Raw genomic sequence first — 62,062 nt, 5'->3', positions numbered from 1 at the left:
ATGAAGGTATCCTAATTACCTCTGTGACTGTGTAGATGATTCGTCGCAGAATCGACCATTTTGGCGATTTCGAGATTTCGTTATTTTTAGGGTTGGTAAAGGTTGCTCCAAGTATTTATGCCAAAATTCTTAATTCTTGTCTGGATTTTGAGACTCGGAGCCCCCCCCCCCCCCACCTGGCGAATCAGTCACAAAAACAAATCCATAATTTGACATAGTGACGAATACGAAATTTCGCTGGTAACCAGCTTATGTAAGGTGTGCGTTTGAAAGTACCAACAAATGTTATTCGTCAGTTTGTCGGATTGGTGCGCGCGTGCGCGCGCGATCCGACAAACTGACGAATAGCATACAAAACAGTGTGAAGATCATCCGGCTATTGGAGATTTTGTAATTTGACAAACTGACGAATACTTTTACGATCAAATAAAAACGTTTCGCACAACTTTTCTGATTAAATAAGTGACCTGATGGATACTACGTTTCCTATTTTATCGAATGTTAATTAATTAAAAGGGTTATCGAAACATTTGGGGTAAAATACGACGCCCAGAAAAATGTCCAACTTCAAACGCAAATTACTCGAAACAGGGTTTTCGCTTATTCATCGTACGGTATGTCAGCTCTGCGACGAATTGCTGGCCACCCCGGCCTCGTAGACCCGCCACTGTGATAGTCAAAGGAAAACCGAGTTTATACCCGAGGGGCAACACGTACAGGCAAAGACGTAAACATGCATTGTTGCAGTGTGTAATTTGGGACAAAAGAGTAGTTCTGAAAATGCTGTGCGAGGTCGACATTGTCGAGAAGAGGGTTGCAACGTTTTTACAAATCCCTTTTTGTATTGGCTCCATTCTTTTCATTTGCAAGGAAAGACAAAAATAGAAAACGTAAACATCTTCGGAATCCGAGGGTGGGATTTTAGTACCAATATTATAGCCAAAGGAAAAGGGGAGGGGGAGGTAAAGAGGAAAGTAGTCTACAACACCACAATGTACAATTTGAAATTTAACTTGAAGTGCACTGGATATAGTACACCAGCCAAATGTGGAAAAGTTCTCGAGAATAATTTCACTGCATTTTTTTGGCATTAGCTGGCGTCCATGCTAGATCAATTCTTTAAACCATAACAAACAAGATGTGGGTGGATGCCACTGTTAATTTGACCCTCAATATACGTAATTTGCATAAATCTTTAATACCTGCCTTGTAATATAGTTTGCCCTTATTTGGGTGTATCTTTTATTTTATTTTAATTTTTTTTTTGAAAATTTTATTTTTGGTGATCCTACTTACACATCCTTGCTTCAATAACAGTTTCTAACGCATATAAGCGACTGAATAATATTATGAGGATATAGTAACGATCCAAAATGGCTCCTATTATGCCCAAAAGTTGCGCGCATTTTTACTTTGTCTCCAGATATCTGCAAATAGTCTTGCTAAACCACAATATTGGTGAGCTTCAAATTCACCAAGTTGCTTACTGGCACAGTTACCCTATTAAAACCTCATGGGAAAATCATGTGAACAGTGACAATGTTGAATGTGATATTTAGCCCAGCAAACAAAAACGGGAAAACGAGGTGTTTCGTGTTAATTGGCCTAATTAGTAAAGGGTTGCCTAACGGGGGAGACTTGAAAAAGGTCAAGAAAATCCCCAAAATTATTGCAAAGAAAATAAATGGGAAAAAAAACACTTTGACATTGACATAATTATTGCAAACAACTGTTTTTTTTTTTTGGGGGGGGGGGGTGTTCCTTGAACTTATTCAAGTCTCCCACGTTAGGCGACCCTTTCGCCTAATTTAAGCCCAGTTTACAGACAGCCACCTAGTTTTTCCCCGTTTTTGTTGAGCTGAGCTAAATATCACAATGTTATCACTGTTCACATGATTTTCCATGAGGTTTTCATAGGGTAACTGTGCCAGTAAGCATCTTGGTGAATTTGAAGCCCATCAATACTGAGGTTTGGCAAGACTATATCTGGAGACAAGGTAAATGCGCGCAATTTTCGGGTATAGTAGCCATTTTTGGATAGTTACTAAGGGTCTCGGTCCATTAACAGCGGTCACCCCCAAACCCGGTCATTATCACGCAGTGAAGACCGGCTCCTCACACTGTTATTCCCATTAATAAATACCTTTTTAACGAAATAAACAGTTAAAATGCTCCAATTTTGTGACTTTCTTTCGGCGATATTTCCAGACTTTTTTGTGTTCATGTTCATGGGCCATATTTTAACTTATGCGTGGTACCCTGTCTCTTCGATAAGCGTTGTTATATACACCAACAGCCGGGCCCAGGCTGTGCTGGACATTGCTGGACAACGTCTTCATTGCGTACGCGTACGCGTACGACGTCCAGGGTTTGGACTTCTGCTGCCGTAGCGAAACAAAATATTTACAACAATGTTTTCATATTTTTACCTGATGGAGGAAGCTGAAATTTCGTTTACACACTCCTCGTGTCCAGAATTACAAAGATGCTTGGTTTAGGAAAGGTAAATACATGTATGTCGTTGGGCGAAGTGCTTAAAGAAAATAAATCGTAGATCTACGCTTTCGTCGTAAACATCCTCAATATATCAGATACTGCACTGCTGTATGTACATGTACGATGTCCAGTCGTTTTAAAACTTCGCGCGCACACCCATAGCACGTGTGTTGCGTGCGCGCGCGTCAGTCTCACGCGAAGGTGGTTGAGCGCATGTGCAGTGCTGTATTGTTACAAGCTGCCGTATGATTGTTGTAAATTTGGCCAATCATTGCCTTCCATCCGGTTCGTTAGCGAAAACGTCATACACACGCGCGCAGCACTGATTACTGGCGCCCATTGGCTACAAACGCTCGAGCTGCGTTAACTTCCGGTTCCAATCATGCAGAAAGTGCTAGAGGTGACGTCACACTAACGAACCGGATGGGGCTGGATCAATGCTGGTTCAGGGGCCATTTTTTCGCTTGTTCTTTGAAGCCGGTCATTATCACCGTTAATGCCCGGCCACGTGATCTAGTCTCGACCAATCAGAAACCATCAACTCTCCAAGGTATTTATTGCTTTAATTTATCAACAATGAAAGCATATTAATAAATACCTTGGAGAGTTGATGGTTTCTGATTGGTCGAAACTCGATCACGTGGCCGGGCATTAACGGTCATAATGGACCGGCTTCAAAGATCAAGCGAATAAATGGCCCCTGAACCAGCATTGATCAAGCCCCGTTCAGCCCCATGCAAGCCAATGATTGGTCAAAATATAGTAACAGTCCTGCGGTAGCTTGTAACAATAGAGCACTGCACTTGCGCTCAACCCCATCGCGTGAGACTGACGCGCGCGCACGCAACACAGTTGCTAGGGATGTGCGCTCGCGTAAGGAAGTTTAAAAACGACTGGACATCGTACATGTACATACATACAGCAGTGCAGTATCTGATATACTGAGGACGTTTACGACGAAAGCGTAGATCTACGATTTATTTTCTTTAAACACTTTGCCCAACGACATATTTACCTCTCCTAAACCAAGCATCTTTGTAATTCTGGACACGAGGAGTGTGTAAACGAAATTTCAGCTTCCTCCATCAGGTAAAAATATGAAAACATTGTTGTAAATATTTTGTTTCGCTACGGCAGCAGAAGTCCAAACCCTGGACGTCGTACGCGTACGCAATGAAGACGTTGTCCAGCAAGGACTGGGCCCAGCCCAGCACGCGGGCACGTCGACCGGCGCGGCAAGTGGGCGCACAGGCCCGTCAAAAACGATGTCACCGTGCACGGTACGGACAAGTTGACCGGCAAGTGGGGGCACAGGCCCGGAAAAAACGAACGATGTGCACGGACAATCACGCTGCGCTATATCGGCTCTGTTATATGCAACAAAAAAAATCAGCTGCCGTCAAAAATTCCCGGTACTATCCCCAAAACTAGGCCCAAAAACATGCGAGGCGACTTGTCTCAACGGTCGACTTGTCTTTCCATTTATCGCACATACGTTCGAGTTGTCTCAACGGTCGAGTTGTATCAACGGTCGACTCGTCCCGAGTCGAGTTGTCTCAACGGTCGACTTGTCTGACCCCCTGTTCAGCACAGCCTGGGCCCGGCTGTTGGTGTATATAACAACGCTTATCGAAGAGACAGGGTACCATGCATAAGTTAAAATATGGCCCACGAACATGAACACAAAAAAGTCTGGAAATATCGCGGAAAGAAAGTCACAAAATTGTAGCATTTTAACTGTTTATTTCGTTAAAAAGGTATTTATTAATGGGAATAACAGTGTGAGGATCCGGTCTTCACTGCGTGATAATGACCGGGTTTGGGAGTGACCGCTGTTAATGGACCTCGACTGCGTCTCGGTCCATTAACAGCGGTCACCCCCACACCCGGTCATTATCACGCATTCATAAATACCTCAGACAGTTTAGCCATTCCTATTGGTCGAGAGCCCGTCACGTGGCCGGTATTAAACGGATGATAAAGACATGGCTAGCTGGTCTTAAACACTTTTCCAGTGTCACAATAAAATGTGGACTCCTAAAAATCCAGTGCCTCTTATCGTTTAATTGGTTGAACGTTCACAATCCTCACGTAGGCATGCGCAACACTACCAGGGAGTTAGAATTTTATAGTTCTAAATTCAAAACGCAACGCGCCAGGTGCGTTCTGCGCGACATCGCATAGAACATGATACGCGCGCGTCAATCTCCATAAAAGGGTTGTTTTCATCTTACTCGCCAGCTGAACACTCCATTATTTTGCAGGAGGGATGATTCAAAAAGCATAAAGTGAATTTGTTGAACAAAATCGGGATGTTTTGCACGAATTATATGATTTTTTTTACCGAAAAGGTATTTATGAATGGGAATAAATATGTACTCCGTCGGTATTTATCACTCTGTTTAATACCACTTAGAGTCTGGGTGCTGATAATTACCCTCGCCTCCGGCTCGGGTAACTATCAGCACCCAGACTCTAAGTGGTATTAAACAGAGTGATAAAAACCTCCGGAGCACACATTTATTCCCTTAGTGAAGACCGGCTCCTCACACTGTTATTCCCTTAAAAAAGGTTACTCGTGCCTATCTAAGGATACAATGCCACTACCTTTTAACGCCGCCTTGGCGAATTAGGTCTATATTCTGCTCAAATTCTACATTCTCCCAATTCTTTTCCGATATCTGTTTCGATCTTCAATATGCAGTGATTGGACCAATATCCATGCAAGTAGCATCTTCAAACTGTAGGACTTTTCTCAATAATGAACGAAGCGCTTAGTCCTATGCGGAGCAATATTTGCCGCACTCATTACAAGTTTAAATTATGCCTTTCAGATTCACCCATGCGTAGATATTGCCCATTCAAGGTGCCTGGATTTTCTCTTGACCACCGCAGACACTGTATTTCGTCGATTCTACAGGACTCGGGTCAGTTCTTGTGCTGTTGGTGTCCTACCAACAACCCGATCGTCATCTACTCCGACAAAACCCGGTCGAACGTTGCGCTTGAATCTTGGGAGAATCTGACGGAAGTTCCTCACTTAAAAATGTCCGGTTTGCTCTTGTGCGTGTTGGTAACGATGGTTGCGACGGGCGCGCAGGCTGTATCCCTCCCCCTAGCGGCATCGGGGCCTCCCCCACAACATCCCGGTGAAGAGCCCAAACCTTGCTTGGTTCCACGCTACTTCACTTTGGAACAAGGTAGGCTTGATTAATGTCACAGGCTCAGGTGTGGATCCAGAGGGGTGTGGGGGGTTAAAACCCCTCCCAGTTCTGTCTCAAAAATAAAGAAAAATTCATAAAAGTTATATAATTTGAGCCCCCTCCCCCAATATGACATCCAAAAGAAATTAATCCAATTGTACCTGTAATAATGTCCAGAGAAAAAAACCCTGTCTACATTTCAGCATTTTTTTTGCTCCAACAATTCCTGGATCCGCCCCTGGGGCTTACGGTTTGTAATGACAAGTGTATTATTGAATTCCTTTGATGACCTTCCCTCGGGGTTCCTCAAAACTTCTTTGCCTGGTAATTCTAATAATCTTAATTTTTAAAAGAAAAACGAAATTTGTAAATTCCAAAGTTACAAATTGCCCCCCCCCCCCGTAAGCGCGGTTAACCATTATGTTAACTAATGAAAACACCAATTCATTTGCATGAGCGCTTTCATAAGTATAGCCTTGACCAAGGCGTTGGGCTTATCGATTCGCCGATAAAAAAAATCGCCGATAAGAAAATTCCTGATCAACTTGGCAAGGCATAATAATTGCGTGCACATATCGATGCCCGTACGCTGCTAGTGAGAAAGTAACTTGTACCATACAGCAAGGCTATGCTGCGCTTGTACATGTACGTACGCACGTACATGTACATCACACACGTACTCGTACAACAGCCATGCACACACAGTACTGTACATGTACATGTACATGCATGAGCTAGTCCGCGTAACCCAACGCCTTGATGGTTTTGAGTTGACCCAGCAAAACCTATTACGGTAATGAGGTACCACCCCCGCGTATATACTGAATTCTCATTGGTCAGCCCGCGATAGGCTAACAAACACGTCGCATCCACGAAGAAACGCTGCAATGGCGGCCCGTTGCTGTGTGTGAAAGTCGTTCAGTCCATAGCTCCATGGTCCCAGTCTGTCCGAAGCAGTATTGAAGGCTCCAACGAATTCTGCAGGTAATGCTGTCATTAGACGATCGTTGCCCACTCAAATGGATTCATTACACGAGCCGAAAAACTCGAATCAATGTCAAATTGTTGAAAAAGTGACGAACATTTTGCTCTCGCTAACAAGACATGGAAGACGCCATGATGACTAATGCATTATGCATGCCGCGCGACGTCACATGATTCTTGTGAAGCTTACGATTGGTCAGCTTAAAAATGAATTAATCATACTACTGGGAAGGTTGTTTCATGTGATTGGTCCAAGACGAACCTACATAATCATCACGGCCTTCCCCCATACCTGAAGCCCGCCCATTTTTTTCCAAAACTGGACGAAAAAGTAAAGAAAGACATTAAACCCGGAAGTTGCAGACCCAACAAGGCGGTCGTTCGACAGGCCACGCGGCGCGTATATCCCCCACACGTACGTACGTACGTACACCCACACGCAGAACATAGTAGGCCTACATTTACTGCCTTATTACACCATGCGTACAGTCCGTACTCACGTGTTTGTGCTTGCTGGTTGTGTTAGTACCAAACCGTTCGTACAGACAAGGGTCGGTGGTACGGTACACGCACGGACAAGGGTCGGTGGTACACGCACGTAGCCGCGTTGAGAGACCGCATTGAACAAGGCTATCATAAGTACGGCTTACAGCAATTCACACTCACGAACCACTGCACCCAGTTTCAAGAAAACAGAACTGTCAAGATTGCTCGTGCAAAAGTTTACCTGGACCATGCCTTCAAGATCAACTTCAAGGCAGTATTTGATGAGTTGTTTTCAATTTTTGCTTGGTTCTGTGATTAAAGTCACCAAAAAGTGACTCTTGATGATTGACACCATTGTTTGGGCACAATTATTGTTGTTACCCAAACATCAATATAATGAGTCATATATACTCGTCACCAGCAAGACTTACGTTTGAGTAAATGAACGTTTTTTACACAAGTCGTTCACAATGGAAACAGTATGTACAGTCGGTTATTCTACCTGTAAGCATATATTTCTGGAGAGGTGATATGAGAAGGAGGGAGCCCCCCCACCTCCTTTGTGTTGTTCATTGTGTTATCAAGAATATCAGGAACTCTTTTGAGATATCTAGGGGGACGTGCTAGGTAGCAATCGTCTAGAGTTTTCAAAGGGTATGGGGAGATTGTATTTTGGAGGGAGATACCTTCTTCTTCTCACAATCATGCTGAGTACACAAACACCGATAAATTGAAGTTGCCTTCACCGTGCTCTTCACAACCATTTAGGCGATTTTTTTTCCTTTTAAAAAGTTTCAATTGTTATTCCAACCAAAGAACCTTTTAGACGTCTGCAACCCTAAATTTGTTTGTGTCTTGGGCACACACAAAATGCCCTTTGTTAGCATAATGACTCCCGGCCCTCACATTCTCGATACTAATTTTGTGGCGGTAGTCAGCTTACCAATGCAGCGAAAATGGAATTGTGTGGAAATAAATGATTTGAATAAGGGGAATAAATGTGTGCTTCTGAGGTTTTAATCACTCTGTTTAAGACCGATTGGAGTCTGGGTGTTCGGCGAGGGTAATTAATATCAGCACCCAGACTCCAAGCGGTCTTAAACATAGTGATTAATACCGACCAAACACATATTTATTCCCGTTCATAACTTTTCGGTCAAAAAAAATCAAAACATTTCGGTCAAAAAACCCCGATTTTGTTCAACAAGTTCACTTCATGTTTTTGGAAACACCCCTCTAGCTTAATAATGGAGTGTCCAGCTTGCGAATAAGATGTAAACACTCCTTTTATGGACATTGGCGCTCGCGTCGCCCGTACTGCGTGATGTCGCGCAGAATGCACCTGGGGTGGTGCGTTGAGAATTTAGAACTATAAAATACTGACTCGCTGGTAGTATTGCGCATGCCTACGTGAGGATTGTGAACGTTCATCCAATAAAACGGTAAGAGGCACTGGATTTGTAGGAGTTTAAGACCAGCCAGCCATTTCTTTATCATCCGTTTAAGACCGACCACGTGACGGACTCTCGACCAATAGGAATGGATAAACTGTCTTAGGTATTTATGAATAATAATTCAGTATCTAAGCATGTTTTTTTCTTTGGTTCGATGTCCCATTTAAAAGTAATCAATATATCTATTATTGAAATGTAATCAATAGCACTAAACAGTGGAGAAACAATTTAAGTACAAAATCTTTAAAAATGCGCCGGTTTGATGTAAGCGCGAGTATACATACATGTATATTGATTTACATCTTTAACCTGAAAAGCGCCCCTAGTGTAATATAGTTTCAAGCACCCCCCCCCCCCCCCCCCCCGCTTTTCGAATTTCCACAGCTGGGCAACTTTTGGATTTTGGTCATCCCCATCCCCCCACTCACCGGCAAAGATTTACACTACTGGTCCGGAGTGCAAAAAAAGTTTAGCTCTCTACACTGGTTTTGTGCGATCCGCCTACAAATGCTCTTAACACAGTAGGCCTAGTTTGAGATTTGTTTTAAATGAAAAAGTGAGATTTGTGTCTGAAATTGTGCAGTGGACCTCGCCGTAACTGTGGAAGATGGCAAGCTAAAGGTGGAGCAGGAGACGTGAGTGGGAGCCTGGGACTCCATCACTGAGCAGGAATCGCTCAGAAAAGATATCAACTACGAGAATGGAACGCAAGATTACTCCAAAATCATCGCATTTTATAAGGAGGTCAGTCCTGTCCATTTTACGATGATTGTTATTAACTGGAATTTTTCAAAAAGTATTATGCAATTGTTATTTCATTATTATGTTATTGAGAGCGCCAGCGGGGATGACTTCAACAACTTATAGTCCACATTTCTGATCCAAGTGACGCCATAATTTCTTAAGTCGACTCCGATTGACTGGCGCGTGGGGTCGCATACTTGCATGTTCACGCAGTACATCAGCCGTTGGTTATGGAGAAGGCTCCACTGACCAATGGATGATACTCATAATTAGGGCGGAACCAGTCTATCACGTAAGAACTAAATTATTGTCGGGCCCCAAATTATTCTGAAACATATCAAGTAGTCATTACACAACTAACATAACTTTTGTATTGCTAAATACATAAGTTATTATATTGCTAACAGCGACAGACCTATTGTTTTCGGGATGAAATCTGGTATGGCGCGGAGAGTGAATCTTTAAATGTAAAACCATGTGTCTCATACTTATATATATTTTTTATTCAATAAAAAGGGTGTAAGGTACGACATCGAAAAGAGGGGGGAGGAGACGGTCTGCCACAAGGAAGACATCGAGGGGAAGAAATTCCCGGATCAGTACACATTCCCAAGTACGTACCAATATCTACCAAATTTTGGCATGTAAAAAACAATCCATGGAGGAACATTCATGTCAAAGGAAAAGAGTGCATACAATATGCACATAACATTTTTATGATTAGTTTCATGACTTAAACAGGCTTTACCTTCTTTCCCCGCTGTGTTGGTTGCATACCTATGTTCCCCAATACCTATGTTCTCCAACCCTGACCCTAACCCTAACCCTAAAATTTTGAGGAACATAAGTATTGGGGAACATCGGGTAGACCCCGCTGAGTGGATTGTTTTGGCCATGTTAATGTCATATATGGGCACATGTGGTCTAGCGGTATATAGGAAACACAATTCAAGATCGTGAGATTGTGGGTTCGAGTCCCGCCGTGGCCATGCATGTGTGGCCTTGAGTGAGGCGTTTTACCTCAATAACTCCTTTCAACCCAGTTGTTAAATGCTGGGAAGGTTACAGACTCGCTGTGGAGGAGGTTTGGCGATGGACTCGAGTCTGGCCCAATTGCTTCGAAAGACAGATGAGCACTCCGTTACTGTGAACACAGGTCCGTCCCCCTTTACTTAAATCTCATTATCACAATCTCTTCCAAGTTGTCTTTAGTTTATATTGCAACACAGAGGATGCCAAGTTTATTGGTGAATCAACGTTGGGAGATCGTGATCTGGTCGTCAACAATTGGTACTCCCTGAGCGAACAGGGTACCAAGCATACCGTGCGAACCTACACGAAGGAGGAGTGTGTACCAGTCGGGCTGCTGTACCGCAAATACGACCTCGAGACAGGTCAGATGATTCCTTAAATTGAAAGAGTGTATTCGCTCTATTCTAGTAAAAATTAGATATCCGAATAACCAGGACAAGAAGATTTGGAGAGAAATTCGTTTTATTGAATAGATACATTTTTCATTTGAGAGTTTCCACTCGAGTGACTCGTCTGGTCCCTAGCTTCACTCTTTGAAAATACACTCAACCCAACTAGAAAGTCCCCACTCCCCCCTTAATACTTTTTTTGTCTAACTCAAAAACTACTGGGCACATCTTGCTTAAATTACGACTGATCAGTACAGAAATTCCTTAGCAATCCAGCCATACTCTTTGTTTGGCCCAAAACAGTGATAATGTGTACAAAATGCAATTTATGACAAATGGTACCGAAAAAAACTTGCACTTTTGTATAACATGCAAGGTGAGTGTGAACCACAACTTGCACGTATACAAATGCGCAACTGTTTCCGGTATCATTCATCATAAACTGCATGAATTCGTACACATTATCACTGTTTTGGGCCAAATGAAGGGTATGGCTGGATTGCTAAGGAATGTCTGTACTGATTGGTCGTTATTTGAGCGAGGGGTGCTCAGTAGATTTTGAGTTAGACAAAAAAAAATATTGGAAGGGGGGACTTTCTTTTCTGGTTGAGTGTATAAGAGATGTCAGTTTGATCAAATTATTGTTTCCTTCGGTAGGAGAAAACATTAGGATGGACAGTCATCCTTTACCATCCCTCCTCTGATGTGTGACCTCGAAATCTCATAACTGTTTGGTAGAAAATACAGCTTAGCATATTAAATCGCATCGGGTGAGACCGATCCAATATCATAAATGACATGATTTGTGCTAAGCGAATTGTTGCTGTCCAAACAAAATTGTCTAGTGGGCGTGATACATTTGAATGGAGTGGCAGTTGGCAGTAACAGCAAAATACCATTATCATGTTGCCGCCATTTGGATTTGTCCCATTCAAATCAACGAAACCAAAGCGAGGCTGGAAGAAAAATAGTCTGGTTCCTTTTTTGCACAAGAAACATTATCATACAGTATTGTGATTACAGGGAACATGACGTAAATGGTGGCAGCATGATAAAGGGCTAGTAAGCAACTTCGAAATATCAGTTTGCATGCAAACCCAAATGGCCACTGAAACGCATTAAAACCTTTAAATGTTGTAAAGAAACTACGAGAAGAAAGGAGGTTTGACTGTTGATTTGAGTTACAATACATTTGATACAGGAGCCGAAGTTGAAGTGAGGGACTCTAGAATGTTCAACATCGAGCTGGGAATCTGCGATTGGGAAAAGTACTTCAAAGTCCCCGACGTTTGCGAACCGGTAATTAGTCATTCCCATTCACCTTTGGCATTAAAGACATAGTCCATCATTTGTAATGTGTGCATTTTGTTCGTTTTGAAGCAACAAAAGTCCTCAAAATCTAAAGAAGGGTACTGAACAACTAACCTGATGAAGTTTCAGCTCACCTTCATCTGAATATTCCGCGAAAAAACAGCATTCTAGGATTTCGATTTCAAATCAAAAGTTCCTGAATCGTGTTTTGAATTGGGCCTGAATACTGGGTCCGAAAAGAGCGTCCAAGTTGTGCATGTGGTTCACACTCACCTTGCACGTACACAAAGTGCAACTTTTTTCGGTACCATTAATTTTGTCATAAATTGCATTACTTTGTACACATAATCACTGTTTTGGGCCAACAAGAGTATTGCTGGATTGCTAATGAATTTCTGTTCTGATCAGTCGTAATTTTTGCAAGATGTGCCCAGTAGTTTTTGAGTTAGACAAAAAAGTATCAAGGGGAGACTTTCTTTTTTTGGTTGAGTGTATGTATTGTATAGGAATTAATGAATTTATGGCCCGACATGTCGACAAAAGTTGACTCAACTAACACCAGATATTCTACTTCCATTTTTTTTGCTTACCATCAGGGGCGTGCCTTGAAGCAACCGACTGCTACGATGCTGAAGTGGCGCAAATTTCGCGAGTAGCTTTGCTGGCTAGACCTCACCTGACACGACACCATGCTTCTAAAATAGCTTCTTATAACCTTCGATTTATATAATCTTAAGAGTGTGTTAGAAAAGTACTCAGACTGTTTTGGACTTAATGGTATTCTTTGAGAGTACCCAAACACATGGTTTGAAATCTCGAAGCGAATTTTGCAAACTTGCGAAGTTTACAAACGCGCGCCCACAGACACGCCGCTCAAATCCACATGAGACTAGTAGAACACTGACTTTTGAACTGTGATAATTTTGGGGAAGGATAAAATAATACTTACTTTCTGCAGTCATGCCGCACTAACAAATTAACATATGTAATATTTACACGTTATATTTTGAAGTCATGATCTAGAATTGTGAAAAAGTGGGTTTTACTTGTCTTTAGTTTAACTATGCAGTTTTAACAGCAAACGCCTTTAGCAAGTACACTTAAAAATGTAAAACATCACGTGGGAAGTATTAGTGATGAGTTCCATTTTTTTCCATACACATACTCAGCGTTCCCAAGTAAAAAAGAAATTAGATTAGAATTACCGCTTCATATGCATTCTTGTTATGATGCCATTCAACATATTAATCATCTGTCAGTGTCGACAGTAAGTTTGAAAGGGTTATTTTGTACAAAACAGTCAGTGAAAAGATAAAACCCCTTCTGTTTTTATGTTCTTTTATGCCCATAAACACTGGATGGAATCTCATTTCTGGTGATTTTGTTGCAGCACTTTTTTGGACCAGATACATGTATGGGCCCCACTCGAGGTTATCAGTCTCTCATACTTTAGACCACGTAGGCCTAACGGGGTGGTTGAAGGTTTAAATCCAGAAAAAGAATGGAACGGGAAAAGCTGTAATTTTGCTTGGTCGGCATTTTTGTTGTCAATGTAATTGTTAAGATCTTGAATTTTAAGCATTATCCACCAGGCTAAAAAAAGATTTCGTACTTATTCAGACGTTTTGGTCCACTAGTAAAGTAAAAAAAAAAACCAGTAGCAGCGGCCTTGCTTTCACCGTTTATAAACGATTAGGTTGGACTGCCTGAGCAGTGTGTGAGCGATTCTATAGAAAATTCTCCCAAGCCTTTTCTTGGGTGTTCTATTCACACTCCTACAGGCGCAGTTCTAGAGCCAATATTTTGGGGGCTAGCAGGGCGGATCCAGAATTTTTTTCAGGGCGGCGTGCTGAAATGTAGACCGGTTATTTTCTCTGTACAAAGACCAAACAAGGTATCCGGTTTCTGGTGTGGAGCTTGCTCCAAAAGTGGTGCGGCGACGCGGGTTCCCCCCCCCAACTTGTTTTTTTCTTTAAATGACGGCTGATGTTGCAGATGACGCTTCGATCCCCTTAAAACTCTCCAAAAAATCAGAGCGTAGCTTGAGGTACTAGGTGACCTCAGTAAGGCCACAACGCTCGAGAATTCTGCACCCACCTACGATCTCGACCGACACGAACATTCTTTGGGAAATTTGGATAGTAAAGACAATAATCAAAGAAAACGGTAACATCAGACCATACAGCGCCATCGACATCGTGCATGTGCTGCCAGGCTGGTCATTAGTCTGCTCCCTTACATATTGCGCTAATTAAAAAGCGTTAACAGGTTCAGATACACGACCATCGCTCCCTCTTTCTGGCTTACGGATGCAAAATTACAACATTACATCACCCCCTGCAAATGCTGCCCGAATTTAGTGCAAAATATATGGGAGCCTAGAGAGGCCACACAAAGCTTATACTCGATCGTAACCCTATCTAAAAAACACGTTAAAATCATGCAGCAGCAGGATGCCAATTAAACCAGCGAGTGTGGGGATTTTGAGACATCATCTTACATTGAAAAAAAAAACTTTCTAATTTTGACGACGCGCTTGGATTCGGCAACGCGAGCACAGACCAGAAACCGAAGACTTTTTTTCTGGCCCTATAAGCATTGACCCTGATTTCACCGTTCACAAAAACCGAGCAATGGAATTCAAACGCTCCAATTCTGTTTAAATAACAAATTCTCCCAACCCAGCTTACTTTTGTTGGGCGATCTATTCAACCATTCCTATGGAATGTGTTTATCCTTTAGATGGTTTGGTTCACTTGTAAAGTTATGAAAGCCATATACTGCTGAGTTATGGCCCATAAGCAGTGGCCTTGCTTTCACCTTTTACAAATACCAAGATTTGACCGCCTCCCAGCAAGCTATTCAATCAGATTTTTTTTCAACCCGACTGGTTTTTGTTTGGCGTTGTGTTCGTTCATTCAGCTTTCCAGACAGTCTGGCGGTTTGCCAAACAGTACCCATTCAGTTTAATTTACAAAAAACGGTCCCTGGATCTTGTATAACAACTTACGTCTATTGTTAACCTGTTTGAAGCTAATAAATCTCTCGCACGCAAGAAAAGTGTGAATTTTTTTTTTGCATGGAAATGCATTTTTTTAAATTTATGCTTGAAGGACAAAAAACCTCTACAGTTACCCCTGTGCAGTTAATACAAGTGAGAATCCTTGATAACAAACTAAATGGTAACTCCTTGATGGCGACATGTACAATCGTTCGTGATGAATTTACCGAAAAAGACTTTAAAGAAGCTTCTGTACGACATTTTAGTGGCTCTCGCATGGTAACTATGCATACTAAGAAATGTTAGAAACGGGGACGAAGCAATGCGTGTCCTGGACTATTAAAGAAAGGTACAGAATGCAAGGAAATGGATCCACCGACTTAAGAGGAAAAAAATTCACTGAAATTGGAGAGGTACCAAATACCCCTGTCAAAATTATCCCACCTGAAATGGTATCGTTCGGAAGAAAACAATATCATTGAAGGGGGTTCAAAAAGGGGTTGCCCCTGGGCACACGTTTTCCACATGCATAATTAAAGGAATCCAGTTACAGGGACCAAAATAATCATGTGCAAAGGCTAGTCTGTTTCCTCAAAATGTGGAGAAGTCACTGAGCTAAAACCTTCTGCACCCTTAATAAGATTTGTGTTTAGCAATATTTGTTGCTCCAAACGAAAACAGATGTACAAAAAAAAAAACCCACTAAATTTCTTACGCACTGTTGACGTACAAATTCTCGAATACTATTAGAGAAACATACTATAATGACGGTTTTAATCGCAAGTAGTTTTCTAGGTGAAGTTTACAGTGACCAAGTATTAATCTCTAGCCTTTTGTCATGACCATGTGTTACTTTGTAATCTTTATTCTAACCGCTATATCAATCGAAGAACTTAAGTTTATGGCTAGTCAACTGCACATCGCCGAGCTTCGAAATCACATGAGTGTGTCGACGCGGAAGGACATCTCCATCATCTGGCGATGTTTCAACTTCTTCTCCATGAATGGCGTCATGACGTCCTGTGTAAGGAAATAAAGGAGAGATTAAAATAAGTTGGGGCAAGCTGATCAAAACAACCTTCGAAATTGGGGGAGCAAAGGAGAACCCCAAGTCCCTAGGCCTTTTTGCCAGGATGTAGCCTCGATCCTGCAAAATCCTCCAATTGGCCTCATGGAAAAATAGCATATAGCCTCAATCCTGCAAATTCCTCCATTATTTCTTGAATATGGTCCGTGGAGGGGTGACCACTGCCTGAATCCTGCAAAATCCTGCAGCAGTGACTGTCAATATGTTGAGGTTTGGCCAGTGGCATCCTGGAGCAGTAAGGAGGATTTCAAGCATAATACCGGCCTGTATTTATGCATGGCTGAGCAAAAACAACACAAGGTCCGGCCCAAGACCTTGACAAAGTGCATCCTACCAAATCAGTAACGCACTTTTGCCATATGACCTCAATCCTCCATATTCCTCCACTTTGGCAAAGAGGATTTTGAAGGCTTCAGGGCGGTTAGAGATAATTATGAAAGCAGATAGGATCATTTGCTTTTTATTGCATTTTTTTCTTTGCCAACAATGACACCACTCAAAATCCAAAGAAGATTGTACAAAACCAACCCTGCTGAAGTTTCAACTCGCTGGATGCGACACTTTTAAAGAAAACAGTGAAAAAAAAACATGCAAAACCTTTAAGTCACGAAAAACGATTTTGTCATAATCTTTATTTCCAAAAATCAGTCAATTTTTTGACTGATCGTTGTAAATCACCTACATTTCTTGATTTCTTCTAAATAACAAGAGCCCAGATGGAATAACTTCACGGGCTTTTTAGTACCAGAATACGATCGTTATCCAAGTAAGCTTTTTGATGATTCGTTATGGGACTTTTGGGACAAATGTAAATGAATAATTATGCCTTTGGCATAATGTTGGGGGACAACAAGAGGAAAATTGATGAGTATCACTGTCAGCGTGAGTCCAGTATCCCATGGTTATCTTGAAGTGAGGCTGTGGACAAGCGCCCGGCTGTTGTTGTATTACAAAACACTGCATTCGAATTTACCAATCACGGTTTTAGTCCTGATTTGGGAATGAAATGACGTCACTATTTAGTAAAGTCGACTCCGATTGCCTGAGGCGCTGGATCACATAAATCGGCATGCTTTGACATATCAGACGTTCTACAGGAGACTTGCCCCCGTGGACTCAACGGGTGATACTCAGACTAAACGCCCAAGGCCATGTGGGGGGGGGGGGGGAATGTATTAAGAATTTTGAGGATTTAGAGCTGCATTTGATAAATAGTTTTCATGTAGTCTGCACTCTAAACAATGTGTTTAGCAACAAAAACAATCTTATTATAAGATGGAATGTTTGCGTCGGGGTGATATAAATCAAATTAGCAAAACCTAATTTGATTGATAAAAACAATCTTGCTATCACTTTGTAAACATGTTTAGAAGCTAAACATTACTAATTCCTCAACACCAATTTTCAATGGCAAAACATATCCGTCAATACACTAAATATATGTTTAGTATTTAAACATGTTTGGAAACTGATAGCAAGAAAGTGTTTAGAAAGTGTTAAAACTACCAAACATAGTTGTTTGCAGTGTACATCTGCACAATTGTCATGCAACAGTATGGGGGAAAATGGCGATTCACTCTGTCATTAAAATTCAGATCAAGACATATTTCATGTTTTTTTTTTTTTTTTTTTACCTGTGGACACTCATCAGGAATGTGGAAGAACTTGTCTCGATCACAGATTCCAAGCCTAATGTCAGCCCAGGCAGCGGTGATAAGATTCACCACTGCAATCAAAACAAAAGAAAACCAAGACATCACGAGTTAGATTTTTTTTAACGGACAAACATCACAAAATTAGCGACGTCCACTTTGGACACATATAGCCACATCTTACTCACATGAACAGGAGTAATAAATAACATGACACACAAAATACAAGAACGAGAAAAAAAAGTGCAAAATTAACATAATACAAAATACTTAAAGTAGTGCTTCAGGTACACGTACAGTATAACTTTAATAGATAAATTACGAAGTAAATTACAAAGTCTGATGGGTCAGGTGGCGGTGAGCTCTCTGACAAAACTTCTTGTGAGAAGTTCGTAATGTTTGTTGCAGAAGTATAAATTACGTAATGTTTGTTGCAGAAGTGTAAATATTGACGCGGAATTGTACTGGCTAAACACAGCGTTTCAGAGGTTAGTTTGAAACCCCACCTCACTAGATTTTGTTTGTATAACCCAGACAATCATTCCAGGTTGCTGCTTCCTTGTACTCATTTTTTTGGTTTTACTCTATGCAAATTCGTTCTTAATTTTTTTCTCTTAAATCTGTCAACTTATTTAAGCTGGTTGGACTAGCGAAGGATTACACTGATTCTTCGTCCCGAGGTCCGAAGTGAAGTTGAATGAATATCCTTTGTATTTTAAGTGAAGTCAAATGAGAAGCTATATTCGGCTTACTCTAATGGGCTCAAAATGGACCGATGCATGCACATGAAGTTATCATGTACATGTTATTAACACAAAGTAATCTCCTTGGATGCATTTTGAGCATTTGCCAAGGCGCGTGAAATCAACATGACTCTCTACATCCATTGTGAATCCCTGGCCATGGCCACAACGCGGATGAACACTGAGACAGAAAAAAATGCTCTTAAACGGGGCAATTCCGTAGAATACTTTGCACGTCCGACCACATGATGTGCACGTACAAGGTCGCTAAGGTGGCGGTGAACCTCACTTTGGCCTGTAATTGTTTTCTTCTCAATGGGCGTCAAAATATTAACATTGTATCACACTAACTTTCCCAACAACAGCTCATTAAAGTGTCGGTCATGTACGTCCGAATTTACGGAATTGCCGAACAGTAATATGCAGGGATAATAGGCCTACTCTCTTGATGATTTTCAGAGAAAACTACTCTTATTTTAGATTGAAATAGTTTGAAAGGGAATAGTGGAAACTTGAGTGAAAAACTCGATCTATTCGAGGGATTGCATTTAATTTCACTATCGTTTTCTTCCTAGTTTCAGTCAGATCGAGTGAAGTTTCATACCAACAGAATAGTGATGTGCATCGGGTTGGGTTGGCGAGGCCAAATCGTGACCCGAGACAATTATTTTATCAACCGAATCCGAACCAAAACCGTACTGGACCTCCTAAAACCTACCCGACCCGACCCGACAACAATTCAAAGAAAACCGACCCGAACCGAACCGAAACGTCCCGGAAAAAAACCCGAATATCTGGCTTCGGCAATAGACGGCAAATGTGTCCGCCTGTACTGACCTGTTAAGTGTAAAAAAAAGGCGGCTTTCATTAACTAAATCATGCCGTGCGGCACTCACAGCGCGCAGTGACTGTGCACTTATTTAATAGTGCATCATGTGAATTTCAACTCTGTTTCGGTTCACGTCGGTTTATTTCGGGTTTTTTCAACATGGCTTAACCGACCCGACCCGACCCGACCCGACCCGACCCGACCCGACCCGACCGACCCGACCAGGCCCGACCAGACCCGACCCGACCCGACCTGGCCCGACCCGACCTGGCCCGACCCGAAAATCGCAAAAACCGAAACCGACCCGACCCGACCCGACTAAAATGATGGACAAACCGACCAACCCGACTCGAAATCGATTTCGGGTCAGATCGGTTTCGGTTTCGAGTCGGGTTTGCACAACATCACATCAGAATGAATGTTCACCTGTAGAGAGTAATGCCACACTTCCTTTACTTACCCGGTGGGTTCTGGTTGAAGTCATACCTGACATAGTTGTTGGTAAGAGGCACGCAGTAGTCGGCCGCAACCAGGAAGGACCCGTTAAAGAGGTAACCGCCCCCAAATACGTTGAGTTCCCAAACGTTGCCGGATAGGGCGTGGTCACCAAGAGTAACGTTATTAAAGAACTCGGCCTTCTCTGTAACATAAACGTAAATCGTGTACGTCTCTTTTTTTGATGGGAAAACAACAAAATTCCATTTTCTAAAAAGTAAGCTTTGATTTGTATCTGTACTCCAGCTACTTGTTTCAGAATCCTTTAGGGTACATTTTGTTTTTATTAAATAGAAGAGCAACACAATTCCCATTTAAAAAAGTATCATTTTAAATGTTTTTCCTCTTTATTCTAGTCATTTTCCCTACCCTAAACGGCTACAGGGATTCGCGGGGACATTATTAGAACAGAGAACAAATTTTGGCTGAAACCTTCCCTATTCTTTCAAAATCCTGTAATGTGTAGGGACACTGTGGTTCACTCTGTTTCACCTTTAAATGGCAGACTTTTTTTGTAACTCCCTCTATCTGGCCAAAAACTATCATTGATAAACCTCCGGGTTACCGGGTAGATTGTGAAACTTTTTGAAGGGTAGAGAGCTCAATGAAGAATAAAACAATAGAGTGTTCATATTTATTTGAACATTGCTGAAAAAAGCCTGAAAACCAAGACCTATTTATTTTACTAGCGGTACAGACCTCTATCATGCTGCCACCATTTTAGTCATGTTCCCTGTATCCGATAAAAGGACTGAATGATAATGCTTTTTGTGCAAAAAGGAACCAGCCTATTTTTCCTGCCAGTCTCGCTTTTGGTTACGTTGATTCGAATGGGAAAAATCATGACGGCCGCGCAACATGATAATGGTCTATTGTGCTTCAGCTAAAATCAAGCTCTACAAATAATTACCAGGAATGCAGTTTTCTGGGAACCGGGCAGGAATCCGCTTTCTCAGGCATCTCTGCTCGCCTTGGTTATCCTCGATGAAGTAGGATACCCCCTGTGGGAACAACGTAAATACAGTCAAAACTCAAATGACAGCTTGAATACAAACCGGGTGTGTCCGTATACGGATAGCTCGCATGCACCATGTTCTGCGCATGCTTAAACTCGAAGAAGATCCACACGTACGACACATCGTCAAGAGCGGATCCAGAACACAATTCTTTCGGGGGCCAAACAAATTTTGGCCCCCGAAAAGTGGGTCCCAAAAATTACGGCGTGGGATCGGATCCCGCTTTAAGAGCCCCGAAAATTTGTTTTGAGTTCTACATGCTCTGTGGTGCGATCTGAGGCAACGTATGACCACTTTAAACAAATCTTTTTGAGGAAAAGATGGCCGTGCCTGCCTTTATTGCAACGTCACTTAAACAAAAAGAAAATTGGGTGCATTTTTTTTGGAGGGGGGGGGGATTTGGCTCCCGTTGCCCCCCCCCCATCCACCCTTGCAATTAGTCACGGCGCATATGGCAACCAATAACATATCAGATGCACGAGGTCATGGCCTTTCCTCATGAGGTCAGGTCCAGGGTGACCTGATAAAAAGTGCAAAATTCTGCTGAACACATTTTAAAAATTCTGCTAGAATTAACAAAAATCTGCTAACTCTCACAGAGCTACACAAAACACATTATAAACACATGCAGATTTTATATCTTTTCTTTAACGAAACACATATAAAATTTCCCCCCAAAAAATAAAAATTGGCGCGTGTCGTGTTAGCCTGGCTTCAATTCCTATAGTACTTTACTGCGTAAGTGTACGCGTCAGGGAACCTCAGCGCTTAGACTGGCATGACCTGTCTGTCTCCGCTGTTACTGCTATAATCACCGATTTTACGGAGTCCTGCTAGAAATCTGCTACAAGTTTCATTCTGATAGATTTTCCGCTAGACTCAATTTTAGCCAAACAATCTGTTAAACCTAGCCGAAAATCTGCTAAAACGGTCATCGTGGTTGGGTCTCCTGTCCAAGGGCGGATCCAGGGGGGGGGGGGGCCAAAGGGGGCCATGGCCCCCCCCCCCCAAAACGAGACCCTTTTTAAATTTTTTTATGTGACATCGCAATAAAGGCAGGCAATGAGTACACCACCATCTTTTCCTCAAAAAAACATTGGTTAAAGTGGTCAGAAATTGCCTCAGATCGCACCACAGAGCATCTAGAATCCAAAAAATTTTCGGGGCCCTTAAGCGGGCCCCGAACCCCACGCCGTAATTTTTTTGATCCACTTTATTGGGGGTCCAAAATTGTTTTTGGCCCCCCCCAAAAAAATTGTGTTCTGGATCCGCCCTTGCTCCTGTCCACCTATGCAAGAGCTTCGTCACAGTTGAATCACAGTTGCATTCTTAGTAAAAACAACTCGCAAAAGTGCACCTTTCTCCCTGTCAAGCGACTCATTTTTACGAGCGATTCTCGCTACATTCCAGTCCAATATTTGGGACACTCATGCACTAGGTCCATTGAGAGCCCAAAAAATCAGGGATAGTCAAACATGCACTACAAGAAAATAGACTGGAGCATGATGCCATGCCTACCAGTCCAAAAATTCTGTGGCCCTGCACGACTTCAGTGTGGCTTGGTAACAAGCCCATATTTCCATACATTTCATCCATGTTTTTGGCACCAGACTATACACAATGGCCCACTTTTTGATCGTTTGGAACAGTCATGTACCAGTCTTCGCCTGTTGGCTTCAAATCAAATCAAGCGCCTGTTCTATTAGCCCATTTGAGAAATGGCGGATCAATCTGATGGCGCTATTTGGGTTTGGTAAACACAAAAGATTCCTATTGTGTCTACCATATCTCACATAGTATAATAGCTCTCTGGGGCAAAATATTCACTGACTTTACAATGATATATAAAATGTGGCCGGTGATGTGTACTGAAGAGTTCGTCTTTGCCTCGTGGCATCTAAACACACAAAAGCAATTTTTCTCAGTACATTTTTGAGTGTGTGGTCGCCAGGTTTTTTTGTGAAGATTTCTTTTTGCACTGAGGGTTAAACCATAAAGTAGTAAATATCAAATTAACAGCAAAATATAAGAAGCAAATTTGGGGCTGTTAAAATAAGCAGAAGTTGTGGAGAAAAGCCGGTAGAAACAACACAGGACAAACAAATAAACAAAGAAACAAGCAGCCCAACAAACAAACAAACAAAGACATTACAATGGGTAAGCTGACACGAGACAAGGAACATATACTGATGACAGAGGCAATAATGATGAAAAGAAGGCAAAATGTTGTATATGCAAAAACTTCAATAATAGACACACAAACTCAACATGTGAGGAAGAAAGAAACACAGTAGACTAAATTTGGAGGGAAGGCTAAGATGCATATTGGGAGATAAGTGCTTTCTTGTACGAAGAATTGAAAAGACTTACGGACCGCCGAGATCTGATACTCTCAACTACAGCATTCTACACACAAGGCCATACATACTGGATTTTGTTTATCTTTGTGGAGACATTTCTTTGTTTTGTGTACTAAATTTTTCGAGTTTGAAAGTATAGTTTCAAAATGCCCCAAATTAAACCAGAATTAATTTCCTTGGCTGAAATTCGGACTTAATATCCTTTACATAAAATACTTCAATTTGCGACGGATTAACACCTTGGAAATTCCTAGTTTTGGAGTAAAATCCATATATCCATTTCGTGATAACCTTGTGGAGACGTATTCACCAATTGCCCTGTGGAGACGAATGCTATCTTTTGTTCTCTATTGTGCCCATGTCTCCAGAGGGTACGGTGTATCAGATCCAAAGAAGCGAATGGTGTTCAAAGAAAGCTCGTAGTGTAAACTTACCAAATCGAATAAATCCACAAACCGCCCGATGCGTTGGGTGCCGTTTTCAAAAGTCTCCGTGAAAATGAAGGACTTGGCGCTGAAGGTCTTATCGTAGGCAAACTCTCCGCCCGTCTCTTCTACGACTATAGTCCCATCCTCCAACTCCTTATTCTGCTGAAGCGCTGTAGAGTTACAATAATAAAGGGGTTATGATGCAAAGTATAAGAGACATTACAAAGGAGTCGATCCTTCACACTACAACAACAGAAGGTGTCCATTAAAAATCAGTTTAATTAAGTAGAAACCTGGGAAGAGTAGTACCCTGATACCTCTTTGGTATAGTTGTTTTCCAAATTTTGTGGGAGCCTTTGTTCATTTTCTACCAAAATTGGAAATGATGCCCAATCCCAAAGTCATTTTATTTTTAAACCGTGCATAAGCATTCTACAGAAAATATTCCAAATTCGGTAGGAATAATACCTGTTTTATTTAAATTCTTAACCGAATATATGATTTTGTTCCTGCTTTTTTTTAAGGGCAATATTTAAAGGCTTGACCGAGTCCGAAAAATTGGGTCTCAATGCTATGCATAAGAGTCCCGAAACTTAAGATATTAAAAACATGCAAGACAAGAAATAGACTGGCACATGAAACAACCAGTCCAACACAACTTCAGTACTGCATCAGTCGACAGTACTGTATCAAAAGAATCATCCGGTGTTGTACCTGATCTCTGTTTCTCTCCATAGTCATCAGGTCATGCCACCAGACTTCTGAGCGGTCAATCTTTTCAAAAAGCTGGACGTGTACCAGTCTAGTCTTAGGCGTCAAATTTAAATCGCTTTGCATTACTCTCAGAAAAGTCTGGTTTCAAAAATTGAATTGAGACTTTAAACTTGGCTGCTGATTTGCTGAGATACTGATTTCAGAACCTTGTCTTTGCCTCATAAAAATTTTGGAGAATTTTGTCGGCTAAAGAGCTAGTAAAGCTGGCATTTTTAAAAATATTTTTCAGCACCAGTCAAAGCCCAATACTGGGCTTCACTCTACGTACATTTGCCTTTGCTACAATTTTCAGATATAAATGTATTTGGAGGATAAGTACGTTAAAGCAAATATTGTTAAACTGACTTGTTTCACTTTTTGGGCTTTTAGATGCTGGAAAAACCAAAAAAAAAATCATGTTTTTGTAGTCTGGTTCCCTGACCCCACTTAAGATGAAACGGAGCAATTTATAGACTTTGGGAAATTGTAAGGTATAGAGAATCAGTCTAGCAGGGCTTGTACCCCTTCACAGGTGTGTAATCAGTTGCAAAGAAAATGTGGAGTAACTAAATATGAAAACTTAGGAACAGTTTTTGAAAAAAAGCCAGTTTTTCCAACGCTGGTTGGCCGACCAGCGTTGGAAAAATACATTTTTTGTTGTTGAAAATGTCAGCACACAAGGAGCCACGATTTTACAGGATGCTTTAGACGGTCATTCCCAAACAATCCAGTATCGAATTAAAGGTATTTCGTGATAATTTGATCATTTCGTTTTTTGATGTTTGCAAATGTTGTATCTTCCCTTAAACGTTTCTAGTTAGTTTTCTTTGATAGACCAATTACAAAGATGGTTCAGAAATCAGTCAGTGATACCTTACGTTTCCATGTATTTTTCTCATATTTTATATAAAAATCCTTCATTTGTTTTGTTCACAAAACGTTTGAACCTTGTCTAAAATTCTTTTACAATTTATACGTTTATTTAAACGAATGTAGGCCTATTATTTTTTCGAGTTGACAATAGGAAAGAATGAACTATTCAGACGCCACTGCAGCGGTTGTGTTACTAGCCCCATGCCAATTTACTGGACTACCTCCGTAACATGAAATTTCACAAAAATTAGACATCTGAAGAAGGCAGCACTTTCTGATTAGCCCATCAAAAGGGTGAGTATGCTTGTAAAGGAAAAATAAACTACAAACTAAGCCTACATGTGAATATCAAAATTTGACAAAGTTCGACATGTTTTTGTACATGGTGGAAGTGTGGCCTTTATTTACGAAGGTAGTTCAGTAAATTGGCCACATTTATGGGGCTATTGTGTTACAAACTGTATTGAGAGTCAAAACCATTTTAAAAGTATTTTTAAACCAAATTTGGATGTTTTTCAGTTCCAGATTCATGTCTTTTCAACATTTGTGGATTAAACGACCTCAAAAAAGTGGCGTCACGATGCAACATTCTTTCCGTGATCATTTATAAGGTCTGATTTTCAAAGATTTGTTCAATAATTGTAGGCCTACATACTATGGAGCTATATAGGGTTACAATCTTATACACATTTCTTTCTCAAAATCTTACCAAAGTTTCCATACATCTGACTGATCCAACAACATCGTTGGGGTTCCTTGGCCCAAACCTGGACGACCAAAAGAAAAACAGCGACCACCACTGCCGACGCAACGCGACACGCCATTGCTGGAATACACTATCAGGATTTAGGCCGAGTACATTAATTTGGGCATGGGCGTATACACAGCTAGCATTTATTTGCAATATAGGCCTACTGTTAACTTGTGTAGACAGATTTGCAACATTGAGCGCTATAGGCTGTATTATAGGGAACGGCTCTACGTGTACATAAAAGGATCCAGGGTCGTCATACAATATGAAAAAAAAACCACCTAGGAATCTGAATCCGAATTTAAAGCAACAAAAAGCTGTAAAGATTTGTCTTTTCAACAAAGCCAGCCATGCGCTTCGGGCGGCCTTGCGCCCGACGTCCACGTTTGCACCATGTACAGTGCTTGCTGTAGGCCTACGGTAGCTTTATTATACAGCACACTCTCATCAACTGATACATAACCGATTGGAAACAGGAGAACGTTTTGTCATCTGCGGTTTATTTCTGAAAGAGGCTAAAGAGTAGAAAATGGACTAAATTCACTAGCCAATTAAGTAAAGAAGGAATTAACGGTCCCCTTTGAAGTCCAAAACACATTACAACCAGCATCATAGACGTTAATAGCCCAGAGGTCTGAGAGAGAAACATAGTATACCAGAAAATGGTACAGATGAAACTGTGCAGAAAATGACGGGTGTAAGCAGCGGCGGATGCAGATATGTATTTATTAAAAAGAGATGGCTGAAATTTTGAGTCCAAGAGTTTTCAAGGGTTTGGGTCGCTGTTTAGGTGAAGAACTCAGTAATAGACATACATGTACTAAAAGTAGATCGTAAGTAATATTGCATGGCGATTTCAAGGAGTTAGGACATTTCTGTGTTTTTTTTGTAGGATAATATTAATAGTTAAATCCATGTTTGGATGATAGTGTGTCATATGAAATACGGGAACTACAACGGCCCGACCATATCATGCAGCTAGTACAAAACAAAAACAGACAACCTCTCACAGGCAAAACACATTATACATTTTGCAGTGTGCATGAGATGTTAAAAGAATGGTATTCAATTAAGTTTTGCAAAGGAAAGCACATAATATTTTGTTCTTGGCACCTGATTAGCACCTGTAGAAAATTGTCCTAAAGCCCGCCACACACGCCAGCTACGTGCTGCAGCTGAGCAAACGGTCTCGAGAGAGTTTTTGCTCAGCACGTAGCTCTCGTGTGCGGCGGGAATGAGTACAGTCTAGTTGGACCGGTCTCAAGTGCATAGTGCTAGTGCCGTAAAAAATTTTTTGTCAAATTTGTTAAGACCTTTTTCAAAAAATGTTGCCCAAAAATTTGACCGCAGAATTGTGGTTTTTTTTTTTTGGGGGGGGGGGGGGGGGGGGGAGGGCGGACTATTTTCTATTTTGACCTTGGTGGCGCCATTTACACCCCTATTATACTACTCGAAAATAGGCCACATAATAATAACATATATGTCACCACGGTAAAATCGGGGTATTAGGAGAAAATTTCCCCCCCCCCCAAAAAATGAATTGACAACATCGGGGGGGGGGGGGGGGGGGGGCTCGAGCGGGGGATCGCAATTTTTTTTTAGAAGTTTGATTTAAAAAAAAGAAAGAATGTTTTCCCAAAATGTTTGGCCGCAGAAAATGTGGGGTTTGTTTTTTTGGGGGGGATTTTTTTTTGACGTTGAGCCGCAATTTTCACCCCTATTATATAACTCGAAAATAGGCCACACAAATATTTCACCACAGTCAAATCGTAGGACTAAAAATAAAATTGACAAAAAAAAAATTACAAAATGGACAACTTCTTGGGCAAGCCCCCCGAGCGCACTGCCCCCCCCCCCCCCCCACGGGTGCGCCTCTGTTTTCCGCCTGAAAAATAAAATGGTATCGCTGCTAGAAAGTGGTTTCAAAATAGTGTGCCCGCGGCGTTAGCAATGAAATTCAATTACAGGATCCGGTAAAAAGTATTTTCTCACAATGTATTAAAGCCACTGGGTTTAAACCTCAACAGGCTGTTTTGCATCTACTTGAGGGTTTGAGCAATTTTCTTGCTCCAAAGGAAAAAAAAGGCAATATAAGCAAAGGAACCCACGTGCTGTTAAATACATTGTGATACAAGAGTATCAACTACTGTAAATGAGAAAAGTAGAATAAACGCCGAAGTAATCCCAACTACTTTGAGTAAACTTCAGAGTCACCTGGCATAATCACCAGCTTTTTGCCATGACCGTCTGTTACTTTGTAAACTTATTCTAACAACTACATTGTATATCAATACAAAAAACTCATTCTAGGCTTGATATAGCGTACATTGCCGAGCTTCGAAATCACATGAGTGTGTCCAGACGGAAGGGCATCTCCATCATCTGACGTTGTTTCAGCTTCTTCTCCATGAACGGCGTCATGGCATCCTGACTCTGTGAAATGAAAAAAAAGGGAAAGATTCAAATGAGTTGGGGGAAGTTGATCAAAACAACCATCTAAATTTTGGGGAAAGCCGATGAAACTCATTTTGTTCGTTTTCAATATTAAATAACACCACTCAAAATCCAAAAACGAATGTTCAAAACTTAACCTGTTGAAGCCCAGTGCATATGGTACACTTTTCGAGAAAAAGAGTGAAACAAAGACATCTTTTGTGCACAACCCTCTGATCACGAAACACTATGTTGTAGCACAGTGATGACTGATAGTTGGGAATCATACATTTCTTGATTTCTTCTAAATGGCAGCAAATCAGACGGATTTCAAGTGTGTTTACGACCAGTACGAACTTTATCCAAGTAAAGCTTTATGATATTAATTCGTTAGTAGAAAACTTTTTTGGATCAAATGATGCTACATGCCTTTAACCAGCATACGTGAGAGACTGAGAAAATCAAAGAAAATCGACAGGCAACTTTGGCAAGATGTTGGTGGAAAACAAGAGGAAAATTGATGAGTATCACTGTCACCGAGAGTCCAGCATCCCAAGGTTATCTTGAAGTGGCAAGTTACCCCTAACACCCACCGAGCAAACAAAATGTTTTGAAATTTGAGGATTTAGGGCTACATTTGTAGTTAAGCCTACATGTGGAGAATCACCATGCAAAAGTATGGGGAAATTTTGGCAAATTCAGATCAAGATATCTTCCATGTTGTTACCTGTGAACACTCCTCAGGAATGTGAAAAAACTTGTCTCTGTCACAAATTCCAAGCCTAACGTCAGCATAGTCATAGGTGACAAGATCCACCTCTACAATTGGAGGGAAAAAATGATTGAAATTACTTTGTATGGGCCAAAAATGGTGTTCCAGGGTAACAGTTTCACATACTGTCTCACTATATGTCTTTGTTCAACTTTTGATAAGCAAAGCTTGACGGTCTCCAGGTTGCTTGATTGGACTTATTTTTGGTAGTAGTCAGTTTGCTTATGGTAAAAAGAAAATCGTCCTTCATATGCAATCAAGGTAGAACATTCATTGAACATTTCAGGGATCATTGATGAAACACTGTGAAATTCGAGTCCATTTTGTGGTTCTAGAAAAGTGCGTTTGAGCCGACATGAAGACGTACTGAACAATGGTATACCCATTTTCTCTGAATTTTTTGTTGGCGGGGCGTCAATTTTATAATTTTGGTGAAATATGCCCACAAGGAGAATCATATATCGATACTTTTTACTGTAGATGAAACATTTGAAACTTTCTCTTTTGGGGGCGGAGACACATTTCGTAATTTGGGGGAGTGGGAAAGAAATTACAAAGATGCTACGCCGTTAATCCAAACTCTTGTCAATTCCTTTCTGAATTTGGCCTCAGCAGTCTAAGCGGTGAATCTAAAAGCGCAATTTCGAATTGCATTTTGTTTTATGCAAGGGGAGGTACAGTTTTTGATAAAGATGGGGAATAATAAAAAAGCCTAAAATTTTATTCTTAAAATCCATTTTATTTCAATAAACATAGAGAACAGAGCTGGCTGTTTGAAGCAAATCCAGCACATAAATGGGACACTTGAGGGTGAAAAATACAAAAATTAAAAATACTAACTGAAGAGTAAAAAAAAAAAGAAAAGAAAAAAACGAGTAAATTCTTAAAACTCTCTTTTAAAGAATGTGGTCCATAGGGGCGGATCCAGGATTTTTTTGCAAGGGGGGGGGGAGGGGGTTCATCAGCAAATCAATGCTGAAATGTCGGAGTTTGGTATTTCTCGGACACTTTGCCTCCAGGGGGGGGGGGCACCATACTTTCAATGGGGGCGCTGTTCAAATCCGACGATCATTAACACTATATTAAAGAATAGTGCACAAATACAAACGTGACACCCAAACGACCCCCAAACCCCCCTCTGGATCCGGATTATAAGAGAGTCCCACCACTTTTGAGAATCGACTGCATTGACGCCCTTTGAGTGCTACACCTCTTTGACTTACCTGGCGGGCTTGGGTTCAAGTTATAAACGACATGGTTGACAGAAAGTGGCACGCAGTAGTCGGCCGCCATCAAGTAAGTCGTGTTGGTAAGCAGTCCATCCTCAAATTTGTTGCGTTCCCATATGTTGCCATTGAGGGCGTGGTCACCAAGAGTAGCGTTAGACCAAAATCGAGCCGCTTCTGTAACATAAACGTAAATCGTGTCCCTTTGGAATGCACCAACATTTTTAAGTTCTCAAAAGTAAGTTAGGGGCCTAATGTTAATACCCAAGCAAATATGGTTTACACTTGCTAAAAGTAATTGTTTTTTAACTAGAAAAGTACTTAAAATTCCCATTTGAAAGGACACTTTTGTATGTATTCTATACATTCTAGCCACTTGCTTATGGTTCCTAAAATCATTTAAGGGCATCATTGGACATTCGACAGAATGTAGGATTTATTTGTAGTTTTGTGCCAGGAACCTCCCTAATCCTTCATTATGCTCAACTCTACAAGATTCTGCATAATTCAAAATGAACCCTTGACGATAAAGTGTTAAAAAGTCGTTGTACATGTATTTTCACCTGTAAAGGGTCAGCCCTGTGAATAGTAAAAGGCTGGCTCGAAACTTCGTCTGTCTGGCCAAAAAAATCCCCAGGGTACATTTTGAAAGATTTTGAAGGGTGCCCAAGGTCACAGATGCAAACAGTATAGAGTGCTCATATTTCCTTGAACGGTACTGAAACCAAGACCTATTTTATTGAATCATTGATTGTGATGTTGTGATCCCGTTAAAGTCAAGCTTTACAAATAATTTACCAGGGACGCAGTTTGGTTTGAACCGGGCAGGGATCCGCTTTTTCGAGCATTTCGTCTGGCCTTGGTTGTCCTGGATGAAGTAGGCTATCCCCTATGGGATCAACGTGCGCAAAAGAAAATGAAAATTAAAAAAAAAAACCTCAAGATTGTTGTGACTTATCCTTAAATGCATGGTGTCTCAAATGGTGAAGCAGTCAACCATAAATATTAAAAATACTAGCACTATCTTTGTTTGCTTAAGTGTAGTAAATACTGTACACAATGGTCCTTATCCCATCTCGTTTGGACACTCCAGTCCAGAGATACACCTAATTAAATGAAAGGATTTGAATTCCAATTTGAGCCACTTTGGTATCTATAATGTCTTCACAAACCAAAAAGGTGAAGAAAGTGGCCCAAACAGATTTGGACAGTCTTTACAAACTTTGCCGTGAGTTTTAAACAAAAGGTCCAAATCCATCAGAACAAAAATCCTGTCAAGGGTAGAGAAAACACTCAATCATCTCATGGTATTTAAAATAAAAAAAATCGAGAAAAATAAGTTGTTGGACTTTTTTGAGACATTTTTGAGACAGCCTGAAATTGTAAGAAACAAGAGTCTAAATTGAGTCAACTGTGAGTGGGTGACAAGTGGGTAACAAGTCGAATCACAAGAAGTCTGTTCACAATGTAGACTTGACAGTTTTTTTCGGGAGGTAGAGGTTCTAGTTAGTCTTATAAAAGGGGCTCAATCAGTTATTAGAGTCTTTCCGTAACTCACATCGGTTGTCGGCTACCTGTTAAAGAAAAGTGTGGAAAATTTGCACTATTGCCTTTTAAGTATAACTTTCTTACAACGTGACAGTTGTTTTGGAAGCACACTGAACTAGTTACTAACACAGGAAAAGTAAGTTGGGCATTCAGAAAAACAATCCAGCTTTCAGGCAGTTTCGGAGGAAATGGAGAGTTTTCATGCATACATGCTGTTGGAGCTCGAACTATATGTAAACTTACCAAATCAGATAACTCTACAATCCGCGCGATGAGCTGGGTGCCGTTTTCAAAGGTCTCGGTGAAAATGAAGGCCTTAGCGCTGAACGTCTTATCGTAGGCAAACTCGGCGAGCGTGTCCTCCACGACTATAGTCCCATCCTCCAACTCTTTATCCTCCTGGACCACTGTGGAGTTACAATATTAAAAAGGCTTAAGTGCAAAGTCAGAGACATAAGAAACGAATCACACTGCTTATACCAGCAGAGCAATTTTTTTCCCCATTCACAAAGACCTTCCGGTCAAAAAGTCAGAACAAGTCAACATTTTCCACGATTTTGTTCATCAATAGAGCCTGAAAGTACGCCATTTTGTCTTTGAGTTTCTGGACCCATCCGTGACCTTCCTATCGCACTTTTACACGGAGTTGCCTTTCTCTCGAAATAATTTTTGACAGAATATTTTCTAATGGTAATCACCCCAAGAAACATTCATGTTGGAATTTTATATTGGAATTTCATAAGCGCCCGGTAAAATCGGATCCGGTAAAAAACATCGGATGCAAAAAACTCAAACAAGTAAGGTTTCATCCGTTCGCGCGGTGTACGGCCATATCGGTACGAATTTTCAGCGCACACCTCTGTACGATGGCCGATATCCAGTAAACCGATACGCGTTGTGGTTAGACTGCAACATTACCCGCACACATGCCTGATTCCGTTCTATATAATCGGTATCTTGATTGATCAGTCACATGATGACCGGTCACATGATGAACGGTCCCATGATGACCCAAAATGGCATCCGTCAAAGTTGATTCGTGTGAATTTCCGGTGACATATCGAATCTGGTGAAATCGGATGCGAAAACATTCAACATGTTTGATTTCATCCGGTAGCCCTGTGAGTGGTCAGCTCGGCCCGATGCTTTCAGCACACACCGGGGTCTACCCGATGTTCCCCCATACCTATGTTCCCCAATAACGATGTTCCCCGGATTCCTTAGGGTTAGGGTTAGGGTTGGGAAACATAGGTATTGAGGAACATAGGTATTGGGGTAGTGTTAGGATCTTACATACGTTCAACCCCCTAAAACTTACTGCATGCTCCATACATCTGACTGATCCAGCAACATGGTTTAGGTTCCTCAGCCACCGCTTGGACCAAAAGAAAAACAGCAACCACCACTATTGACGCCACGCGGCACGCCATTGCTGGTATCAGTAGTTACGCTATGGCAGGATCCGATAGATACTATATAGGTACGGTACAGGATTTAGGCCGTGTACAGCGACTTTTAACACGGGCGTAAGCAGGCGGCATTCATTTGCAATCACTGCTGTGAACTTGTTGAGAAAAAAAATCACAATTGAGCGCTAGGTTGTGTAGGGAACGGCCTTGCACGAACAAAAAGGATCTAGGCTCGATATTCATCATAAGAAGAAAAAAGGAATCTCAATCCTTCCTAAAAACCTTTAACAATCTGTCTTTTCAAGTTAACTAGCCATGTGAATCAGACGGTCCACCGCGGGTTTGCCAGACGTACCTTCAAGTTTACGCCTGTACAGCCGTGCCGCGTGATAGCTTTATAACACGGGTCATATACACCGGTGTCATTCAAAAGAAGTGAAAAGCCCTGTCAATTATTTTTCCTCAGAGCGCAGGGAATGGGGGAGGGACGGTCGACGACACATGACTTTTGACGTCACCACCCTTGGCAACCTTAGGTTTATATATATTATAAATTTACGGCGTGATAAGTGCGAGCCGGTAGCCCAGTCGGTAGAGTGCCGTTCTGAGATCATCAATCTTGGGGTTGGAGGTTCGAGCCCCAGGTTGCCACCAGCGACAATATTTTTTTCCCTCTGTGCGAGTCGGTAGAGTGCCGTTCTGATATCATCAATCTTGGGGTCGGAGGTTCGAGCACCAGCTTGACGCCAGCGACATTTATTTTTTTCCTCAGAGCGCAGGGTCATAGGGGAAGGGACTGTCGACGAAACGTGACTTTTGACATCAGCACTCTTTGCAACCAGAGGCTTATATATATTATAAATTCCCGGCTTGGTAAGTGCGAGCCGGTAGCCCAGTCGATATAGAGTGCTGTTCCTAGATCATCAATCTTGGGGTCTTAGTTTCGAGCCCCTGGTTGTCATTAATTATATATATTATTTTTATTGAGAGCGAAGAGTGGTAGGGTAGGGTGGGGTATGGGACTGACGATGGCACGTGACTTTTGACGTCACGACCCTTTGCAACCAGAGGTTTATATATATAATAAATTCTCGGCTTGGTAAGTGAGAGCCGGTAGCCCAGTCGGTAGAGTGCCGTTCTTAGATCATCAATCTTGAGGTTGGAGGTTCGAGCCCCAGCTTGTCACCAGCGACAATTATTTTTTTCCTCAGAGTGCAGGCGATGTGAGAGAGACTGTCGACGACACGTGACTTTTGACGTCACCACCCTTTGCAACAAGAGGTTTATATATATATTATAAATTCACGGCTTAGTAAGTACGAGCCGGTAGCCCAGTCGTTAAAGTGCCGTTCCCAGATCATCAATCTGAGGTTCGAGCCCCAGGTTATCACTAGCGACAATTATTTTTTCCTCAGAGCGCATGCGATGGGGGAAGGACTGTTGACGACACGTGACTTTTACGTCTGCACCTTTGAAAGCGGAGGCTTATATAATTTATAAAGTGCGAGTGCGATAAGTGCGAGCCGGTATCCTAGTCGGTATAGAGTGCCGTTCTTAGATCATAAATCTTGGGATAGATCATAAATCTTGGGTCCGAGCCCCAGGTTGTCTCTAATTATATATATTTATATTCATATATTCAGAGCGGGGTGGGGTGGAGGACTGACGACGGCACGTGACTTTTGACGTCACCACCCTTTGAAAACGGAGGTTTATATATATTTTAAATTCCCGGCTTGGTAAGTACGAGCCGGTAGCCCAGTCGTTAGAGTGCCGTTCTCAGATCATCAATCTTGGGGTTGAAGTAGGAGCCCCAGATTGTCACCAGCGACACTTTTTTTCGGAGAGCGGAGAGTAGTGGGATGTTGGACTGACGATAGCACGTGACTTTTGACGTCACACCCTTTGCAACCGGATGCTTGTATATTTTATAAATTCCCGGCTTGGTAAGTGCGTGCCGGTATCTCAGGCGGTAGAGTGCCGTTCTCAAATCATCAATTTTGGGATTGGAGGTTCGAGTCCCAGGTTGTCACCAGCGACATTTTGTTTTCTCAGAGTGGAGAGTGGTGGGATGTCGGACTGACGACAGCACGTGACTTTTGACGTCAGCACCGATTGAAAGCGGAGGTTTAATTAATTTATAAATTCCCGGCTTGGAAAGTGCAAGCCGGTCGGCCAGAAGTTAGAGTGCCGTTCTGAGATCATCAATCTTGGGTTCGGAGGGTCGAGCCCCAGCTTGTCACCAGCCACATTTATTTTTTTTTCATCAGAGCGCAGGGGATGAGGGAGAGACTGTCGACGACACGTGACCTTGACGTCAGCACCCTTTGAAAACGGAGGTTTATATAATTTTAAAATTATCGGTTTAGTCCGTGCAAGACGGTAGCCCAGTCGGTAGAGTGCCGTTCTGAGATCACCAATCTTAGTGTTGGAGGTTCGAGCCCTAGTTTGGCACCTGCGACATTTTTTTTTCTTAGAGCGCAGGCGATGTGGGAGGGACTGCAGACAACACATGTCTTTTGATATCGCCACTCTTTGCAAGCAGAGGTTTATAAAATTCATAAATTCCCAGCTTACGTAAATGCGAGCCGGTAGCCCAGTCGGTAGAGTGCCGTTTTCAGATCATCAATCTTGGGGTGGGATGTTCAAGTTAAATACCCGGCTTGGTAAGTGCAAGCCGGCAGCCCAGTCAGGCGAGAGTGTCGTTCTCAGATCATCAATCTTTGGGTTGGAGGTTCGAGCCCCAGGTTGTCACCAATTACATCATTTTTTCAGAGCGGAGAGTGGTTGGGTGGGGTGCGATTGTGGACTGACGACGTCACGTGACTATTTACGTCATCACTCTTTGCAACCAGAGGTTTATATATATATATATTTTTTAAATACCCGGCTTGGTAAGTGCGAGCCAGTAAAACAGTCGGTAGAGTGCCGATCTCAGATCATCAATCTGGGGGTTTGAGGCTCGAGTCCCAGGTTGTCACCAGCGACATTCTTTTTCTCAGAGCGGAGAGTGGTGGGATGTCGGACTGATGATAGCCCGTGACTTTTGACGTCACTCCCTTTGCAACCGGAGGTTTATATATTTTATAAATATAATTATGTAGAGTGCCGTTCAGAGATTATCAATCTTGGGGTTGAAGGTTCGGACATTTGATCCAAGCAGGATCTTTGTCAAAATAATTAACTGTCCCCATCTCCCCGACTTGGTATATGGTTGGTGGTACGAAAGCACCTTAGCACCTGGCCTTATAAACTTCACATTTTTGGACAAAAAGTTTGGCACATAGTGCAGGGCGACATCATGCGAAGGCAGTTTTGTCCTGCCACTCCAAAGAAGGACAGCTTTAAAAGGCTGTCCTTGGGAAAAGTGCACTTTCTATTCAAATATTCAGTAACGATTGGGGATAATTTGAAAAGGACTACCTGTGGCCTTCAAAATATATTCAACCATCCAAACATTTCTTTGAAGTGTTATAAAAGCCTGTTTGCCCACTCCAAAGTCCGATTAAATTCGGGGCCACACGATTGTCCGATCCGAAACGCTTTATAGACCAAGGTGGTTCGCATTATTGTGCCTTTTTTCTTATAACTTCACGAAGGCCTTTGAGCAAGTTGGTCACGTTTTTTGCCAATATAAGACTGTACAGCAGTACACCTTCCACTACACCACGTCCATTGCAGACACCTTTATTTCGACTTCAAACTAAATACTAAATTAATTGACAAGCAGTATGTTTCATCTTTGGTTCGGAATCTTGGTTGTAGCTCTGGTAGCTGCTGAGGTACAGGTACCAGACGACATTGCCGGTGTTTACGGTGAGCTGCGAGATGACAAACCGGAGCCATGCTGTGCGCCGAGCTATTCTACCTTCAAGTCCAGTAAGTCAGTTTTAGTATATTTACTGCTAGCCCCATAAATGTGGCCTATTTACTGGACTACCTCCGTAAACATAGGCCACACTTCAACATGTACAAAAACGTGTCGCACTTTGACAAATTTTGATTTTCACATTTAGGCTTAGTTTGTAGGGTTTTTGCTTTAGAAGCATACTCACCCTCTCTATAGGCTAATCAGAAAGTGCTGCCTTTTTCAGATGTCAAATTTTTGTGAAATTTCATGTTTTAGTATATTTACTGCAAGTAAACGGATTCTAACGATTCATTCAGTGTTAAGACTGAGAAAAATTGTAATGAAGACGTTACTTCGACCATTTGATCAGGAACAAAACTGCGGAAAAATAAATCTATTAAGTGATGTATTATTTATTTATTGCACTTCTTTACCCAGGGCGTGCCCAATCAGTTATAAACTGGTTTCCATTTTGGCCCTGCATGTACTACTAATGATTTTACACACATGTGGTATGCACAAATATAATGCATTACAATACAATACAACATTACAAAGAAACATATACAGTTTGAAACGACATCGCTGAGGAGTTTACACGAATAATTTGGACATTTCTTGTGACATCAGTAAAATATACATGTGTATTTGTACACTGCTTTGTCGCTAATTCCTCTCAGTTCAAGACTTATTTAAGTACAAAAAAATATTTTACGAATAAAATATGTAACCTCGGATGATATAAAAATATAAGTCTTATTGCACATAATATAAGTATTTAACAAATCTTAAAAAGAAATCGAGGTCTCAAGCTGATATACTGATGGTACGATGTCACATTTTCGAAATAAAGAGAAATGTGGCATTCGCTCTTTTGGTAGAAGAGATAAACAGTCCGAACCTACTGACCAAAAGGTCGTTTTTACACCTCTGGTTTTCAGAGCCAAACTTCTGTTTTACAGTTAAATATTTCAAAATTTTGCTCTTTAAATTTGATAGTCTTCGTTCTCCGAGGATCTCACTTTAGAAAGTTTTACTGTAAAATACTCTGTTGAAGTCTTCTTCCTGTTTTCTTGGACACAGCTCACTTCCTGACGTACTCCTTGGGTGAAGGTGTCAGTGTTGAGATGCAACGGGCCAGCACAGCCTACGACAGCGTCTCAAAGAGGACAGCCAGCAAGACGCACCTGGGATTCTTCAACGGGACGGAAGAATATTACCACACCATTGATGACTACGCCGCCGTACGTATTCACTCTTCGCACTTGGTCGCCTTAATAGAGAGTTTGCGCAGAGCGCCCTCACAGTAGACATGTATCATAATTGGAGTTCACTGGACAAGGAAAGTGCAAAGTTTCTAATCATGTGTACCGCAGATGAACAAAGACATGTCCATATTGAGGGCGTTGTGTGCAATCTCTGTATTGAGACAAATATCTGGGCTGTGTATAGTTGCAAAACAAAGATAGTTTACTTTGTGATTTTGTATAGTTTGCCCAGCTATTTAGAAGTTCTTTTGCCAGTGCAGCACTCTTCCAGCATCACCTTCAATGTAAATTTGTAAAACAGGGCATGATGGCTTAGTTGGTGGAGCACCTGGGCGGGCTTTGTTTGACAAGACGGTTCATATCCCTTTTTAGTCAGCTTGTCTTTACTCTCCCCAACTTCACAATCCAGATTCAGACACCGAGTGTAGGACACATGCAAAGCAATTAAGATGAGGTTCTAACCATTTCAACATTTCAAGTCTCAGTTAAAATTTAAATAAGAAGTTCAAAGCTGGACGTGAACAAAGATTTTGTTTTTGTTGTTTGACAATTGACAATTTAGTAGACTGGTGGCATGGCTTTACGAAAAATTACGAAAAGAGCGACTTGGAACCAGATGCTTCTTTTTAGCAAACTTTACTAAAGACATTGAATGACTTATTGTTTCGTGAGCCACAGAGGCGCGCACCCAGAATTTGGCGGGGGGGGGGGGCTCACAATTTTTGTTTTCACTTTTTGTAGGAGTTAATTTTTGTTTTCACAAAATTTTGCCCAAATTTTTTGGACGCAGAAAAAAATGTATGCCACTTACACAACTATTATACTACTCGAAAATAGGCCACAGGTGAAATCGTTGAACTAAAAAAAAATTACACAAAGCCCCCCCCCCCCCCCCCTTGGGTGCGCCACGGATAAGCCAGTCTATTTTCTTGCATTGCATGTTTCACCATCTTACGTTTTGAGACTTAATTCAACACGAAGCATCGAAAGTCCGCATCTTTTCCTCTTATTGACTAACCTTTGTGGCTAATTTTGTAGCAGAATGGCTTGCTCAGGGGATAGTTTATTAATCAGGGAAGTCTTGTCATGGTGGAAAAAGCTGTATATTTTTTACTGGAAAGTTATGGCATCGCTGTTCGTGTTTTGCAGGGAGTTTCGTATTCTATCGCAAGGTTTAGCGGAGAATTAACCTGCAGGGTGAACGAGTTAAAGAAAAGGTTTCAGGAGGACTGTATTCCAGGTACACCGATTTCTTTATCTTAAATTGTTTTGTATTTTGCATGCAGTTCTCATAGATTGACTTCATGCTTAATTCATAAAGAGGACAGTGTCATTTTACATGCCTTTGTTTTTACGAAAGTTGCTAAGACAAAGGACATTGACAACTGATTAATGAAATTGGAATGACATGGCAATGACAAATGGTAAATTCACATAATGGTGTTGAAAACCCCGTTGCTTTTTCCTGACAACACATGGCGACAGCGTCTTGGCTTCTAGACTCTGACCAGTCAGCGGGCGCCTTCTATCGGGTCTTCGTTAACCCGTTATGTGTTAAAAATATGGCAGCCAACCAACAGCTCAGGCCGAATTTCTGTTCGAAATTGGCGTCAAAATTTCTCAAGTCAACTCCGAGTTGCTGGTGCGAGGGATTGCATGAAATTTGCACGCTCGGATATATCAGACATTCATTATGCGGCTCTGCACATGTGAATGGAAACCATTTAAAACTGTTTGGCAGTTTGGGCGATATCGTCTGATCCTCAGACTGCATGTAACAGGTACCAGCTTTGTAACTCTCTTCAAGATTGTGTTAATCATGAATTATTCATGTTTGCCTCAGAGGACGCCACCTACGTCGGCTCGCATAGCCTGGGTGACCGTGCAGTAGAGGTCGACTCTTGGTACATGTTGGAGAAACAACCCGGGCAGGACGTCCACCGCGTCTCCACCCTTCAGACAGATGAATGTGTGCTCCTGTACTCCACTGCCCGATACGTCAGTCCAGACACTGGTCAGAGCAAACACAAACATTAGGAACCATTGTTTTATGTGTAGTGAAGTCGGGCAAAAGTAAATCACAAGGGTCCTTTCACAAGCCCAGTCACAAGTATAGCATTTAACAGTTAAAAGGAACTTGGTTTCATCACAGTTCATTTGAATGACTTGCGATATTTGACTGGAGGACTTGTTAGGCTCTGTGAGGGACTGGACTACAAAATTATGCCATTAATTTTATCTCATTCATATTCCCTTACAAAAATACAAGAATTAGGCAGACATGGCACAAGAATAAGTTGGCAAACTTGTAAATCGTGATACATTCATGGTTGTTTGAAAGTCATGTCCTTAATCCTTCTTCAGAGGAAAGTAGGCCATAAGTTTATCTTTGAGCTTAATAGTTTTGAGTCGTACTTTTGTTTTATAACAAGCCCTTTATGTTAATCATCACAAGTCAATCTCAGGTCCTTTAGTTACAAGCTATACAAATAAACTCTGACGAAGGCATTCATGTTTCCCTTTTAATGTGACCTTACCTGTGAGTTGACTTGTGATTGCCTGCAGCACTGAGGAGTACTTCATTTTGCATTTGCATCTGAACCTTATTAACACACGAATGGAAGAGTATAGCCTATTTTTTTTACCCCAATAACAACGGCGTGAAACCTCCCCGGCTCACTTTGTCGATTCCGTTTTGTTTGATTGTGTTACAGGGGTAACATTTACTACTGAGAACAATCACATCACCGACTTCAAGCTTGGCATCTGTGAAAGCGAAGAAGAGGAATTTTTCCACGTCCCTGACATCTGTCACGAGGTGAGATAATAACTTAATTCCGCACGAGCGACGGCTAAATATCAGCCATTATAAAAACCCTGCTTCTCAGTGGCTCCCGAGAAAGCCATTCGACTCACCCTAGTACAATTAGAATAAATTCCAATGGAAATATTAAAAAAAATTGTACCATCCTCTTTTTTTTTTTTTTTAGCGTGCGGCCAATGATGACTCAAAGATTCCTGCAGAACTGCTGAAGAAAATCACACGGCTGAGCCCAACACTGACACGTGGCCTATAACTGAACACAGAATGCTTTGATATATTTAGGCAGTCAATAAGAATTGCTTGAAGAATGATTGCAGATTAAGCCTATTCCCAGTTCTCTTTAACGCACTTCATTATACCATGGTTAGCTCGAGGGTTTTAAAATATACTTTAGATAAGAGTTTAGAATTAGATCATCGGGAGAGAAGTGTCCAGGTTACGTTTCCGGGTTAGATAAGAGTTCGTCAAAAAACGTTTGATACCGTTGTTCCTGGTTTAATTGATTTAGAACAATTAACTATTAAAATGGTACGTAATCAATCCTATTGATGGAGCAAGCCGAACACTTGGCAACTGATCCAGCCATTGACACTGCACTAGGGCGGCCGCCATGTTCGCACTGCCTTGCTCCCGCTTGCAACTTCTTCTGCAGGCTAGTTAAGTCATTTACCTTAACACGCATGTGTGGAACACGTCAGTTGAGTGAATTTTATTTCTTGAATTGTATTTATGCAAGTCCATTCCTGAGCGATGAAATAAATTTCACATTTCTTATTCCTGATTCATGATCCCGGAGGATTTCTTTTTGCCGGGAAGTTAATCCCAGTGAACTATTGCGTTAACAAATGACGCGTGCGCAATGCAGAAACAAACAATTGCATCCCGTTGCTGTGCTAACGACCGGCCTTGCATATTCATTTCGATGGTCAATAGATTTAGAAGAAAAAAAAGCTTATTTCTTTAATTACTCAACTATCTCAGATAAATGTGACCTGCCATATCGTATAATGAGGAATAACCCCACCTTTGAGTTTTCAAGTTACCTACATCATGTTAAAGCGCATGAGTCGGTGTAGGCTAGGCTGCACCCTCGCATCGCATCGCATCGCAAAGCGCAGATCATTGAATTTCCTATGATACTTGGAATGATTTAATTTATTCCAAAGATATGCCACAGGAACTTCAACAGAGTCGCGCCTGATTTCGCAAACCTCACTTCGAGAAAAACGGCTTTGAAAAAAGAAATCCGCATTGAGCCGCTAACTTTTGGGGATATTTTTCGCAACAAAAATGCATAGTGTGACTCTTGGATACCTTGGCTACTCAAATAATAAGAAAAAACCCTGATATTTATTTTGACATGATTTCTTTGTGTATGCAACTTCAGGCGTTGATTACTCAAAACATGGGTTCGGGGGACATTCCTCATTATGCTACAGTAGGTCACAAATATTATTGATATTGGTGATTATGGAACCTGTCAGCTCGTAACTACCTTTATAAATTTCAATTTTCTATTTTCTGTTAGTTAAATAGCAAAGAACAAACAATGATATTCGTTGTCAGTTTCTCTAAATGCTGTGTATTTATTGATTGTTGCTTGTGTCCGATACAGGCGCGGATCCAGAGGGGGGGGGGGGGCCCAGCTCTGTCCCCCCAAACAATTATCATACAAATTCCTAAAAAAAAATAAGTCGAACCCCCCCGTGCACCCCCCCCCCCCAAAAAAAAAATTATACTGGTATAATATCCGCCTGTTCAAAAACGGTACACCATTCTGTAATCTAGTGTTAGTAATCGTCGAATTTGAACAGTGCCCCCTATTGAAATATGGTACCAGGCCCCCCCCCCCCAGTTTTTGATTTTACGGAGGCCAAGTGTCCGGATAAAAAAACCTGTGTACATTTTCAGATTTTTTTGCTGATGAACCCCCCCCCCCCTGCAAAAATTCCTGGATCCGCCCCTGCGATATTTGTATCAAGATATTTGCGGCCATTTTGAACGAGTGAAATGTTCACGTGGGGGATGGGGCATGGCCGTGGAAATGCACAAAGCGGGAGTGGGAGTTGGGGGGGGGGGGTTGGGGGCTGACACACCACCACTGTTCATGATCCAAATGTAGGCCTACATGATTGAACATGTGTGCGCTTATGTCTCTTAACCTTACAAAAAAAATCGTGCATTCAAAGCTTTGGAACTGTATGTTTTCTGATTTTCAACTCTTAGTCTGCTAAATAAAATTTGGACCGTTGGAAAGTGTACAAGATAACCTCAAGATCGTCATTTTTTTAGTTTCTCACGTCACAAAAACCTGAGGCGGGGACTGATTCAATGATACATCCCCCCCCCCCGGTTGAACTTTTGTTTTGGAGGGGGAGGGCAGGATAATATCTCCTCCCCATCCCCCATACCACGTGATTTACGTCCATGGTTGACATAAGTGGCATATTTACAGTGACATAATTATTCTGTGTCGAGAGGCACTTTTTTCGCGATAATCACCCAATTTCAGATTGAGTATAAGTTTTGTGATAGATGTCGACAATTTCGACGTGGCGCAAGCTAGCAAATCGCAGGTCGACCTGAGAGCGACTTAAGGATCAGAACACATGCGCTGAACGGTGACTGCTCTGTGTTCCGACATTCCTATGCTCCGACACCCTTATGCTCCGACACCCCTATGCTCCGACACCCGACACCTATGTTCCGACAACCCGCACCTAAGATTGTGTTACTCCGTACTGGTCGCCCCTGGATATACTGGCGCGGATCCGGGGGGGGGGGGGGGTAGGCGGGGGTCAACCCCAACCGCACCCCAGCTCTGTCCAAAACGTGAAATTGTTTGTTTTTTTCTCATAGAAATTCATTAAAAATAATGCGAACCCCCTCCCCCTGCTGTGACACCCCAAAACAATTAGTAGAAATAGTGTCCGCCGGTGCACAAAATACGGACAAAACTGTGTATAAAACACTTTCTGTAATACAGTGTTAAATAACCTTCGGATTTGAACAGCGCTCCCATTGAAAGTATCGTACGACCCCCCCCCCCCCCCCCCCCCCACCACCCCACGTACCCCACATATTGACTTTACGGAGGCCAAATGTCCAGACAACAAAACCCCTGTCAACATTTCAGCGTTGCTTTGCTGATGAAACCCACCCCCGCACAAATATCCGGACCCGCCATGGATGTAGGCCTACTGATGACGACCAAGCATGCATATTCATGATTACCTCTATGGCAACCATGCGGAGGCGCAATTGATGAATCCCAAATTTGCATCAAAACCGGGGCTCCCACTATATTTGCCTCATCTTCAAAGCCTAATTGTCTGGATTTGCGGTTTCATTCATTTGTTTCCCTGTGTTTTTTTATTGGCGGTTCCAAACAGGGTCGACAGTAATAAATAAAGGTCTTTATTATATTTTTGGGTCGACAGCACCTAAAAGGGCCGGTAAGAAATGAGAACCGTAGAAATAGGAAAGTTGCTTTAATGAAAAGAATATTAGGCAAAAAAAAAAAAAAATACTCGGTCTTTGGTCAGCGCGCGCGTCGATTTTAATCATGCGCGTCAACTTTTTTTTTTCAAATTAACACGGAAGCTACAACAGCGCCCTCTATTTCCCTCTATCTAAATTGTGTATAAGGCGGGTAGTGGGCAACCTCGTCCCCAGGGTGTCGAGCAGTACGCGCCCACCACTACCTGCTCTCTCACCCTGGTATTGGATCATTTGCATGTGCAAGATTTTTGAACACGTATGCAAATGAGGAACAGTCTGGTGCCTGCCTGTGCGTTACATTTGCGTTTGTTTTTGTATGCGGTGTCTGGGGTAAAAACAGAATCAATTCGTCGCAGCGCGAGCATGGCGTGAGTAACGAAAACATGATTTTATTTTAATTAAACTGTTTCGATCTTAACGAGACACATTTCATATTAATATTAACAGACTGGAAAGGAAATGAATATTTTCGAGAAGGCGTGGACGAATGATCGCGAAAACACGTACTGCACGTTGTGAATAACAACACCAAGTACACGATATAAATCCATTTCTAGCCAATTGCGGTATCGAATCAGGATGCAGGAAGGAAGTTTCCTATCCAGGGTTTACTATTGGAAACAACGTTGGAAGTAAAGTAAGCACTGGGGACGAGGTTGGGTAGTGGGCTTCTCCTCACAATGCTAGCTACCTTTATATTCTACGGTTCATGCAAGCCAGCCATCAGTCCTGCGCACGTCTCGGACAGAGAAACCGCCGACCAATTACACCTGCAAGTGTGATCCTAAACGTCGGGGACATACAAAAACGACAAAGGTAGGGGTTATTGTAGTCAGCAGCTAGGCTAGGGGACACATTTTGAGCTAATTGCCGAAAATCTAAGTTTTAGATGTTGCTTGAAACACCTCTGACCATTACGAGTGATCAGTACATAAGTTAGTGTCCTGTTTGTGTTGTAACATAATCCATCAGTGCGTGCTTATGGTGTAAATCGAGGACACACACGTGCAACATCATCGATGAATCGAGGACAGGAAGCGAATCGATTAGAAAACGCGTACAAAACCAATGGGAGCTGTTGCAAAAAAGTTTTAGCACAAACAAGGAAAAGGGAAGAGGAACAAAAGAAATTGCTCGATTTACACCATTAGCAAACGTTTGTGTGTCAGAGCAGGGGTGGTTACCCGAACCGACCCGACCCGAAAAAAACCGAAAAAACCGAATACCTTGCTTGGACAAAGTGATTTGTTGGTCGGATTCTTGTGGACAATACATCCTTGTCGAATGAGGAATTTCAACAATTGATCCAAGTCAACAGCGCGGCTAGAATTTTTATTGTCCGCCATTGCCAGTGCCGGTGTTGTTCAACCGGTGTAGTGTGAATATCCGACTCCATGCAATATGGACTCATTGGTAGTAGTACAGTGCGAACGCGAGAGTACGATACTACGCTATTTTTAGGATCGTTTGGGGAGAGTGACCTGTCACGTGCGAGGGATTAACCAATAAAAGAGAAAAAGGGGTCCGATTTTCATAGGAGTCGGATTTTCATGTGACACCGGCCGTTCAAAACACGCAGTGGATACGGACTATAAGCCCCTGTCACACTTGTCCGAATCTATAATTCCGTTCATGAACCGATCTGAAATATTATTAATTCGGACACATTCGGAGAGAAATGTCAAAAAACCAGCCAGAAATGAAAATACACCGATCATAATCCGGTCTTATTCCGGATGTAATAAGTTGCTATTCCGATTGCAATCCGTCTATATTCAGAACCTCTCCGATCATCACCGGACATGCCAAACTTTGAAAAATTCATTGATCTCAAGACCGACCGCTTTCCGAACATTCCGTTTATATTCGGTGCGTCCGTTTTTTGATCGGCATTACAATGGTGTGGATTCGGAATGAACTCTGAATACATACGGTTATCGATCGGAATCGGAGGCCTGTTCCGTACTCTTCCGTACCTATTCCGCATTGCAACGAATGGCAACGAATGAGTACAGTGTGTATTCCGTGCATATTCCGTGTGTATACCGGATACCGTCCGTATTGAGGTTGTCGCGACAATTCGGAGAAATTATTAAACAGGTTCAATAATTTCTCCGAGTTCCTCAGTGCATCACCGAACGTACACGAGTATATAGCGTTGGAAAACCGAGGAAAACCGAGGGAAATCCGTTTGAGTTCAGTTCAAACCGATTAAACACCGAATCCGCAATGTTTTACTCGGAAAATGAACGGAGTGACGATTCGGACAAGTGTGACAGGGGCTATACATGTACATGTACATACAGTACATTTTCATGTACGTGTGTAGGACAATGCCGCGCATGCTGTACACAATACGTTCATGGGATGCAATGCGGGGCCTGGCGCGGGGCGCGACCGGCTCGGCAAGTGTTCGATCGGCATCGGTTGCGGCTGTCGGCTGTGGCGACGGGCGAGAAAACAGATCGACATTTAAAAAAAAAAAAAAAGCGTTAGGCGGGCATTAACGGGCGAAAAAACATATCGACATTTAAAAAAAAAAAGCGTACGGCGGCCATTACCCCCTCCCCCCCCCCCCCAGCGTACGGTTTGTACGCTCGTGAAAATGTTGATAATTGTGAACGGCCCCTTACCCACATGGCATGAATTCTTTTGCAAAACCATCGTCTCTCTCCCTATTACTCAGTGGGTTGATCGAGAGTAACTCCGCTTATTGAACAGACGCGTGGCATCATCACGCGGTATCATGAAACCTGTTACAATGTATCTATTTCACTGTCAGTCCCATCTGACTGGAGAAATTAATACTGTGGGAACTTAATAGTGCGCTCGGTGGCCACACCACACTAGGGCTGCGGTCACAGTGCCTGTCAATAAGGCCAAAAAAAAAATACTCGGTCTCTGGTCAGCGCGCGCGTCGATTTTAATCATGCGCGTCAACCTTTTTTTCTTCTTCAAATGAACACGGAAGCTACAACAGCGCCCTCTATTGCCGCGCCTCCTCAAATTTTTGTACCAAGGAGCACCAAGGAATGGGGAAATTGCACCAAGGCAAATGATAAAGGGCACCAAGGCAAATTATGGAGGACACCAATGTATAATGAGGACACAAAAAAGCAAAATAGTACCCACCTTCTCTGTACAATGCAAGCTTGAAAAAAAAAAGCCAAAAAAACCCCAAAAAACCGCATCGCCGCATCAATTCCGGAACTTCGGTCTGACCAGAGACCGACCTTTTTTTTTTGGCCTTAGCCTTACAAAAAAGCAAAATAGTACCCACCTTGTCTGTACAATACAAGCTTGAAAAAAAAAAGCCACCCAAACCCCCCCCCCCCCCCAAAAAACCGCGTCGCCGCATCAATTCCGGAACTTCGGTCTGACCAGAGACCGACTATTTTTTTTGGGGGGGGGGGCCTAATATTGCATCACCTAAATTTCTCAACCGTTTCGGTTTATTTTCGGTTTATTTCGGTTTTTTCAAAAGATGGCTAAACCGACCCGACCAGACCCGAAAATGAAAATGCAAAACCGAAACCGACCCGACCCGACTGAAAAGATGGACAAACCGACCCGACCCGACCCGAAGTCGGTTTCGGGTTGGGTCGGTTTCGGTTTCGGTTCGAGTTTGCACATCATTAGTTCTCTCCCCCCGGATCCGCGCCTGAAAGTATATTCCTTCCGCCATGGTTTGGGATATGTTCAAATACAATTAAGTGTGTATTTGCCTGCAATCGGGGACACCCCCCCTCCTATTGTCCCTCTTTTGTTTATGTACTAACTTTTTTGGATGACCTCCCATATGTTTCTTTGCGCGAATCCAAATTGGGGATCTCTCGGGAACTGGGAACCCTATTGTCCTAAATTGTTCAACGTCCCCTATTGAATGCAGAAACAAACTCACAAACACAAAACATTTATTTTATTATAGTAATAATAATTACCTGTAATTATATGTTCGCCTGTTCGCAACAATCAGACTTAAAAAAAAAGCTGAAATCTGAAAATCTGACATTTTTCAAGAACATTCACTGAGCGCAAATACGTTTAGGTTAAAAAGACTGCTTATCCAATCTATAACAATATGTTCCAATCTGTAACAATATCGAACCACGGAATAAACTCGAGGAAGCTTTCTAATGATAAAACCTGTGTAACCGATGAAACCTGTGCAAATGACCTCGAAATAACTGCGTGGAATTCTTTAAGCAGCCACTTCTTTTGGGTGCACCGTAAATTCAAGTTGTGCTCTGCAGATCCTGATTTCTCATTACAAAACGATATCCATTCCTTACGCTCCAATAGCTTCTATTAATATCATTTCAACATTTTTGGTGAGAAGTGAGCTACAATCCTGGCCAAATCTCGCTGCCACCCCCCCCCCCCGCCCCGGTCAATGTTGTCTCTCATTGCGCGGTGTGTGCTTCATCAGCTGGCGAGAACAACGTACATTGACCGGGGGGGGGGGGGCTGCGGAAGAGTCGGGGAGCGGGGGAGTGGGTGACCGTAGGAGGCTAAGGTTATTTCCAAGTGTCCCAACCATTATTGCCGGGATTGTAAGTCTCTCCTCAATAATGAACCATGATTCTGCATTATTGTTTTTACACTCAGATGAAGTCAGTCATCCTGTTTGTCGCCGTTTTGGCCTTGACATCTTTGACGACTGGGATAGAGACTTGCCCAAAGTGGACAACATTCAGTAAGCCTCTTATTGTATACTTATTCCTTGAGCTACCTCGCCTTCCTACCAACTGACTTGTGAGTCCATATAGAGGGCAGCATACACACAGACTATGATTGGTTGCAAAGACCTTATGTGTAGCGGCCATCTTAGAGGGCAATGCTTATGGTCGGGCATGAATACTTACTCAAAGCAAAGAAACAACACATTCTAAGACTGCTGTAACGCATGTGGTCCAATTTTCAGACACTGTAAAAAAACACCTAGTTAATACCTCAAACTCTAAGCATATCAGTATGAGTTGATGAATCCTCCTTTCTTTTGACCCCAATCACAGTCTCCAAAAAAAAAATAAGTGAACATAATACAGACCCCATCGACCAAAGTATAGGCCTAGTGCAAATGATTGTTAAAAAAACCTTCACACTGTGGTTGCATGGGCGTCGCCAGGATTTTTTCTAGAGGGGGGCACACAATTTTTTTGCCAAAAAATGCTTGTATTTCGCAACACATTCTCGATTTATCAGTTTTAGAGGGGGGCAGGGACATTTTGCCCCCCCCTCAACTCATTAAATTTACACCACTTTGTCTTCGCGCCTCTTTTTCTTTTTTTTTTCTTTCTTTTTTTTCTTCCTTTTTTTTTTTTTTTTTTTTTTTTTGTTGCTTTCCCGGGGGGGGGGGGGGGACAAGTGCCCCCCTCGCCCCCCCCCTCGCGACGCCCATGTGTGGTTGGTATAGCATGTGGGTTACACTTATCAACATTACCGATGTCGTGTATTTTATGGTAAATGTGTGTACTGTTTTGAAACAGCAAGCTGTCTTTTAAGCTAAGAGATACATGGTTATAGTCGTAATTCGGACGATTACCAATGCAGTGCGCCACCAAGAGTTTGCCGTGTAGAGTACATTTTTCAAGTCTACGGTCACAAACATGGCTCACTTGAACGAGTGTCAGAAATAGCATTCTGCCGGCTTTCAAAAACACCATATTAATAACAGAAAAAGATAAGGGCAAACATATACTTGAGTCATACGCTTACGAAACTACTGACCGGAAAAAACTGACAATTTCAAATGTCCCGCGCTGAAAATTTGTCGGCCATCTCCCACAATGCACTGGGAAAAATGAACTCTCCTTAGCAAACTCTTGGTGGCGCACTGCATTGTGAATCGCCCGAATTCTATAATGAGATTGTTTGTAAAAAAAAATAATAATAGAGAAACCTTTTTTATTAATTTGTCCTTTTCAGGTGAGACTATGTACTCGGTATGCCTGTCGTCGAAAACCTACAGTTGGGATATGGGCATGAAATACTGCTATCAAGATATGGTTGGTTCCCATCTGTGCACTCTGAAGGAGCTGGCGGCGCTGTACGAGTTGGGCGCCAGAGACAACCACTGGGGTCTGACCAATGGTCACGACAGGGATGCTAGAATGTCGCCATGCGGCGATTACAAAGGCGCCGAATGCTACAACAACGGTGCCCCCGAGCCTTACTTTCCCAACACCCCAAGACCTAATTCGTGGGATGAGGTCTACTGCTGTAAATCCTGGAAGTAAATTATCTGTTGCCATGGTAACAGTATAGTTGCAACTTCCAATCTTCATCGGAGACGGATCATGATCGCGAAGTCAAATTGAATTAAACATTAAAAAACGGTGAAGGGTATTTTAACTGAATATTTAACAGTTTGTTTACTTAACATTTGCGGGTTTAAAAAAAAAATCTTTTTGATAGCATTTTTTTTTTACTTTGGTGTAGTTATTGTAATAAAATACGACGAATAGGGATTCGCATTATTTTGTGTTACAAGTGTAGACCCCTGAACTGGATATATTTTACTCAAACTTTGACGGTGAATATTCCGGTGTTTAATTCCAAAGGAGTTTGCTTTATGTAAGTTTTGTGCTTGACTGAGATTGCGGTGTTGGCTTCCCAAAAGATCAGCATCTGTTTTTTCCTTCAAATCGCAAGACGTCGAAGCCACTGTCTTTTCATATCATACATCACCAATCTTAGCTTAGTTGTAATTGTTCTATTACGCGGTTGAAAAAGGGGGGAAAGCATCTCCTTTAAGATGGCTTCCGTTAAATTGACGTTTTGATGTCATAAGGTTAAAAGGGAAAGAGGTAATTAAAAGAATTCGATTACATTAGCAAAGAACGTTAATAGTCGATGTGTTTATGAGAATGTAACCTGAATCATGACATCCCCAACCTTGCCTAGATTTCTCAGCGGCTTAGCCAGGGTTCTCCCGGATCCAAATATCGGTCTGTAAAGTGAAGCCTATTCAAAAGTGTCCACGATCGTCCTGTCAGACATCCTCATCCAATAGCCAGATAATGTCAAGCCCGCCCCCGGCCGCGAATCTTTTCCCCAACGACATCCGCTTCCCATCTTCTGATTGGTCCATTACAGCATATCTAATGCCTTGTTCTCCACAACACAAACCAAAGATAGGCTTTACGTCTTGTGAGAAATGTTTCTTCATCAGTTTACTTATTTAAAAGGTAAAACGAGAAGAAGTGAAAAACGCTCACTGAGATTCGAACTCGGATCACCTGAAGTCATGACTACTTCCAACCAGTCCACGAATCAGCTGCCAATCGTCGGTGATTTAAACACTTTTATTCCTTGTTATATAACTTATTCTCTAAAAGCAAAGAGAGAGAGAGAGCGCCCTCTTTCGATATTGTCCGCTCTCGTTTGGGAAAAGAAATTTCACCCCCCGGCCATGCACCAAAGTCTGCATGTTCCCCTTGGAAACAATCCTGCACAGGCCACTGGGCAACAGCTTTGTTGAGAAGTTCATAATATACCGCCTATAAAAGAACACACCATCTGTCCTAAAGAATTTGATCCCTAATTTACCTCACGCCAGGGTATTATATCATCCATTGTTTCTTTTATAAGTTTGCAGTCACATTCCACAATGCAGCAACGAGGATAAAATGACATGCAAGTCAGTTGTGTGATGGCCCAGAAGTGGACACGTTGTTAGTTTTACAAGTATAGATGACACTTCATCGAAACGTTTGATCCACCGTGACTTTGGTTTTAAAGTGACGCCACTGTTCAAGGGGTGCATACCTATGTTCCCCAATACCTATGTTCCCCAATACCGATGTTCCCCGAAATCCTTAACCAATAACCCTAGCCCTAGCCCTAACCCTAATCCTAAGGATTTCGGGGAACATCGGTATTTGGGGAACATCGGTGTTGGGGAGCATCGGGTAGACCCCCTGTTCAAGGCCGCTTCAATCTTATCAAAGCCGTGTATTCAACCGCTTTCCATTATTTCGACCGTCGACAACTGAAAAGCAACTTAATATTTCGCCTATACCAAACCGACCAAGTTGCTCTCTGGAACTGCAAGATGTGGGTATCTCATTTGAAGACATTATCTACAGAACTATATTCCGACTGAATTGAAATATATAATTTTTTACATTATATATTTTGTTCTACTACTTCTAGAACATTGAATACAATCAGATTGATTTTAAACTAGGCACAGACAAAGACCCCAAGGTTAAGTTGACTCCAGACAAGTGATGTCATAATGACGTCTCATCAATGGACTGGTGACGTCATTTTTAAGTGTATGTTTAAATAATTATTTTATATTTAGAGGATTGTAAGTCCGACTTGATTGGAACACTTGGTATGTTCACAGACAAGGACGGGTAACAGACATAAAGTAAGGTGACGTAATGATGACGTCATCATGGATCATGAGACGTCATCTTTAAGTCACATATTTGAGGAACGGTATCGGGAAGATTACATGAACAGCTTTTCAATAAGTCATATAACTACATTCCTGCATAAAAAATTTCCTAACTGCATAATGGCGAAAAACAAACCTAAACTCATAAAAAAAACATATTGCGAAAAAGCCCTATGTTTTGGTCATCGAACAGACAGAGATCTAGTTTGAAATTGCTATTTTGATATAGGGATATAAAAGCTATTCATTTTTGAATGAGACATCGAACGGAAAATGCCACCTCCGTTTAGGTATTGAGTTATTTCCTCGCAAATTAGAATTATCGGCTGCCAGACAACAATGCGGCTATCGCAAGGTGGGTTTCTCCCTGCGCAACATAATGAAAGCACTTATCAGAGGCCTGGTTGCAGATGCAAAGATAAGATTAAATTAGATTTTGCGCTAAAACAAAATAATTATGCGAATTGTTCGGAAACAAAATAAATATGTATATATATTTTTGAAGAACACTGGTAATCTTCTATTATTTACCACAGCTTTTCCAGATAAGATCCTGATTGCCTGAATTTGTTCGCTTCTTTGTTGTTGTTGTTGTTTTTGTTTTTTTTTTTTTGGGGGGGGCGGTTAGTAAAAAACAAGGTTGCAGGGGCTGAAACGTACTGGGTTTTTATCTCCGGACAATTGGCCTCCGAAAATCAATAGGTGTGTTGGGGGGGGGGGGGGGTAAGGAGTCGGTGGGGGGGGGGGGGGTGGGAGCTCGTTAGATACTTTCAATGGGGGCGCTGTTCATATCGGACGATTATTAACACTGTGTTACAGAAAAGTGTACAAATACCTCCTAACCAAGCTGGATCTGTCCGTATTTTGTGCACAGGCTGATATTCTTACAAGTATTAATGTTTGGGGTGTCACAGCGAGGGGGGAGGGGGGGTGGGGGTGGGGGGGGGGTTGCATCATTTTCAAGGAATTTCAAGGAAGTTGGACCCCGGCCTCCCTGGATCCGAGCATGGGTCGACGTTAACAAATATTCCCGAGTCGGGAGTCCAAAATAAGGTCGGTTGGAAATCAAACCCAGACAAATTAAAAGGGGTCATAATAATGGGTATTTGTAAAGCCCACGCATCAGCCATTATTGGTGCTCAAGGCGCTACATCATTATTACCCTGCCAATTGGGCGAATGAAACGTTCCCAATACATTTTTAAGGGCACAGACACCATAGCCGCAGGCTGGTCTCGAACGCACAGACTGCTGAACTACCGGCAGACCACGAATTCAATTCTCCAGACCACGAGGCCACGGCACTCCGATTCACAGGGCTTCCATGTAATGGAACGTGCAATTTGAAACACAATTCGAAACACTTTCTTGCTATCAGTTTGTAAACATGTTCACGTGCTTAACATTTTTAGCATGAGGAGATAGCAAGAAAGTGTTTAGAATTGTCTAAAGTGTTTACAACTGTCTTTTTTCTGTTATATTAACTTTTCTCGAAAGGTCCTCAGTTCAGTGAACGTTTCACTGCTCGATTTACATGATTGAATCGAATTGTAATTTATTTCGGCTTTTAAGGTTGTACCAATTTCCAACAATTTGCTATGAAGCCGAACACCATACATCCAACGCTTCATAAATAAGCCTTTTCGGAGTTCCAACTGCGCGCATTCGTAACCTGTGACAACGCACATTATTTGTCTCAAATGCCCTTTGATAGTACCCACAATGCACAAACAGCCTTTTTGTAAAGTCAGTGGCGCGATGATGTCAAAGGCCACTTGAGACAAGCAATGCGCGTTGTCACTGGTTATGAATGCGCAGTTGGAACTCCGAAAAGGCTTATCCGACGCCTCTTAATTCCGAACTTTTGGACTTATAAGGCGTTTGACTTACGACGACAATATTAAAGCAGGTGGCACTGTTGTAGCGCAAGCCGCTTAATCGCCGGTTGGACCTTGAGACCTTGCTTTCGATGCAGCCACTGAGTCTAAATTTTGTATAAGGCGAGTAGTGGGCTTCTCCTCACAATGCTAGCTACCTTTATATTCCACTGTTCATGCAAGCCAGCCATCAGTCCTGCGCACGTCTCGGACAGAGAAACAGCCGACCACCATCACCTGCAATTGTGATCTTAGATTTGATGCCGAGGACATAAAAGCACGACAAAGGTAGGGGTAGTAGTCGTTGGGGGGAAATACTCAGAGGCAGTAGCGGAGGGGACACATTTTTCGGCTATTGGCCGAAAAGTGTCGAATGGCGATCGTGTATCCACGGGCCCGGTTCCTATAAGGGAACAACGTCCACTTTTAAATTATTTGACCTACCGGACTAGTTGGCGACATTTAAGAAAATACAGGTATGTCATAGATAAAGGGCAGGGTTTTGAAGTTTTGAGGAAAATTTGGGGGTAAAGAGGATGACAACGACAAAACGCAACACGAACATAAAGATGGTGACACCGCGCGATGTACCGTGAGCTCGCAATGTGACGTCACAAAAAGGCAACCACTACATACACCACCATCTTTTCCTCAGAAGAAATTGGTTAAAATGGTCAGAAATTGCCTCACATCGCACCACAGAGCGTCTAGAATCCATTTTTTTTCGGAGTCCTTAAGCGGGCCCCGAACCCTTCGCCGTGAATTTGTGGACCCACTTTTTTCGGAACCACAATTGTTTGCCCCCCCCAAAAAAAAGTGTTCTGAATCCGCCATTGGGGAGGCCGTAGGGCTCTTACTTTCACACCGACGGAAGGTGCCCCTTTTTCTGGATAAGTGCCCCTTTTTGGTGTGTCCCCCGGTTTGAAAAGCATTCCGCCGTCCCTGCTCTTGTCATTAATGCACCATTCTGCATAACATTTTTACACTCAGATGAAGTCCGTCATCGTTTTCCTTGCCGTTTTTGCCATGACATCTTTGAAGACTGAAGCCGTGATCAAAAACTGCCCGCAATGGACAACATACAGTAAGCTCTTTACATACTCCATGAAAATAAACACCTTATAACTATCTCATCCTGGACTCTGCGTTTTCAATAGAGGGCAGCACACACAGGCGATATTGGTTGCAAAGACCCTGTGCGTAGCGGCCATCTTGGAGGATAGTGCTTATGGGTGCACGCCTGTAAATAGGCCAACAATTCGTCCGCCGAGCTCATGAATAAAAGTTATACCCTTATTAGAGAGTTTTGAGACCCATCAAATTGGGGAATTGAAGAGATATGGTGATGAACCTCTGGCCCGGACTTGGGGCTTCCAATTCTGAGCATTTTGGATGCTACTGGGCTCGAAAGTAGCGGTATTTTGCCATGTTGTGGAGGGATTGTTTTTCAAGATGGCTACTTTTCCGCTTTGGGGAAAATAGGGGTCGTCTTCTTTGGGTGAGAATATCTCGAAAAAGTCAATGGTCAACCCACCAAAAAATGAAAAGAAAATGAAAGATGACACATTGATCATCATTTTTTTCTGTGCAGCTTGAATACCCGTGAGAGTTCTGAGTATGCGCATTTAGCACTATAGTGTCTATGGGACTTTTTTTTTGCAGGGTTGCACCCTGTATGGTCAGGCATGAATGACATCTTTTGTGCGTTATACTTACTCATAAACAACACCTTCTAAGATAACCGTCCATTTTTCAGAAACAGTGTCAAATAACATGAATATATTCCTCAATTATGCACCAGATCTTAAAGTTGATGGTATAATCCGTTCTTTGGACCACGAATCGCATGTCTCCCAAAGTCATGCACATTTAGACCGCATCGACCACAGTACAATGCACAAAGTTCAAACTTGGTATAGGTTAACAAGTGTGCTAAACAGAATTACAAGTGCCATTTACTTAATAGCTAACGTGTGCACTGTTGTGTTACATCCCCAAATAAACCAAACCCCCGTACCCATGCGGTGACAACTTTAGTTTTTCTATTCCTTGCATTCTTCAGATGAGGACACAAGTGTGTACTCGGTGTGCATGTCGGCGAAGAACCTCTATTATCACGTTGGCAAGGGCTTTTGTGAGAGTCATGGAGGCGTCTTATGTAGCCTGAAGCAGCTGGCGAAGCTGTATGAATTGGGCGCCAGAGATGAGCGTTGGGGTCTGACCAGTGACACCGAGAGGGATGCTAGAATGATGCCATGCGACGATTACCCAATGTGCGAGTGCTTCAACAACGCCGCCGCACAGCCTTACTTTCCCAACACCCCAAGACCTCCTTCAAGGCAACAGGTCTACTGCTGTAAATTCCTTTAAGTAGATCATCTGCCATCGTTACAATGTCGTTGAAACATTTTTTTTTTTGACAGATGACTGCACAGTCAAAGTGAACATTTAAAAAAGGTGAAGGGCATTTTCTTTATTGATAATCGATTTAACGTTTTGTTCACTTCAATTTTTTTCTTTTTAAATGATGTTATTTTTTTCGCTTGGTGTAGTATTATACAGACTAAAATACGATGAATAGAGATGCGCATTTAGTGTAAACCCCCTCAACTTGATATGTTTTTCTCTAACTTTGAAACTGACTATTCGGGTGTACTAAAGGAGTTTGTCTGATTTGTGTTTGCCGTGTCTGCTTCCTCAAACAACAGCATCGGGTGTTTGTTGTAAAATTGCAAAACGCCGAATGTGTAGTCTTTGCGTATCATATAATCACCAACCTTGGCTTCTTTGTTGTTCCAACGCAGTTTACAAAATGTGTAAAGCTACGCATGCCCCCTTTCAAGATGGCTTCCGTTAAAACGAAGTGTTGGTATAATAGGGTTAAAAGGGAAAGAGGTCATTAAAAGAGTACGATTTCATTGTCGAAGAACGTTAATTGTCGACATGTTTATGAGAATGTCAACCTGAATCACGACAACCCCAACCTTGCCTTTGTCGCTCAGTCGACTGCAAAAGTAATGTGTCCGTGCAGCCACCACGTACGTGTACATACGGAAACATGGTATGCAGTGCTATTCACCCATACTGGACAATATGGTATCGCCCTACAATGCACGTGCGTACCCGTAGTCTTTGCATTGTTTGCGTCCGTATTGAGCACGCGCGCTTTAGCTTTACATAACGTAAACAATTGATAAGGACTGATAAAAAAATGCTGCTTTTTTGCAGCTTTTTCGAGAACCGCTCTTTCAAAGGACTTCAAACTTGGCACTGCACATTCTGTAGTCCCGAACATATACCCGCCAATTTTCAACTTCATACGGTGCCCGGTTCTAGAGATAATAATCGAAGGACAGACAGACAGACAGAAAGACAGAGATTCCTGGAATTATAGTAAGGATGTGCGCTTTCTGATATGGTAGACGGTCCCTACCTCGTCTGGCGTCCCGACTTCGCTCCGATTAGGTCTCAGGTCAGATCCATTTCATCCGTGTTGGAGGATTGACAGGGTTTTTTTTCATCGGACACCCAGCCTCTGTAAAATTACTTATGTGGTTAGAACGGCTGACATGGACTCCGCAGTCAGGCGAGGAGGGTGGGTGGGGGGGCTACCTCGTCCCCAAGGTGTCGAGCAGTACGCGCACACCACTACCTGCTATCTCACCCTGGTATTGGATCATTTGTATGTGCAAGATTTTTGAACACGTATGCCAATGAGGAATAGTCTGGTGCTTTCCTGTGTGTTACATTTGCATTTGTTTTTGTTTGCGGTGTCTGGGGTAAAAACAGAATCAATTCGTCGTAACGCGAGCATGGCATGAGTTACGAAAATACGATTGTATTTTAATTAAACTGTTACGATCTTAACGAGACAACATGCAGTATCACATTTCATATTAATTAGAACAAATTGGAAAGGAAATGAATATTTTAAAGAAGGCATGGACGAATGATTGCGAAAACACGTACTGCACGTTGTGAATAACAACACCAAGTACACGATATAAATCAATTTCTAGCCAATTGCGGTATCGAATCAGGTTACAGGAAGAAAGTTTCCTATCCAGGGTTTACTATAGGAAACCAGGTTGGAAATAAAGTAAGCACTGGGGACGAGGTTGGGGTGGGGGGGATATGGGGGATTATGCCCATGTCCGCAGTCAACAATGTTAATAAAGGTACCCCCGCCTGTGAACCACAAACCCACACATTCTGCATTTTGTTTCGAATATTTTCTAAGAGGATTGAAACAAGAGAAAGTCCTCAATGCCTGCAATGGCTTAGCACTGATAGCCTCGGTTTCAATGCTACTTCGTTTGTCGAGCGTCAAATGAACATATAAAACAAAACATAAGTAGTACGCCCAGCATTGAAATTTTAAATGCAAGCAATTATGAACTGAAAATATTCTAAACTAACCACAGGCATGACTGGCGTATGAGACATTCTTCGCCCGGGGACCAGAACTTTTGCGAACATATCCGACTGTCAACGAAATGTATTCGGTAAACTTCGGGCATTTTCGGAAATAGGACACTGCATGTGGATCCCGCCCGTTTTCGGTCGTGTAAAAAACCTGGTCTGGTAGGAAACTGACTAGGTAAATTATAACGATTGGAAAGTTGAACAAACTTGACTGGAGCGGGGCTTGAACTTGCGAAGTCAAAGCGTTCCGGTGCTCTACCAACTGAGCTATCCAGCCCTATGTTGGCGGTTCCCCAATTAGTCATTGGGTCGTGTGCATAAAAACTAGCAAATGCTAGGACGTTAAGGAAAAGTAAATGTTTGATTCCATATGAATAAAAGAGTTCCTTAACTGTTCAGCAAAAGGTATGTAGCAGGTACTGTTGGATTGTCTTCATGGACGAATGATTGTCAACAATAGGGTCTCTTTGGTGTGTACGAACTGCCACACACACACAAGTAGGGTAATAGTCCGATCCAATTCAAGGTGACGCATACAGTACATGTAGTAGTACATTATTTTGATTCTCAAATCCATCATAAATGATGATACTTTTCGCCAGTTGCAGAACACAGCAAAATGTACTTTCCTCATTCATGAAAATTGTGAAGGTCTACAGTGTCCTGAAGATAGACGTTACAATTGCATACAAGACAAATCACAGACACGTGTTAATGTTAAAACGGGTAAAATCAACCCAACATTCAATACACACAGAGTTTTGTTTATTTAAATATTAAAAATAATAGTTTGCAAAGATTAGTGTCCTAATAAACTAAAAAAACTGATTTCATTTTGTTCAGTCCCCAGGGTGCCATTGTATAAAATTTCTCCTTAATCATTCATTTCTATGCCGCACTGAATTTTACGCTTCTCATATCGCGAACAAAATGCGAAATTATCGTTTATTCTAGTAATGAAATTAATATAGGTTTTCCTGGCCAATTTCCTGAAATGTTCATTCACTTCTGAAAATCGGTCATTCATTTACGTAAGAATTTGAGAATCGCTCTGAACACGCGTTTCATTTTCGCTACCAGAGCATTCGATTCCATTTCAGTTCAATCAATTAAGTGATTAAGCAGCACCTTTCGTTTATGTCCATTCAGATTCGTTTACAAGACTTCTATTTCGCTTTTAGAGGGCGATTTCAAACATTCCCCATTCTATTTCACTTTTTGGTATCAGGTTTGGAATTCTGTGACGTAATGTGCTATTTTTAATGCGGAAAACGTCCTTTCGATTGCACATTCACGAAATTGCATTCCAGAACTCTGCGCGAAAAGGTATACTTTTGTCTTGCGTAAATGAATGCACAGGTGACGGAATTGGCCGTCTTTTTCTGAACTGAATGCAAGGTCATTGAAAATGTTCACTTCTTTGTTGTTGTTGTTGTTGTTGTTGTTGTTTTTTTTTGGTTTTTTTTTTTTTTGGGGGGGGGAGCGGTTAGTAATAAACAAGGTTGCAGGGGCTGAAACGTACTGGGTTTTTTTCTCCGGGCACTTTGCCTCCGAAAATCAATAGGTGTGTTGAAGGAGGGGGGGGGGGGGAGGAGTCGGTGGGGGGGGGGAGCTCGTTCGATACTTTCAATGGGGGCGCTGTTCAAATCGGACGATTATTAACACTGTATTACAGAAAAGTGTACAAATACCCCCTAACCAAGCTGGATCTGTCCGTATTTTGTGCACAGGCTGATATTCTTACAAGTATTAATGTTTGGGGTGTCACAGCGAGGGGGGTGGGGGTGGGGGGGGGGTGGGGGGTGCATCATATTCAAGGAATTTCAAGGAAGTTGGACCCCGGCCTCCCTGGATCCGAGCATGGGTCGACGTTAACAAATATTCCCGAGTCGGGAGTCCAAAATAAGGTCGGTTGGAAATCAAACCCAGACAAATTAAAAGGGGTTATAATAATGGGTATTTGTAAAGCCCACGCATCAGCCATTATTGGTGCTCAAGGCGCTACATCATTATTACCCTGCCAATTGGGCGAATGAAACGTTCCCAATACAGTTTTAAGGGCACAGACACCATAGCCGCAGGCTGGTCTCGAACGCACAGACTGCTGAACTACCGGCAGACCACGAATTCAATTCTCCAGACCACGAGGCCACGGCACTCCGATTCACAGGGCTTCCATGTAATGGAACGTGCAATTTGAAACACAATTCGAAACACTTTCTTGCTATCAGTTTGTAAACATGTTCACGTGCTTAACATTTTTAGCATGAGGAGATAGCAAGAAAGTGTTTAGAATTGTCTAAAGTGTTTACAACTGTCTTTTTTCTGTTATATTAACTTTTCTCGAAAGGTCCTCAGTTCAGTGAACGTTTCACTGCTCGATTTACATGATTGAATCGAATTGTAATTTATTTCGGCTTTTAAGGTTGTACC

General features: G+C 42.1%; 5 protein-coding genes and 1 pseudogene across 6 annotated transcripts; 4 read left to right on the top strand and 2 right to left on the bottom strand.

The window, feature by feature from the left end:
• Positions 1–5,409: 5,409 nt before the first annotated feature.
• Positions 5,410–13,963, top strand: LOC119737745 (annotated as a pseudogene).
• A 1,199-nt stretch (positions 13,964–15,162) lies between these two features.
• LOC119737744 (development-specific protein LVN1.2-like) lies at positions 15,163–26,468 on the bottom strand. Its single transcript, XM_038212307.1, has 6 exons — positions 26,046–26,468; positions 23,717–23,880; positions 20,817–20,907; positions 19,872–20,051; positions 17,822–17,913; positions 15,163–16,120 (listed from the first exon to the last, which is right to left on the bottom strand). Exons 1-6 carry the CDS (start codon positions 26,158–26,160, stop codon positions 16,037–16,039), a joined length of 726 nt encoding a protein of 241 aa, XP_038068235.1. The 5' UTR covers positions 26,161–26,468; the 3' UTR covers positions 15,163–16,036.
• Positions 26,469–28,115: 1,647 nt separating this feature from the next.
• Positions 28,116–33,810, bottom strand: LOC119737743. Of its 2 annotated transcripts, XM_038212305.1 has the most exons (6): positions 33,385–33,796; positions 32,310–32,473; positions 31,317–31,407; positions 30,516–30,695; positions 29,248–29,339; positions 28,116–28,520 (listed from the first exon to the last, which is right to left on the bottom strand). In XM_038212305.1, the coding sequence occupies exons 1-6, from the start codon at positions 33,494–33,496 to the stop codon at positions 28,431–28,433; spliced, it is 729 nt and encodes a 242-aa protein (XP_038068233.1). In that variant the 5' UTR covers positions 33,497–33,796; the 3' UTR covers positions 28,116–28,430. The 2 variants fall into 2 exon arrangements, with proteins under 2 accessions (XP_038068233.1, XP_038068234.1); XM_038212306.1 differs by lacking the exon at positions 29,248–29,339 and having other exon boundaries at positions 33,385–33,810.
• A 3,233-nt stretch (positions 33,811–37,043) lies between these two features.
• Positions 37,044–42,970, top strand: LOC119736911. Its single transcript, XM_038210937.1, has 6 exons — positions 37,044–37,354; positions 38,409–38,569; positions 39,743–39,833; positions 40,437–40,607; positions 41,308–41,411; positions 41,584–42,970. Exons 1-6 carry the CDS (start codon positions 37,207–37,209, stop codon positions 41,668–41,670), a joined length of 762 nt encoding a protein of 253 aa, XP_038066865.1. The 5' UTR covers positions 37,044–37,206; the 3' UTR covers positions 41,671–42,970.
• Positions 42,971–45,525: 2,555 nt separating this feature from the next.
• Positions 45,526–51,761, top strand: LOC119738026. The gene is made up of 3 exons (XM_038212742.1): positions 45,526–45,734; positions 49,527–49,614; positions 50,847–51,761. The coding sequence occupies exons 2-3, from the start codon at positions 49,527–49,529 to the stop codon at positions 51,155–51,157; spliced, it is 399 nt and encodes a 132-aa protein (XP_038068670.1). The 5' UTR covers positions 45,526–45,734; the 3' UTR covers positions 51,158–51,761.
• A 3,374-nt stretch (positions 51,762–55,135) lies between these two features.
• LOC119738727 lies at positions 55,136–58,133 on the top strand. The gene is made up of 3 exons (XM_038213662.1): positions 55,136–55,492; positions 56,195–56,288; positions 57,267–58,133. The coding sequence occupies exons 2-3, from the start codon at positions 56,195–56,197 to the stop codon at positions 57,572–57,574; spliced, it is 402 nt and encodes a 133-aa protein (XP_038069590.1). The 5' UTR covers positions 55,136–55,492; the 3' UTR covers positions 57,575–58,133.
• Positions 58,134–62,062: the final 3,929 nt, after the last annotated feature.

This window comes from Patiria miniata, unplaced genomic scaffold (genome assembly GCF_015706575.1).
Source record: "Patiria miniata isolate m_02_andy unplaced genomic scaffold, ASM1570657v1 HiC_scaffold_3, whole genome shotgun sequence".
In the NCBI taxonomy this organism is placed as follows: domain Eukaryota; kingdom Metazoa; phylum Echinodermata; class Asteroidea; order Valvatida; family Asterinidae; genus Patiria; species Patiria miniata.
This window is presented reverse-complemented; position numbering and strand designations above follow the sequence as displayed.

Coding starts and splice junctions, on each gene's coding strand:
- LOC119736911 (XM_038210937.1), top strand. CDS start 37,207: ATGTTTCATCTTTGGTTCGGAATCTTGGTTGTAGCTCTGGTAGCTGCT. Junction 39,834..40,436: donor TCAGGAGGACTGTATTCCAG/GTACACCGATTT, acceptor TGTTTGCCTCAG/AGGACGCCACCTACGTCGGC. Junction 40,608..41,307: donor ATACGTCAGTCCAGACACTG/GTCAGAGCAAAC, acceptor ATTGTGTTACAG/GGGTAACATTTACTACTGAG.
- LOC119738727 (XM_038213662.1), top strand. CDS start 56,195: ATGAAGTCCGTCATCGTTTTCCTTGCCGTTTTTGCCATGACATCTTTG. Junction 56,289..57,266: donor CCCGCAATGGACAACATACA/GTAAGCTCTTTA, acceptor TGCATTCTTCAG/ATGAGGACACAAGTGTGTAC.
- LOC119738026 (XM_038212742.1), top strand. CDS start 49,527: ATGAAGTCAGTCATCCTGTTTGTCGCCGTTTTGGCCTTGACATCTTTG. Junction 49,615..50,846: donor CCCAAAGTGGACAACATTCA/GTAAGCCTCTTA, acceptor TGTCCTTTTCAG/GTGAGACTATGTACTCGGTA.
- LOC119737744 (XM_038212307.1), bottom strand. CDS start 26,160: ATGGCGTGTCGCGTTGCGTCGGCAGTGGTGGTCGCTGTTTTTCTTTTG. Junction 20,908..23,716: donor TTGTGGATTTATTCGATTTG/GTAAGTTTACAC, acceptor TTGTTCCCACAG/GGGGTATCCTACTTCATCGA. Junction 17,914..19,871: donor CTTCAACCAGAACCCACCGG/GTAAGTAAAGGA, acceptor TTTTGATTGCAG/TGGTGAATCTTATCACCGCT.
- LOC119737743 (XM_038212305.1), bottom strand. CDS start 33,496: ATGGCGTGCCGCGTGGCGTCAATAGTGGTGGTTGCTGTTTTTCTTTTG. Junction 29,340..30,515: donor CTTGAACCCAAGCCCGCCAG/GTAAGTCAAAGA, acceptor CTCCAATTGTAG/AGGTGGATCTTGTCACCTAT. Junction 28,521..29,247: donor TTCCTGAGGAGTGTTCACAG/GTAACAACATGG, acceptor TTCATTTCACAG/AGTCAGGATGCCATGACGCC.